At 41.9% G+C, this 72,089-nt stretch overlaps 1 protein-coding gene and 1 long non-coding RNA gene across 7 annotated transcripts; one reads left to right on the top strand and one right to left on the bottom strand.

The window, feature by feature from the left end:
• Positions 1-21,888: 21,888 nt before the first annotated feature.
• On the top strand, positions 21,889-23,633 carry LOC125610850. Its single transcript, XR_007340902.1, has 3 exons — positions 21,889-22,110; positions 22,846-22,957; positions 23,324-23,633. It is a non-coding gene; the product is annotated as an uncharacterized LOC125610850 (long non-coding RNA).
• A 2,181-nt stretch (positions 23,634-25,814) lies between these two features.
• Positions 25,815-48,025, bottom strand: Bst1 (bone marrow stromal cell antigen 1). 6 transcript variants are annotated; one of them, XM_015481970.2, is made up of 11 exons: positions 47,824-48,025; positions 46,788-46,914; positions 44,932-45,067; positions 44,318-44,400; positions 40,953-41,029; positions 40,397-40,489; positions 37,216-37,302; positions 34,083-34,142; positions 29,788-29,943; positions 27,884-27,936; positions 25,815-26,244 (listed from the first exon to the last, which is right to left on the bottom strand). In XM_015481970.2, exons 1-10 carry the CDS (start codon positions 47,988-47,990, stop codon positions 27,891-27,893), a joined length of 1,032 nt encoding a protein of 343 aa, XP_015337456.1. In that variant the 5' UTR covers positions 47,991-48,025; the 3' UTR covers positions 25,815-26,244; positions 27,884-27,890. The 6 variants fall into 6 exon arrangements, with proteins under 6 accessions (XP_015337456.1, XP_015337458.1, XP_015337459.1 ...); XM_015481972.2 differs by lacking the exon at positions 29,788-29,943 and having other exon boundaries at positions 27,884-27,954; positions 47,824-48,024; XM_015481973.2 differs by lacking the exon at positions 29,788-29,943 and having other exon boundaries at positions 47,824-48,024.
• Between the last annotated feature and the right edge of the window lie 24,064 nt (positions 48,026-72,089).

Raw genomic sequence — 72,089 nt, 5'->3', positions numbered from 1 at the left:
ATAATTCATTTGCATGAAAAAATCCAGAATAAGCAACTCGTAGAGACAGAAAGTAGACTAGTGCTTGCTGAGGGCGGATGGTGGGGCATGGAGAGTGGCCGCCACTCAGTGAGGGGTTTCCCTTGAGCTGATGGAAACTTCAGGATGTTGCAAAACTTAATCTACTAGAAACCACTGAACCACACACCGTCGCGGGGAATGGTGTCTGTGAATCACCCTTCATAGAGCACGGTAAACAAAACCCTTCCCCCGTGGGGTTTCTACTCTCTAGTGTAAACTCTCCTTCCTGTTTCCTGGGTCTGGAATGAACACAGCTCAGGTCAGCTCCGATGCCACTGGAGAATACGAGGGAGAAAAGTGGACCAGGGGCTGGGGTTGTGGCTCAGGGGTGGCGTGTTCACCTAGCACACATGAGGCACCGGGTTCCATCCTCAGCACCACATAAAAATGAAATAAAAATAAATATTAAAAAAAAAAAAAAGAAAAGAAAAGTGAAACAGGAAGGAAGAGGTGTGTTAATGTTGAGCATTTGTTACTTCACGGTACCATCCAACCAGAGGGCAGCTCCTCGGCTCGGCTCTTTGTCCCCTCCTGCCCCCAGAAACAGGGAAAATGGCTTCAGTGGAACTGTTCACTGATGTCTCTTAACAACTCTCAGGAGGAGGAGAAAAAAATGGAGAGCAGGAAGAGGCAAAGTGAAGGAGGAAGAAAGCAGGAGCAGAGAGAAGAAAAAGAAGAGGAGGAAGAAAGGGAAATGGAGATGTGAAGACAGAAGAAAACAAAAGAAAATGACGAGGACGCACTGAGCACTCAGCAGCTGCCGAGTTCTCCCCTGGGCCCTTCGCAGACATGGCCGCAACATGGCCCCGGAGCGGTCAGTGCTCCACCCGCCCTGCAGATTTGGAAACCTGGCATCTGCTGGGGAGTGCTGCCGGGGTTCTACCAGTGGGACCTCAGGCAGCATGACCACGTGCAGGTGTCAGTTCCTTTGCCCAGAAGTCTGGGCGCTGGACTCTCCACTGGACCATGGTGTAATCTGGATATTATTATTCTTGGCGCTTTCCTAATCCCTCCACCTGCCTAGAGATCCTGGAGCCTCCTAATATCCTGTAATACACTACATGGAGATAGTTGTACTTAATTAACAACTTTGCATGTGGCAGAGAGGCCAAGCAACTTAACTGAAGACACACAGGTGATCTATGGCAGAAATGGGATTTGATCCCTGTCCACCTGATTGCAGACTTTCACTCTTAGCCACAGTACCCTGAAAAAGGCACCGAGCTACATGGGCCACAGCCTTCCCCTCAGCAAGAGTACATGGCCCAGGGGAAGACATTCCATTCTGCCTCATTTTATAGGACTACGTACGCATCCATATCAAATATTCAGGTCATCTCGAAACTTCATCGATTGGCATGAAATATTAGTCAAAATGCTGATGTTGTTAGGTTTTTCAAAATCAAACATTTAATATCTAAGAAGTTCCCTCTGAATCCTCTATAAGCATTTCTCGGTAATGAATGGAAAGGGGTTGTGGGAAGAGGCAGAGTGAGAAGAAGAAGCTGCTTTCTTTGCAGGAGGCCACAAGTTAGAGCGGCTCTGGAGGAGGGCTCTGATCCTCTCCCAGACAGGAAGGTCATCCTGCCCAGCCAAGTGTCACAGAGGCCGCTTCTTTGCAACTTGCCCTATGCAAGGTTAGGTCCCCTCCCTGTGCCCAGCAGTCTGAATTCTGGAGTGAAACTGCACCTAAATGATTCAGATGGTAACTGCTACAGACTCCTCATTTAGAATTACAGAACCCGGGACATCTGGTGACTTTAGACTACATCAGAACGTGCAACACCCTCCTTGTTCTTAAGTTTTGTGCATCGACCAACACCACAGCATGTGAATTGCTGTGCTGTTTATCTTGCAGAAAAGTACTCTGTCTGCTCCAGGAAGTAGCCCAGGAAGTGGAAGTTAGTAGTGGTCTTGAGGTGAGTGAAGAGAAAAGGGGAAACACACCCTGGATGTCTAAGACCCTGACCAGCAGGTAGTCCTCCTGGCCCTGCACATCCTGTAGGGGTGTGCCTGAGCTCCCCAAAATGGAGCTTTGGTGATAGGAGCCCTCTATCTTCTTGAGATGCTGATCCTTGAATGAACTTATTTCCTCCTCACTAATTCTTATCTTCCTAGTATTGGTTTTCCAAGCAGCTAGTGGCTGGACCTGGGCTGGTAACACAAGATAATGCTAAGAGAAAACTCCTGAGCTGCCTATATTTAATTATAAGAGCAGGAGGATAGAGGGGAGGAGAGACGGGGGAAGCCAGTCAGTTAATAAGCAAAGGGCTGAGAACAGAAGATGGGTGCATGATCTTGAGTGTCAAAACTATAACTCAAATCCTATCTGGAGCCCCCAGGTGCCACCACATCCTGCATAGCTCCAACCAATCCAGAAGCAATGATTACTTCGGATGGGTTCTCCTCTTATCCCAAGCCCTTCCCACCCACACCTCATGGAATCCCACAATCTTATCTACAGCCACTGCAGATGCAGGGTAAACAGCTTGTGCCTACCTTCCCCAAATCCTCATTACAAAAACTGCTCTGAGCCCATGTCCAGTGGACATTTTCTAATTGCTACCTAGCCTTGCACTGGAAGCTACAGGAACTTCCCCCAAGACTTGGGGGGTTTTTTTGTTTGTTTTTGGTTTAGTTGGTTGGTTGTTAGCATCTATAATTAATAAACCCTTTTTCCCTCAATCTCAAGAGTCTTAGTTTAACAGTCAAAAGACTAAGGCAGTGGAAATAGTGTCTGACCTTGGACTAGAAAGATACACTGAAGACTGCTAGGTAAAAATGGCTTCCCTCACCCTCCTCTTTAGAGCTGGGCTACAAGTTAAATTGATCCAACACAGATTTGTAAGAGAGAAAACACACTTAAGAGCATCATATGTGTGGAGTCCCAGGACAATATGAGACTGGAAGAAGGGCCAGATGGTTGCAGTTTATCCAGTATCCTGAGCTACAGAAAGGAAGAGTGGCTGGGAGATCGAGGAGAAGCTTAGGAATATAAGTTATGGAAGGGAGAGGACAGGAAATGTCTGCTAAATAAAAGTTGCCTTATTATGCAGAGTCTCCCAGCAGTAAAAATTGTCTAGGAGCAACTTATAAGAGACTTTACTAATGTAGATTTCCTTTATAGATGTAAATGTCTTCACAAAAAGACAGCTTTTCATAGCTACTCTTGTGTATGCAGTTTCTCAGAATAAGTAGCCCAAAATGTGCCAAATAAGTTTATTTGGGGGTGGCATATTCTGGTCTCCTGCAGTCATTTTGGGTTGGTGTGTCCTGAGCCCCAGCAACAGAGAGCATCATGGAAAGAGGCCTGGCTGGTTGCCACACAGCACACTGGGAACTGTGACTCACTCTGATCCTCAACCTCCAAAGACACTCACAGGATTGACAGCTCCTCACCTGCAGGATGCTACAATTACGCAGGTTCATGGTGATGGCCTGAGTTCATTTGAGGAGATTCCCTTTCCCTTCAGAATGTCCTCTTCACAAGTCTGGGTACATGTAGTACATTCAAAATGCTCCTCCACCTCCATTAACCTATCCAAGTGCTCTCTCAAACCATCTCCCCTCTGCTCAAGAAAATATGGCTGGGGCTGGGGGTGCAGTTGAGTGTAGCTCTGTGGTAGAGTACTTGCCTAGCAAGGCACAAGGACCTAAGTTTGATCCCCAGTATGCAAAAAAAGAAAATATGGGTGTCACTTCCTGGGTGTGGTTTGTACTGCAAAAAAGCAAATTCAATATATCTTTTACAAATGCATCCCACTCTCATTCCTCCCATGGTGTCACAAAGTTTGAGCCACAAATATGGGAAATTGAACAGAAAAACTTGGCTGAGTGTTTCCTAGCCCAGAACCCATTTTTCTCTGAGGATCTTCAAAAACTAAGCTCTGAGTTTTACTGCACAGTCTATTTTTGTGTCTCTTCAGATGACCAAGTCTTACATTGTTTTCCTCTTGAGAGAAAAGTGTCCCCTGCTTTGGTGAGAGACACAGAGCCTGCTCTCTTGCCATCTGTGAACAAAGGTGCCAAGGCTGATAACTCAACAAACAGGTGGGCTCCCAGGAGTAAGGAATGGGGTCACCCAATCGTTAGTGTCTAAGCATCCAGCCTACCCTCTCCCTTCTGTGTTCTGTGATTCTGGAAGCATGGCCTGAACAGCAACCCCACAAGTATTTGGTCAGCCCTTGCTTGCATATCTCTTAGGACAGGGCACTCACCACTTTGGGTAGAAGCCCCTCTCACCCCAGAATGGTTATAAAGATCTTCCTTCCAGCGTTCATATACGTGGTTGGCAGAGGCATGAATTGGAACCAACTCTTTGGACAGCACACTGCCAATATCTGCCCACACTTGACACTAAAGAAATCTCTCATCTGCACAATTTTACTTCTAGAAATATATCCTTCTGATAGATTTGCAAATGCACTCAAGGCCCACGTGTGAGGTTATTTGGAGCACAGGATTTATTTCTAGAAATAGAAAATCGGAAGGAACCTGACACCGTGGGGTGTTGAGGAAAGGCATTCTGGTGTACTTCTACAGTGGAAAACACTGTGGCTCCTCATGCAGTCTCGTGGGAAGAATGGGGTGAACCCATGAGAAGAAAGCTGCAGAATACTAGAGAACATGCTGTAATTTCTATAAACAGCAGCAGAGACAACATTGTGTGCCCATATATGTAACAAATGCACGTGATGAATGCAACTGATGTTTCTGGAAAGATCTGAGAATCTGGAGCGTTTCGCTGGAGACTAAAGAGGCAAGGGGCTGCCATCTTCATACCCCCTTAGTATATTTTGTTTCATGCATGGGTGAATTTTTTTTTTATTGGTTGTTCAAAAGGATGAATATTTATTTTACTTCTCAAAAGTCTGTTTCTGCAAAAATTTTAGAGCATACAAAAAGAATGAAAGGCCTTCACCCACTTGCTGTAAAAAATTTGGCGCACTTGTCTCGGGTATCTCTAGAGTCGTCAAATAAATAGAAAGGGAAGCTGAAATGGTGGTTTCCAGGGGCTGGAGGGACGAGGAACGAGGAACTGGTGATGGTATATTGAGTGTGGAGTTTCAGTTTTGTAAGATGAAAGCAGCTCCAGAGGTGGGTGGAGGTAGTGACTGCACAACGTGAATGAACCGAACACTCCGCAGGTGTGCACTTAGTGTGGGTAAGATGGTCGATTTTATGTTATGTGTATTTCGTCACCATTTAATAAACGAAGAAATAAAAATAAACTTTGAAAAACATGTTAAAAACAACTTCCCGAACTTATTCTGCTTCATCTTAGTAAAAACCCCAGACAAAACTTTTTCCATTGTGTTTCTTTGTTGTTTTTTGTTTGTTTGTTTATGTGTGTGTGTAAGAGTGCGTGTGCACCCAGGGCCTTGTGCATACAAGGCAAGCACTCTACCAACTGAGCTGTATCCCCAGCCTTTATTGTTGTGTTTGCTAGTAATGTTCTTTTTTTTAATAAAGACGATTTTACCCTATGATTTTGAAGTTCATGATAGTTTTGCAAAAACCAGAAGGATGTTTTAAATGTTGCCTGGACTCTTAGAGTTATCTGTCAGTTTGCATGGTACTTGTCCTGGGGAGTCTTTGGAATGATTAAGAAATGATTTCTTTGGAAGTGGAATAGGTTGTTTATCTGTAATAATAATCAGATGGTTAGATTTTTTTTTTCAAATTGGGTTTCCAGAGTACACATGAGAATATGCACACTCACACTTGTATAAACATTCAGAGACATCCGTTGCTTGGAAAATAATAAGCAGATTTTCAATTTATTGGTAGCCTGCAGAGATCCAGCAAGGAATCACACATCAACGTTACAAATGCATCCACACTTTTGCAGTGATTTTATTTTTTAACTATATGTATATTTTACCTTTTAAAAAATAATATAAAAAGCACCAATTGTCACCTAAAATGAATCTACTTGTCTATAACGCATTCCAAGGCTGGACCGCTGGGGACAGCTGGCTTTTCCTACCACCAGGCTTTCCTAACAAGGCGCCCACCAGTTGAGAGATCCACAAAGCAAGAGCATCTGCATCCGCTGTTGTTTCTTCTTATTCTACAAAACCACCCAGACCTGAGGGCGGTTTTGCTCTAAGCATTCCTGCTTCTGCTGCCCCCCCAGGGGGCGGGGCCTGAGGTCACAGCTGACAGAAGGTACAGTCACCTCCATAAGGGAGGGGACAGTAGTAAACTTGTATGCCTCAGAGAACATCTGGGAATCCTGAGAATGCTTCCAAGCCACACATCTCAGAGTCCCTCAGTCCCTTTGGACCAAAGTTCACAGTGGGGTCACACTGACCTCACATCCTCTTTTAGGACTTTTGAGTCTTCAATTTGTTGTGCAAAGAGCCATCCCTTTGGTAAGGGCCTCCCCTCACTTACGTCCAGGGGTCCCACAGGAGCAGCTAGGCTCACAAAGGTGGCCACAGCTTGGGCTTCCACCCACCCTTTCTTTTCCTGCTCAGTCCCCACTGGTGACGCCTACCCAGGAGGCTGTGGCCACACACACCCAGATTCTCCGCCCTTCTGCCTTTGGCTCTCTGCTGGGATCCAGCCCAGGAGGCTCCCCCACAGGGAGGAAGGAGAGTCATCCTCCAGCTGGCTTCCTCCCTACAGGGTGACCTCAGGACATTGGGTCCTTGACAAAGGTTACTGAGCATCCCTGGTGGCCTCTCTTCCCCTGGCTCCCATAGCCACTGTTCCCTCTACCTTCAGGCTTTGTGTACCCCCAACTGTCAATATCTTTGTCAATAGCCACCTACTAAACCTCCTCAAATTCTCCTGATCTGAGGGTGCCACCCGAGTCTTGCTAGGGTCTGCCTCGTATCGAGTGTCCCCGATTACAAGTGGGAGTTTGAATTAGTTCAGTCATTGCCTTGGGAACCAGCATCTCTGGGAAGCTTCTGTACTGTGTACTGTGGCTGGGTCATACAGAGAGATAGCTTCCTGGCCCCTCCACAGGACTCTTTGTGGCTCTCTGTCTCATATTGTTCTTAAGGACCTCACCACCTCCACCTCTAACAGAGGAATGCTATTAATTACATGGAGACGGAGGATCTCAATAGGCATTGTCATGGGCCAACACACACACACACACACACACACACAGAGTCTCACTTCAGAAACAATGACAAACTTTCAAAGTTCCTTCTCTCCTTTCCAGAACTTCTTTTTCTGACCATCCCTCCCACAGATGGACTTCCAGAGCCTCCTGTCATCAGCCCTGATCTGCTCCTGAGACTGGTACAGCTCAGACAACAGCTAGAACACACAGAACCTGAAGGTTTAGAAGAAGAGTGCAGCGTGGTGTGTTTTAAGCATAACATTTCCATCAGCGACATGGAGATGGGAGGCAATAATGTTGCTAACCAGAACACGACAGCGTAGCCACTTTACCTGCTTAGTGGCTTATATTTGGTTTATCCTCAACCAGGGTTTGGAGGCATCAATATGTGTGGCCAGAAGGTTCTTTCCAATGAGTCTCCAGTGACTCTCCATCTCATTCAAAGAAAAGTCTGTGAAATGGCCACTCAGATCCACCAAGCAGCATAGCCAGTCTCCCCACAATCTACCCACCCAGCTGGAGGGCTCAGCCCCCTTCTCCATAGATTGACAGGCACACATCATGTTCCCAAGATGGCATCTACACCCACAAGCTGCTCTGAGGGTCAGCTGATCAGACCATCCCCTGATGGCCTACACCAGAAAGGGCACAGTGACCCACATACAAAGGCTCATGCCATCAGCTCCACACAGCGCAGGTGCATGACCTTCCCCAAATGGATAACAGCTGCATGAGCACAGGGCCAGTGGCATGGCCATCTGTCAATCCAAGGTTTCCTGCCTCGGCACACTCCCACCCCTGTCCTAACCTGAGCCCAAACTCCAGTCATCTCAGCCCAGTTTGGTCCTAACCAATCTGCCCACTGCTCCCTCTGTGTGGCACTTCTTCTTGCCTTCCCCCACCACCTGCCAATAACCCTGCTCTAATTAATATCCTGCCTTGCTAACTGCTGTTTCTGTGCCAGGGACCAAGGACCCCTCCAACGGCTCACTCCCAGCCTTCCATAACCTACCAGCCCCACACACTAGCTCTGCCATCCGTGTTAGTTAGTCTGGAAGCTGCTGCTCTGAGGCAGGGGTGAGGCTGGGGGATGAAGAGTGTGATCCGCTATCACTAAACAGCCCAGCGGGCTTCTTGCTCAAACGAGGCTGAACAGGCCGAGGACAGGCCCCAAATCAGGGCGTAGGAGGGGAAAGATGTGTCTTCCTCTGTCATTGTGAGGTTCATAACTGAGGCTCCTGTAGCAACAAAGGAGAGATTAACAAGAAAAAAGCACACAGATTTATTTATTATGAGTTTTAAGTGACATGAAAGGGTTCAGAAATAAAGGCCTAAAGAAAGGTGAAAACGTAGGGATTTTTATGCTGTTTGTTGAAGAAGCAGATAAGTGTGGAGAAATACGATTGGTCAGTAGGCGTACGATCTGACCTGTTCGCTCCAGTTCTCTGTGTTGCTGAGTCCTCGCAGACAAGAGCATTCCTGTTCTTCTGGCTATAGGACAGGCACCTCTCACACAAGAAACTTATGGCCTGAAGAAAGGGCAGAGAATTCCTTTACAGCCTACTTCACAGGAAAAGGGCAGAAAGAGGTTAAGAGAACTTTGCTTCTCCTTTTTTTCTCAAATGACCGGGTGCCAGAGTTTGGGACAGCGTCTCCTGAACACTGTCAGAGGCCCAGACTAGAGTTAGGTCAAGGAGAGGATCCGTGTCACTGGTCAGGTGCTTCTCCCAACGTCTCTGGACAGGGTCAGCATGAAAAAATAAGCCTGTGGTTTCACAGCTGAGTTGTTTGTTTAGGTTCTATCCACACCTTTGCTGGTAAGGAAGTTCCTGCAGGCAGGGACCTGGGACTAAGGACACAGGCCTCCTTGGTCTCCCTGAGCTCCAGATATGGTGCAGGCAATCACCTCATTCCCGAAATCAGCATATCTTGCATGTGTTCTTAAAGAAATACTTCAGCTCACTACAATTTTGAAGAGCTTATCTGAGTAGCAATTCATGAATTAGGCAGCTTCACACCTGAAGAGGTTTGGAGCTCAGCCAACAAAGCACCAGGGGAAGAGAAATTATAGGTGAACTGGAAACAGAATAAAGAAATTGTTTGATTGTTTAAAATCAGGGAGGTTCCTTTATTTGGATTGCCTTATTAGACAGTTCCTGGAAGCGTAGCAAATACTCCGTTGGCTAATCATGACTGGTTGAGCTTCAGTTTGATTTGTTTGTATAGTGATGGGGTTCAGGACACTCTACCCCCAAATAGGGCACTTTGACATTTGAGAAAACCACTTTCTGACCCCCCTCCTCTCCTTTAGCCTTAAAGCAGGGTTGTGAGACCCTCATGCAAAAGTTGCCCTTCCTTAACCTGGGAGAAAGAAACGTCCTTATCTCTGAAGGTGCTGGAACTTGGGATGAATCTGAGCAAACAGGTCTTGTTATGACCCCCATTTCAATGTCATTAGATTACACCTGTTTTTCCTAACATCATATTTCTCCACAGCTTTCCACTTTCCATCAGACTCAAGTGAAAAGAAAATATAGTTTACCTGCATCTTTGGGTTATTTCCAGAGGCTCCCTGTCCCACCAAACTTACATTCCATACATTCTATGCTTTTCTTCATTCCTCTTGCCTTTTGTTATGGGGGCAGGACTCACCCAGGAACCAAAGGATGCAGAGGGAGACATCTTCCCTCCCTGCAGTGGGAACCCAAGGCATCAGAGGCTTTTCACCCAAATGGTCTCCCATTAGGTTAATTTAAAAGGAGCCTATACATATGAAGCACCTAGCACTCTGCCTGGCCCCTAGGAAGCCTCAAACATAAGCTATGTGTGCAGAGAAAAAAAACTGGGAAACTGTACACCAAATTAGGATCAGTTCTTTCTCGAAAACGGGATTTGGGGAAGATACTTTCCATTTAATACATTTCTTAATTTTTGTAATTAGAAATGATATTTTAGTAAAGTCTGGCATTTTGAGGAGGATGATGATGATGATGATGATGATGACGACGATGACAACGAAGACAATGATGGCCACCATAATCCAGGCCAACAGTGACTGCATGGATGGCCAGGGTGGTGGCTAAGGTGCACATTCCAGAGTCCAGGCTAGTCCTGGCTCCGCAGCTTCCTCCGCGTGGACCTTGGTGCGTTACTCCACTGCTCTAAATGGGATGAGATCTGTCTGCATTGTCAATCTCATTGTGAGGCTCAAGTGAGTAGCTGCACTGGGAACCGCTCCTGGCACATGGTCCAAGCACCCTATTAGCTGTAGAGTTGAGCCATCGCTGATGTTTTAGCACATCCAGAGACCTTGAGGGGGACACAGGGCTGGGTCTTTATGACAATATGACTAATACTGAAGGACTGCAATTAAGATGCAGCTGAGGGATTTTTTTGTTTCTTTGTTTATTTCATCGTGTTTTGGTATTTGTTTTTTCTTTACTCTTCATTAGTTTTCAATTTTTCAAATGCAAAAAAAAAAAAAAATGAAACCATTTCCCCTTCTCTCCTGCCTTTCCTCTGGCTTAAACAGTAATCACTGGGTTGGCAATTTTTAGTACTGGGCTTTGGTCCTTATAAATTAAGAGATAGACTTAGGAAAATTACATGATGTTCTCTAATTAGAATGAAAATTAACTTAGTGTGATGAATAGACTGGGGAGGCCAGTGCACCATAATTTTTAAGTTAATCATTCTTTCTCCAGTAATTCAGAAACAGCCTGACTGCCCTGAGAGTAGGCATTGGTGGAACTTTGACTCATATTTTAGTCTATGGTGGACCACATGATCATTCTTTCTAGATCAGCACTGTTTAATAGAAATATGTGAACCATGTATAAAATTCTAGAAATCACATTATTTTTAAAAATCCCAAAGAAAAAGAGGTATAGTGAATTTTTAATAATATATTGTATTCAACTGAATGCAACTAAAATGTAGAGACATTACCATTTCTATGTGTAATCAATAAGACAGTTTATTAATGGGATTTAGCATTATTTGCTGTGGTTTAGATACGAGATGTCCTACAAAAGCTCCTGTGCCCATGCAGGAATAGTCAGAGGTGAAACGACTGGATCGTGAGAGCTGCAACCTAATCACTCCGTCCTAGTTTGAATGGACTGACTGGGTGGTAACTGTACATAGTGGGGTGTGGCTAGAGGACATGGGTATTGGGGGCATGCCCTGGAAGGGTTCGTCCTCCCTGTGGCTCCTTCCCTTCTCTCTCTCTGCTTCCCAGTCACAGGAACGAAGCAGCTGTTCTCCACTAGGTCTTTTCATCATGATGTGCTGCCTCACCGTTGGCCTGGGACGATGGAGTCGGCCAGCCAAGCACTCAGGCTCCAGAACCCTGAACCCCAAAATGAACTTTTCCTCCTCTACGTTGTTCGAGCACACTATTCATCCTCTGAAATCTGGGGTTGGTTTCATCCTTGCAGCACCTCTCCATTAGGACTAGCCACGTACAAATGCTCAGCAGCCAGATCTGGCTAGAGGCTGCCACTCTGGGCAGCGGCTTTTGGCGGTAGCTCCTTGAAGGCAAGATCTGTCCTATTTGCCCTGATCTCTTTTACAAATAATGAATGAGTGCACCTCTAGTTCAAGCAGAGACACACATGAAGTCTTCCAGCTGGAGAAAGCCACCTATGCTACATTTCAGGTTTTCTCTAGTATGAAACAGGGAACTCTTGAGTCTTAACTGAAATCTCAGAGGTATCCTTTGCTCCAACAAAAAAGTGACTAGGAGAGTGACAGAATAGGAAGTCTCCCATGAATTTAGGCAGAACTATAGCAAGAAGTGAATTTTGAAGTAAAAGCCAGGTTTTAAGAACCTAGAAAAGAGCCCCTGAATAAAGTTAAAGAACCAAAATAAAACCAGATTCTCAACTGGGAAGCATTTGGATCAAGTGTCAGAAAATTTCCCTGGAGCAGAAAACTTAGGAGATGTGCCTAAGGCTCACCCACCTTGGCAATGATCGTGTCTGGACATACTGTCCAGCTTCTCATGAGAAACACCTGTCAGTTCTGGCCCTCCAGTCTTCTCCAACTTCTAATACCTGTCTGCCCCCACACAGGGCAGCCTGAAAGTACCCAGAAACACCACCTCTACTGGCAGCAGCTCCAGACCGTGACCGCCAGGTCAGTTGAGCTTCACATAAATTAACTCTGAGAAACGCTCCGCACTGTCAGCGACGGCTCCCCATTAGATCTAGTTCAGTTGACCTTAGTGAACACCGACTTGGTAATGCCTGTTTAGTGGGCTTCTCCCCACCTCATCTCAATGCCCACTCCCTGTGTGTGATGTTAGTTACCGAGACTCTCACAGGAGGTGGGTGAGGGGAAAAGAGATGCTCTGATTACACACTCATCTAGCAACTGAGAGATGTGATAAAATGGGAAGGGTAAGGAATGTGGAGTTAACCATGGCTTTCCCTATGATCCAAGGGCTGGGGAGGAAAAACACACATCAGATCAGCCAACCGTCAACTCGAGCGTGGTGTGAATTTAGGTGATGGCACACCACACGTAGGAGAGCCCTACTCCTGCAACCAGACGACCAACTGTGCCCCAAATCCTGCAAACACATCAGGTTCATTGGGAGCAGAGCAGATTGACCAGGAAGTCTGAACTTGCATTCCCTGCAGGTGTCCCTCACGCTAAATCAGGGCCCTGATAAGGAAGAAGAGGGACCCTGAGACTTGAGATGAAGACATCTCTGTCTATGTGACTGCAAACCTTGAACCCCCAAATTCCATGTCCTACCTTCGTACCTGAGGTGGCAGGAGGGGCCTATGTGTGTGTGTGCGCGCACACACACACACGGAAGGATAACAGCTCTCTGCCTGGGACTGTTTTTTTATTTTATTAATTTTTAATTTAAAAATTTTAAAGCACCCAGGGATTGAACCCAGGGGTGCTTAAGACCTCCCTATATTGCTGAAGCTGGCCTCAAATTTGTAATCCTCCTGATTCAACCTCACAAGTCGCTGGGATTAGAGATGGATACCACTGCACTTGGCTACGTGGAGACTATAAACAATCCCGTATTGTAAGGTCATGTTCGCCCTCATCAGGACCTGCCTCCATTCTCTGCATCTTGATTAATAGGTTCAAGTAACAACACCGTGCACCTGGGAAATCATTCCCTTTGTTCTGGGGGGAAAAAAAAGGAATTTAAACAAAAGAATTATGGGGCCTGTCTAACTATATTCAAGAACTAGAAAATAATGCCAGGCTGGGGACAGTGGTGTGCAACACGTAAGACTGCATAAGAGAGAATTAATTGGACAGAGATTCTCTTCCTATGACTCAAAATTTCAGCACCTCACAAGGCACCTAGAGCCAGTCCTAGCAGGACTGTTGGAATGGTTCATTGAAACCTAAAAAGAAGCTAGACTGAAATCAATGAGGTAATATTTATTTACTACTCTCCCTTGACTCAGAGAGATTTGCATAGTCCAAAGAATGACACAGAGCAATGTAACCAGTTGACAGTGTTCCCTGAGAGAGCCCAGAAGATGCTCTTCATTTTAAAGCATTGAAAGTCCTGCTGATAGGGAGACTGGCTTCGTGGAGAAGCTCAGAAGTGGCCGTGTTCTGAAGGCCAGGACTGATGGTAGGGATGTGGGGCTGCGGTTCGTGGCCACACTTCACATCGGCCAGGCAGACACGACGGCCATAATAACAACAATGTCAGCATGGCGGACAGGGCCTCCCAGGCAGGAGTCTGAAACTGTGGCCGACAGACCCCATACTTCCTAGGAGCAAAATAGATGGATGTCATTGAGGGTTTTGCCTGATCAAGAGCAAGTGATCCAAAAGTTGATGCCAACTACCATAATGGAAGATCACAAGCTGTCACCCGGCCACCAGAACTGTATCTGTCATCTCAGACCCAAATGCAATCATTTAATAGAGAGGAGGAGCCCTGCAATGCCAAAGCAAGCATATAAAACAGTGACACCCTCATCCTTCCCCAAAGGGACCCAGGGTCCTTTATGTGAGTGACAGGTTGGAGGAGTGGGAGTGCTCAGATATCCTGATGGATGTTGATTACAGAGTCACAGCTTTCACTATTACGGCCCCAAACCATCATGGCGTCCATCAGTTAGAGAAGGGCTTATTGAAGCCAGATAACGTATGGACTCCTGGCCTAAATTGACCACAGCAGATCCCAGGGTCCAGAGATCCATCCTGTGCTCATTTCCCTGGCCCCCTCCCACATTGATTCCTTGAGCCATGGATACCAGGTGGACTATTTCAGGTGACAGTAGATTATTATCAATTCAACCAAGAGGTAGCCCCAATTTTCAGTTGCAGTACCAGAGGGTTGGATGTTTGTGACAGCAAATCACCAGAGCCTCTGGCATTGGTGTGCTGCAAATACCTCCTTTCCAGTCTTCAGAAGGAAGGATCAGCAGCAGTTCACATTCCCCTGGGATGTGCAGATGCCCATCTTGACCAAGGGCTATGCTAGCCCTACCTGTCTCTGTCCCTGCGCAGTCTAAAAGGACCCGAACCTTGGTCTAAACATGTATAATAGCACCTGTTGGCCCCTAGTATTATTGATGACATCAGGGTAATTAAAACTAGTAGCCATGAAGTGGCAAACCTCCTAGATGCCCTGGTAAAGACACCTGCAGTCCAGGGGGTGGGAGACAACCCCTACAGACTGGGTACTGAAATTACAGTGAGCCAGTGGTCTGGGAGCGTGCCAAGACAGCCCCTCCAAAGTAAAGGATGTGTCACTTCATCTTCTGTCCACTGTCACAACGAAAGAAGCATAGTCCTTGGAAGGCTTCTGGATTCTGAAGACAGCACAAACCACATTTGGGAACATGGTTCTGATCCATTAATCACGTAACTCAGAAGGCTCTTGATTTTGAATGGCTCCAAGAACAAAAGAATACTCTGTGGAGAATCCGGGGCCTGGATCTCGTTGGTATTTCAAACATATGACCCAGAAGAAACCGTGATTCTAGAGACTGGGTTGGCTCCATATTTTGACAAAGTGCAAAGTGAAAACACAGGATGTTTTGTTCAAGAATCAGAAAGAAAAAAAAAAGTAGCAGCTGAACTAAAGGTACTGAAATATAATACACTTCCCTTGAAAATGTTTTTTTTTTTTACTTGTCAAATGTAATCAGGATAATAGTGATCATGAATAACAACATTAAACTCAAATTGCAAGAAAATATTTTAACATTATGATTTTACTTTCCATAAAATTCAATATATTATGTAATTTTTTAAAAAAACAATAAATAATGCCACTTTCTTAATGATGCCTTGATTTGTCAGGAGATTTTTCTGGTTCACTTTTCTATAAATTTGTTTATTAGGTCATTGGGACTAGGAATGGTAGAGTACTTGCCTAGCATTCAGGAGGCCCTGGGTTCAATTTCCAGTAACATACACACACACCAAAAAAGTATTAGGTCATCAAAATTTGTACGTTTAGAAACTTTATTATCAGTCAGTGTAACCAAGTAATATCAGACACTTGAAAAATGTAAGATTTCAAATGCATTTAATAATTTTACATTTTGAGAAGGATTTTCTGCTAATATACCTGTTACTTGAGCTGTTAGGCATAACTTATAGCATTGAAATAAATCCAATAAATTACTTTATAATACAAACTTGAGTACATCTAGAACTGATGACTTGTGTCACAATTTTTCTAAAAAGATCTAACTTCACACAAATTACTTGTCACATCTGAATTTGATTTTAAGCTTACAACTACAATGGCATTTTGATGTTTTCTCCGGCACTGTGATTTGCAGAGATTTGTGCAACAGCAAAAAATAGCTTCATGACCTGTATGTCAATTAAAAGTCCTGTTTGTGCATTATTTTCCTCCACCTTAAATTACATGGAAAAATTCATTTAAAAACTATTCTTAATGATTGGCTCATCTGAACCTTCTTATCAAAACATTGCTCCTTTCTTGCCCATCTCATCTCTGCTCTGGTGCCAGTTACCACCACAGGACAGGCCACATGTCCCCTGGGGAGCACTTCCCAGACCAATGGGTGATAAGCGTGTCACCTCCTCCTGCCTCCCATGCAGTGACTCTGAGGTGTGTCCCTGCAGGAGTGACTCACAGCTTCATGAGGCTGCTGGGCTCCTGCCCTGCTCCCTCACACCCCACTCCCACATAGACTCCCTGGACTCACTCTCTGCCACAGGGTGCTTCCAAGGAACTCCAACCACAACTTCATCTGGCTGAAGTGATAAAGGGGATAATTTCTAAAAAATGGTTCAGCATATACATGGGAGAAAGAACCCCCTGCTCCCCATCCCAAGTCCTGAAGAACTGCCTCTGGGCTTGTCCCACCTGTGACAGCCAGCCGAGCCGAGGGTGTGCAGGGCAAGAGGGACGAGGTCTGCATGCTGTGTGGGTGAAAGAGAGCCTGGAGGCCTCATGCGTCCACCAGATGGCCCATTGTCCTCCCAGTGTCCTCTTCAGACCTCTAAGCCATAGGCCAGCAAGTGTTCTTTATGAAGGGTGGGAGAACAGTGTCAGCTTCGCCCTCCACAGAACCTCCGAGGCAGCTGCTCCACTCTGCCGTCACCTGGAAAGCTGCCGTGGGTACTGCACAGACCGCCAACCGGCTGCCTGACGAGAAAACTGTATTTGTGGGCGCTGAAATTGGAGCTTCCGGTAATCGTCATGTACCTTCAAATAGTGTTCTTCATAAATGGTTGATTTTTCCCAAGTATTTAAAAATTAAAACCCACTCGCGGCTTTGGGATTGTACAAAAGCAGGTGACAGATGCAGCCCCTTCTGTGGGCCATGACACAGGGTCTGCATAATGCTGGTGAGCGTGGCTTCTCCACGCCCATGGAACTGCAAGCCTTTTGAAGTTGGGGAGATCGCAGTACCTATCACTGTGATTCTTCCTGAGGGTTGTCAGATGGTTCAGTACCTTCCCTCCCTTGATCTGCCTCAGCTCTCCTCTTTCCTCTCTCCCTCCCCTATTTAAAGAGTTTCTGATAGGATTTCTAGGAACAAAGAAGTCTTGGCAACATTTTGCCCACAGGCAAGGTTATCATATAGCACATACATATCTCATCCCTGGCCTATGTGCCTCAGGTATGAACATAGATCCCTGTGGAAACCTGAAAATCCAGCTGTTAAATAATTGTGCTTGTCAATTTTCTGTCACTGTACCAAAATACCTGAGGTAATTAACTTAGGAAGAGAAAAGGGTTATTTTATCAGACAATTCTGGAGGTTTCATTCATTGTTGATTGGCCCCACTGCATTGGGCCTGTGGTGAGACAGTACACCAGGGCAGAGGTGCATGGCAGAGCAGAACTCTCACCTCAGGTCCACACAGCAAGAGAGAGGGGGGAGGAGGCTGAGATTGCGTAATTCCCAATGACCTAGAGCCCCCCCTCCACCTTCTTAAGTTTCTACAAAGTTTCTACAACCTCCCAATAATGCCACCCTGCAGACCAAGTCACTAACACACAGGCCATGGGGGGACATTCAAGATCAAGCTACAGCAACGGTAGTTGATTTCCCACCCAGGATTCTACTTGCCTGCGTCGGCAATGGGAGGCAACTGCACTGGAGAGGGAGTGAGTACCAGGGCCAAATTCAGACCCGTGTCCTCAGATATAAAACTACCAGAAAATACCACTGCTCCTCCTGAGACTTCTAATCAAGATAATCAGTAAATATTGGCTGGGAAAAATAATTCATTAAGTAAATAAGGTGCAAACACTCGAGACAAACTCAGTAGCTGAGAACATAAACCTTTGTTCTTCATTTTCAGGCCTGTAAATACTTCGCCCACCCTCCACTCCCACCCCGCCCCTGGCCAAATGACCGTCATCCTCTTTCCAGTCTCAACTTACGGTCACTTCTTCTGAATAGCCTTTCTGCCCTGATGCTAGAGTAGGTTAGGTTCCCCACTCTGCAATCCCCAGGCTCCCGACCCTTCCCTTCCTTCCTCCCTCTCCCTCCCCCTCCCTCTGCTCCTTCTCTCTCCTCCCTGCTCACCCTCCCTAGATTTTCTTAGAGCAACAGAGAAGAATAGCTTTACTCTGATTATAATTCTGCACAGGTCACTGTATCACCCAATATTCAAGCAAGCTTAATGTGTTCTTTGGAAGATCTCTAGGTATGTGGTAGCGTTATGATGGTGGTTCTCTGGAGCAAACCCATGCAGGTACAGCTGGTATAAACCAAGACAGAACCCCTCACTTCTGCACGGGAGAAACAGGAACTCCAACTGAGTTCTCAACATTCATTTACTCCAAGTAAATAAATCATTTCTTTTTTTTTTTTTCCAGTTGTACATGGACACAATACCTTTGTTTTATTTTTTATATGGTACTGAGGATCAAACCCAGGGCCTCACATGGGCTAGGCGAGCGCTCTACCACTGAACCACAACCCCAGCCCCACTCCAAATAAAAAAGTTATTTCTGTTAAGAGTTTGGGTGATTTTGACAACTTTAACAGCTACACGGCAGAATTTCCAAAGAACTAAATCATATACAATAAATATGACCTAGAGATGCTGCCGCCTCTTTATCTTTGGAGTAAGAAACAAACCTGTATTTCTAAAATGCTGAATAAAGTGACTTAATTCACACATTGCTTACTATTAGGATATATATTTTAGTAGCTCTAACAAGAAAACACAAAAACATGGTAAGGCATTCAAGTAATGAGTGATTGTGCTGAAATCAGCCCAGTTCAGACTCCACAACCTGCTCTGTTGGTTCTGAATGTGGATATTGGAGTCTTCCCAGGTTTTCAGAGGCAGCTTCCCAGTCCCAACAACCACTGTGCCTCGGTCGCCAGCAGTCTTTCAGTGTGTCCCTTTCCCTGGTGCCAGAAGTCTCCTGAGAAGGGTAAGCCTGAGTTCTGGATTTCAAAGGCCTTTTCGTTAAGTTCCAGCAACTGCAAAGTCTTCGACGGAGATTCACTTTCATGAGTTGTAATTTTCTGCCCGGAGGAATTTCAAAAACACTAAATAAATGGAGGAACAAGCGTTAGGAGCCAGTTCGACTTGCTTTGGACTGCCCCACTTGGAGTGGGACATGACTACCAAGTGGCCCTCTTGATCCACTCCCATCCACTCAGCACCCTTTGCAAACCTTGGTTTTCGTTATTCATAGAAAGGAGGACAGGGAAAGCTGGTGTCCACTCGGGCAGCTGTCTGTCTCTGCACCTCACTTTGGAAGCATTCCTTGTTGTGTGAGCTGCTCAGGCTGCTGTTATTGTTTGGACTCACCCTACACACACAGCCCATGATCAACATCCCCTACCAGAGCAGGACATTTCCTGTAACTGATGGACCTGCCCAGCCCTAGACCCAGTGACCATATGTAACATTAGAGTTCACTTGTGGTGTTGTGCTTCTTATGGTTTGGATACAACATGCCCCCCAAAGGCTCATGCCCCCCAAAGGCTTGGTTGCGCATGCATCACTGTGCGGAGGTGGGGTCTCTGAAAGGTGATTGCATCATGAGGGTGTTAACCTCATCAGCAGATTAATCTATAGATGAACTCACAGCCTGATGGTCTTTCAGGAGGTGGAGGAAACTCTGGGAGGTGAGATGTAGTTGGAGGCGGTGGATCACGGGGGCTGTGCCCTTGAAGGATATATTTTATCTCCAGACCCTTCTCTCTCTCATTTTCCTTCCCGACGTCCATGAGGTGAGCAGCTTTGCCCCATCACGTGTTCCCTGCCTCACTACAGTCCTCAAAGCAGGAACCAGATGACCATGGACTGAAGCCACTGAAACTGTGGGCCAAATAAACCTTTCTTCCTTTTAAGTTGCTTTTCTTGGTATTCTGTCACAGGGTGATAAAACGCAAACACATGGTCACCCTGTAGGTTTGGATGAATATGGAATTCAATTTATCTGCTGTCTTGTTATCACACAGAATATGTTATAGCCCTAAAAATTTGGGGCAATATTGTCCCATTGTTTCCAATGTTTTTTGAGGCATGAATATGGACTGTACCAGGGCAGGCAGGCTTGCAATTGAGTCACCTCCTACCAGAGCCCCTGGGGATTTGGGCCTCCTTTTGGCGGGAGTTGAGGACAGTTTCACCTTTTTCAGTATCTTCACCATCAGGCTCTGAAAGTCCCTCATTCTCAAGTCTGATGTGCTAGAGAGAAAACAGCCAAGTTTAGGTGGCCACCGTGGGAACCTGAAGCCCAGAGCAGGAAAAGGAAGCCAAGAACTCAGTTCTCTCCTGCTCCGCCAGCATTTCCCCTAGTGCTCCGGGGTCTTCCCAGGGCATTTCCCTCTTGGGGGAATGCATCCCTTCACTTATGCATTCCTTCACTTATGCACTCATTCACTTATGCATTCCTTCACTTATGCATTCCTGCACTCAGCAGACCTGCACTAAGCACTCTTGGTGCCGGGCAGGGTGCTGGTGCTGGGATCTGACTGCTGGTAATGAAGCACAGGGCTGGCCTTCTTAGCCTGGCCCCTGCCCTGATCAGAGAGGAACCGGAGTCATGGGAGGTGACCTTGGTCAGGTGAGGAGTAACCTTCCTGAGTCCCTGCTTTCTCCTCTGTAAAATAGGATGATAACAGACCAATTTCGTGGGCTGGGAGAAGATAAGGAGGGACAGTGAATGAGAACGCTTTGCAGTGGCTGCCGCATGGTGGCTCCTGGCTTGAGGACAGTGCTGCCTTGGCAGGTGGGGTCTAGACAGCCTCAGACAACCCAGCGGTGGGGACACGCACACAGTGCTGACGGGGGCGCTGGTCCCAGCTCTTCATGCACAGTAAGTCATCTCACTGTGAACAGTTATAGCCCTCCTTACAGAGCAGGTGAAGCAGCTGAGACACGTCAGTGATTTGCCCCGGGCCACACAGCCTGCGGGTGCTAGGGGGAGGAGTGGGCCAGACTGTTAGGCCCCAGAATCCATGCCCTTAGCTGCAATGTTAGGCTGCCCCCCCCAGGGCCTTTTCCTTGGTTCCCCAAGCCCAATGGACTTGCTTAATATTTTTTTATTGGTTGTTTGTAGTTATACGTAACAATAGGATTCGTTTTGACATACTATAAAAACATGGAATAGAGTTTGCTCTATTCAGTCCCAGTACTTTCTCTTTCCCTCCCCTCCTCCCTCCCCCAGTTCCTTTCCCTCTACTCCACTAATCTTTCTCCTATTTTGATGGAATCTCCCCTTTTGTTTTCTCTTCTTTCTTTCTTCTCCCTTATTTTGGATTAGTTTCTATGTATCAGAGAAAACATTTGACCTTGACTTTCTGGGTCTGGCTTATTTCACTTAGCATGACAGTCTCCAATTCTGTCCATTTACCACCAAATGCCATAATGTCATTCTTTGTGACTGAGTAATACTCCTTTGTGTATGAATATCACATTCCCTTTTTCCATTCATTTTTTGAAGGGCACCTAAGTCATTTAATTTTAAATGCAAATTCAGTAATGACTTCTTCATTCATCAAATGCTCATGGGGGTTGTGGCTGGTCAGGGAAAAGCACTGTGACATATCCAAAAACAAATGGTCAGGTCACTGTCCTCAAGAGAAACATCTAGAAAACTAGAACAAAGCAAGGCTTCAAGGAGGAGGTGAGCAAGGAGGAGGTGGACATGAGGCTCATGTTGAAAACAGGAAACTGAAAGAGGACACCTAGAGAGCATGGAGGGGTCCCCTGGGCATAGGACTGGGAAGGTGGCTTGGGGGCAAAGGGAAAGGTCTTGAACACTAGATTTAAACACATGACTTTGAGTGAGGGCTGTGGCTCAGGGGTAGAGAGCTTGCCAACCATGCACGAAGCCCTGGGTTTGACCCCCAGCACTGCCAAATAAATAATACATAAATAGGTTTCACTTGGTGACATGAGGAGCCATTCATCATCTGGAGCAAGAGCATGGACAGGACCCTAACTTGGGACCACTGCAGCCTTGAGGGAGTCCAGCTGGAAGGGGCAACAGCAGAGGAGGAGCAGTGGTATGTCTGAAATTGCAAACTCATAAAAGGGCTAGAATAACTAAATAACAAGTCATCCAGGAAACACAGTCTGCATGATTCAAATTTTTAAAAGGAATGGAAATGCTTTTTGTATTGATTGTATTGGTTGCATATGTGTCAAAATCCACCAAATTGCATGCTTCAAATATGTGCATTTTATTGTACTTCAATTTTATCTCAATAAAGCTATAGAAAAAAAAATAAAAAGAAAATAAAAAAGAAAAGGGCTGAGGCTGTGGCTCAGTGGCAGAGGGCTTGCCTAGCACCTGTGAGGCACTGGGTTTAATCCTCAGCACCACATTAAATAAATAAATTAAATAAAGGGTTGAGTTCAACAATTTAAAAAGAGAGAGAGAGAGAAAGAAAGAAAGAGCATTTTCTTTTCCATGTAACTCCAAATTGCAGCGCCTAATTAAGTCGCAGGTCAGTGTGCTGCGGGTGACTGTAAGTCGCCATGTAACCCAGGCAACGGGAAGGCAGAGGACACTGCGTCCCCAAGGCTGCCTGAGACAGCCCTTGGCTGGGCCTCCATGGGATCAGCCTGGGGAGCGTCGTGAGCTCCTCGGCACCACCGTCCCTCTGCTTCCCTGGCACACACAGTGACACCACTTTCTTCAAGAGTTTTATTGAAATTCGGTGTAAACACAGACAAAGGCATCGTTATTTTAATCTTTTCATGGACCATTCCTGACCTGCTCTGTTTTCTTCCCAAAGCTTGATTCACTCACAGCCCAGTCTCGTGTCCCAACTGTGTGCAGGGTCCACTCCATCCAGGCCTGGCTAAGCCAGGGCTCCGAAGACGGACCAGTGCCCAAATAAGCCACAGGTGAGTGCAGGCCAGGACCCAAACAACGAGAGACCATGGAGATGGACCATGGGGGACAAGTCCTGGGGACAGACCAGGACAAGGGGAGCAGAAAGCCAAGGCCCCCCAGGGGGAGTGACAGAAGGCTGCACTAAGGAGGTGATGCCTAAGGTCGGGCTTTACATCTGCTAAGTGGGTGGCAGAGCAGTCACGGAGGAGAGAGGAGGGTACACCCGGGTTATGGCTGTGCAGCTTGGCTGGATGGTGCCCAGGTGGCATGGATCCTCTAAGAAGTGACACCAAATTCAGAGAACACACTGGGGGCTGCACCAGACGAACAGTCTACATGGGCCAGGTCTTGATTCCTCTCTATTCTCACTTCCCCAGGGTTTCCTTCACCTCCTGAGCTTGACCTGGTTCCCATCTCCTGCCCTGTCCATGTCCAGGCTGTGTCCTACCATACTGGCTCCAGAGTGTCCTGGTGTAGAAGGAAAAAATCTCTGTTCCACTCAGTGCCTGGGAGCATGCTGGGCATGAAAGGTGGAAGGCATGTCACATAACCAGATAATGGCAGCTGCAGTCATTATGATATTGATGAGGGTAGAGGCAACTGGTGGTACAGTAGTCTGTTTTTGTATTACTGTAACAAAACAACTGAGGCAGGCTATTTAATAAAAAAAAAAGAGAGAGAGAGAGATCTATTTTGGCTCACAGTCTTTGAAGCCCAAGCTCCAAACAACAGGGGGCAGACTCCAGCGAGGACCCAGCTGGTGTACATCCTGTCATAATGGGACTGTGTAGGTATCATTCTTGTGTCTGTGTTGTCTCTTCCTCTCCTTAAACAGCCACCAGGATTCAATTATGGGGGCTCCACCCAGCTGATCTAATCTACTTTAATCACTTCCCAAAGGTCCCACCTCTAAATACAATATCAGATGGAGTTTCCACCCTCTTGACATATTAATCTAAGACTTTGAGGATTAAATGCCTGCTTGAGTCCAGGAAGACAAACCATATTCAGACCACTGTTGGCAATGGCCTAGCACCACGGCCTTTCCTGCTAAAGAAGGCTATCCCCTGCCTTGGGCACAGGGGATGGGCTGGTTCTCTGCGTTGGCCCCTGAAGGGAGCAGTGTTGGCAAGAGATGAGGCGAATCAGGAGGGGGATGGATGGTCAAGGACACTAGTTAGAAAGCTGTTGTATCGTTTGCAGAGAGAGAGACCAGGCCTGCCCAGGACAATCACCGAGCTCCATGTAGTCACAAGGCTGAATTGTAAATATGTGCTCTGTACAATGAGCATCGAACCATACAGCATCCCAGTTTTATGATGAATGTTTGCTCAAGCATCTACAAAAGTGGAGGAGTGGCCCTGCTGGAGAGTCTAACCGGAATGGAGGAGGGTGGGGTTGGGAGGGCAGGTCCACACTCTGACCCCCTGCAGGGTGGGGTTGGGAGAGGCACTACCATGGCCAGCTGCCTGGGCAGCTCTCCCATTCTCCACAGGGGCCCAGAGGGCCCTCCAGGAGGGCAACAAATGCCCCTGTCCCCTGCTGCCCCCAGCGCATCAGAATCAGGGAGAGGACATGTGTGACACCCATCTGTTTCAAACAGGGAGCAGACACCTGTGGCAAGCATCGGGCTGTTTGTCTCCTCTGAAAATGCGTTGGGTCAAATTTCTACACATACCTGGGGTATGTGTGTGTGTTTCTCTTTCTGACTATACAGGTAATGAATTTTTATTGGAAAAAAATTGGAAAATGCAAAAAGCCAAAAGTAAAAATAGAGTCACTTATAAGACCACTATCAGAGAGACGTCTTCTCTCTCCTCGGCCTTTTGATTTCTTTCCTTTCCTTCCATTCATTCACAGTATGTGTAGCTCATATAGACATGCTCATGACATAATCTGTTAAAGTTGTATTATATTTTAGATAAGTGGGTCATATGATAAAAGTCTCACATCCTACTCTTGCCCTCACTGTTCACATTTCCCTATGTGATTAAATGTCCTTTGGAGACATTCTTAATTTATATACAGTGAAGGCTGGGGATGTGGCTCAAGCGGTAGCACGCTCGCGGGGCATGCGTGAGGCCCAGGTTCGATCCTCAGCACCACATAGAAACAAAGATGTTGTGTCCGCCGAGAACTAAAAAATAAATATTAAAAAGTTCTCTCAAAAAAAAAAAAAAAATTACATACGGTGAGATGGACTCTTTTTTGATGTGCAGCTCCAAAAGTTTCGAGAAATACAAAGATTCATGTAACAAACCACTGCAGTCGAGACACAACAGCTGGGTGTTCGCTTCGTGCTGCCCCCTTTAGTCAGTCCCTCCCTAGCCCTGAGCCACTGCCCCTACCCCTGGCAACACCGATCCACTCTCCCTCCCTAGAGCTTTGCCCATTCTGGAATATATACAAATAGACTCATTCAGCATGTAGCCTGTGGGTCTGGCTTCTTTCCCTTAGCATGATCCTTTGAGTTTCGTCCACATCATTGCACACATCAGCAGCTTGTTTCTCTTTGTTGCTGAGCAGTATCCCACAGCGGAGATGTACAGCAGTTAATCTATGTGTTCACTGGGGCAAGGGCAGTTGGGTTGGTGAACACACTTTTACTTGTTCGATGATATTCCCTCCCATAGCACATGATGCTTTCTATAAGCAGACCTAAGCAGCTGAATAAAAATGTGAACATTACTGGATCTTTGGGATTGTTATTTTAACATAAGTGATCATTAAATAAACATCTTCATACACGAATCTTTGCAAATCAGACGTAGATGTGTACGTTTACATAGTATACATACGTCTCAAGCTGTCAACACACATGCACTGCTGGAAGTATAGGAACACATAAAATATAAAATAAAATTCTACTGGAATTTTCTAAATATGTTTAATTCTATATGATTATACAACAGCTCAGGTCTCAATGTTTTGTACCTTTATAAAAATAACAAAATGATAACTTGCTCTAATTCCAATGTAGCGGATTTAGCCTGCTAAATAGGACTTGATTAATTATTGCTTCTGGAATACTGAGCATAAGTGTCCTTGAAATGCCATCTCAGGCTGGTAGACTTTCCTAGAAGGAAGTGTCCAGATGATGGTATTGCTCAGCATAGGCAGAACAGGGACAGAAACTACAAAAGGGCAGGTGCACGGCCTGGGGCTCTTAGGACAGCACAGTCAGGTCTCCAGTTACATTTGAGAACCTGAGGCTAAAGCCACCAAGAGAGGAACGATAAAGCTGGCACTTTGCTCTGTATCAAGAGATGAGACTTCTCTTTGAGTAGATGCTGCTGCCCTGAAAATTGAAAAAGAAATAAAGTCAGTCTTTGTGTTTTGACATCTGCTTTCAAAAATACTCACGAATTCTGTAGAAAATTTTAGACAGTACAGAAAGTTATGAAATGGAAAGTAAAAGTTTCTTTAGTCGTTTTATTCCCACTTTACAGAGAAAATTGCCCTTGATAATTTGGGTTGTCCTTCCAGGAATGTGAAACACACACACACACACACACACCCTAATGCCATAGGGTGGACACCCTTCCATACTGTGCACATGAACTCAATTCATTTTCCTTTGTGTGTGAATTCACGTGGTGTGGATGTACCCTACTATTTGCAAAGTTCTTTACTAATAGACATTACATCACCAGAGTTTAACCGATGAAGAAAAACCCATTCTGACTAGGCATTGAGAGGGACCGGTCAAAATATAGACCCTGTTCATAACAAATAAGAGTCTGACCTCTAGGTTATTTTAAAACAAATTCCTGAATTATTTGAAACCAGTCAAAAGGTAATTGCTTAAATTATGAAACACATAATGTTCATTCTGAAATGTGTTTTATGACTCTGGACTAGTGGCTGGATCCTCTAAAATTCCTAACTCAGAGAGACCCAGTCTTGTAGGGGGGCGGAAATTCCTGACCCTCTTTTTACTGAGGAAATATCACCCACAACGTTGTAAAGGGCTCCTCCTGCTGGACAGTTTCTATAATTGAACTTCTGAACTTCCGATTCAGTTCATGTCCGTACTTGATAATCTTTGCTTTCAAATAATTAATAATCAGTAGGAGGATACATTTATTTTTATTTTTTAGAAAATAAATTACTAATACAGTACTTACTAGAACAGTATTACTAAACACAGTAATAATGAGACGCTCCTGTCAATTTTTTCCAATTCCCACTCTCTTCCCAAAGGTGACCAGAGTTAGAAAGTTAACTACTAATAGCAGCATGGATTCGCCTTTTCAGACCTCTTCTATGATTATTATCCACAAGTAGAAAAAATAGTTTTGTTTTCCTTTGCTTTATATGTCTGTGTTCATGTTCTGTGCATGAGTTTGCCAAATTTTAGTTTAACAAGCTATTCTTGTTGATGTGAGGCTGTACTTGGGGGGAGAGCTATTTGCAGTTACTTTGGTTTTGAAACTTAATTCTTGCTATGAAATTTATAAATCTCAAAGGCTGGTTTTCTCATATACTCTTCTATATAATTTTCGAATAGTGTCATTCTATTTAAAAACCTACTGAGCTCTGACAGGTTTTAAGGGCACTTCACATTTTGTTAATTACCTTGGATATTTTTAACTCAAGTTATTTTATATTAAAATATTTTAAGTTTTTAAATATCACATTTTCTTTTTAAGTATTTTAAATGTTTAGTAAAAGCAAAGTCTTCTCAAATATTTGATTCTAGTAAGCCTAATAAATGTATAAAAGTTAATCTTACTTCTTCTAAATATTCCAATAATGGTTAAAAAATTAGTAAAACTGTCTCATAACTTTTAACTACAAATTTCAAGTCTAAAATCAATGACTTAGTAGTCACACATATATCAAGATCACATGGCTAATCCAACAGCTATTCTTTTGTGTCAAATTCTCTAAAGTTTTGCAAATAAGTAGCAAAGACAAATTGTTCCTAAACTTACCACATTTTTACTTGCATCTTGATTCATCCACTCCTTTCTTTAGAAGAGGGTACCTAAAACAACCCAAAAGTCTGACATAGGTCAGAGATCATGAGGATTTCCGGAATTCTGGTCGCATATTGTCAAATTGTTTTCCCAGAGCACTCCAGTAATTTGTGGTGCTCTCAGGCATTAAATAACATGTTTTTAAAAAGTTTTTTGCCATTTTTTCTTAAGATATGTCAAAGAAGTTGAGGTAGAAATTATACCTTGTTATTTTTTATTACACTATTATTAGAGTGATTAAATAATCTTGTCCATTTGCTACTTGTGATTCCTGTTTCATAAACTATCTACAATTGCTAAAATGTTCAAAAAAAGAAATTTGCAAGATTCCTGCTAAGGCAACCAAAGTGGAGAAAACTTGGCAAAGAGCGAAAGACGGTTTCATTCTTCACATTTGAAGAAAATGGGCAGAACTGTTAGAAAGAGATCTGCCAACAAACACTGAAAGAAATGCCCAAACAGAGGCGAAAGAACAGGTCAAGAACTCCTGTCCCCTCCCCTGCCTGCCGTGTGTGCACCCAGAGGCTTGCAGCAGTGTGGTGTGGTAGAGAGAAGGGGACTTCGAGAACCGCGACCCTGGTGTCACTTGGGTCTAGCTGGTCCTGAGTGACTGTGATCCCTTCATCTCCCTGAACCTTAGCATCACGGATGGGGCTCACGCTGCCCACCTTCCAGGAGTCTCGTTGGCATGAAAGGGGAACTCCGGGGAAGCCTGCCTATTCCCAAGTGCTTAGGAATTCCCCAGGAAAGGCCAGAAGAGCTTCCTCCTTCACTGAGCTCCCTGCAGCAGGGGCCCCACAGGTGGTGTCCTTTGCCTGTTCCAGGAGCAATGATAGAGGTGCAACAGGTATTTCAAGGATTTTCACATGACCTGTATCTGTACAGGTACACGGGGTTACAGAGACTGGAGCAAAACTGTACAGCCCTAAGAAACAATGCGACCCTTCCCGAGGTGCCAGGGCCTTTAGAAAGTCCATCCCCTTAAATCCTTGAAATAACCTTATTCCCCTGTTTCCCACTGAACTAGGCAGAGATGGTTTCTTTTTCTTGCACACAAAATCTGTATCTGCTGCCACAGACACTCTCTAAGGCCCTTGGACACTTGTCATCTCTTTGGACGGCTCAGCACCCTTGAATATTGTTCACCTCCAATCCGGGCCTCTACCAGACACAGACGTTCATTTATTCAGTTAGTCACTCACTCATTCCTAGTGTCTGCCGGGTTGCAAGCTCTGTTCTTCGTTCTCCAGATACATCCGTCAGTGAACAAAACAGGTTCAAGTTCCCACCCTCTCCAAGCTAATAATAGTGGGAGACAGGAAATACGGCTCCATAAATCAGTCAGTTGAAAGACGATAAAAAAAATATGAGAAACATAGATTCTATGTGGGATCTTGAGGAACCAGAGAAGTACAGTAGAGGCTATCAACTTAAATACTTAAATACTGAGATCAACGTAAATACTGAGGCTAACCTCAGTATTTAAGGTTATGAGAAGTTCCTGGACACTTCAAAGATAAGAAAAGGGCCAAGTTCGGGTCTCTGACTCCAGCTGCAGAGCTCCTATCCTGCCAGGAGGGTGATTTCTTCATGGCTTTGTGGGCAGGACAGTTCATGAGGTCGTTAGGGAAGTGGCTCAAAACTAGCTTGAAATGGAAATTCCCCGTGACAGACAGTGAGTGATGTGTTTGAGAAAACATAGGAAGAACCTGGAAAGCCAGGTGAGAACAGGGAAGGCCCACGTGTATAAACTAGTCTTCCCTCCCACGACTTATAACTCAAAATCCCGCATGCCAAATTCCCAGGAGGAGAGAACTGAAGTCCCTCGCGGAACCCTGAGAGGTCAGCCGCTAGCACACCCGCCAGAGGGGATGGGCCTGCTGTCCCAGCTTCCAGTCCAAAGAGCACAACATCTGCCAAGGTGAATTCTCATACCCTCACAGGCTCCTTCAGACTCCGGCTGTGCCCTTTCTAGCTGGGTGGACTTGAGTGAGCCTTCCATCAACTTCTCTGAGCTAGAAGTTAATGAGCACATTGGTTCAGATACAGGCTTGGCACTTGTCAAAACACCCAACAGCACAGCTTATTTCTCTGTCAGCATCTGAGCAGGGCTGATACAGGACTCCATGGTACAGAGACACCCCTACACAGAACTCCTGTTGTAGGTTCTGCCCTCCCCAATTGAAGATGGCTCACACCCAGATCTCCTGGGACCACATGCCAGCCAGTGGGAGAGGAGAAGGAAATGTGAGAGAGAGACTAAGAGACTTCAAGAGACTTGGACAGAGGTTGCACATTACTCTCAGCCACAGCTGGAAGGAGGCTGGATGTACACTCATTAGCCTTGGTGGCCATGAGACCAGCCAAGACTCAAGGATTTTGTTACTAAACAAAGGAGGGAAGAAGAAAGATGTGGGGATGGTGAATGTACACTCTCTTTCCTTCTCCCTAATGGACTGGTTACATGTATGAGCAAGATATTCCACGTGGTGCACACGGATCAATGCCTGGCCCACAGCTGTTGTCCAGCCCCGACGACAGCTCTTCCCCTTGCAGGTGGAAAATGAGTCCTCCAGGTTTTTATGGAGCACTTGCTATGTGCGGCTTTTAAGACACACAAAGAGAAAATGGATGGTTTGGGTTTTGTCAAATGACCCCAATTGGAGTCACTTGAAGAAGACAGATGTTTGCTTCTTTCTCGGTAACTGCAGGATTGATAGTTTCTCCAGCCTCTTTCTGCTCTATGTTCGGTGCTGTTGCGGGCAGAGTGACACAGCTGGGAAGAGGGAAGCACTATAATCGCACTGTGTGCAGAGCCCTGGGGAGAATCAGGAAAGCCTTGCAGGGGAGGGAGCATTTGGAGTTGGGTCCTCAAGGACAGGAGTGATGTTACCAGACAGGAAGGGAGGAGAAGAGACTTTGGGTACCAGAACCAAGCAACAACAATAAAGCCCCATATTTTACCCACCACACTGCCTAGAATTACACATAGCTATAGGTACAGATTTGGATGCAGACAGAGACAACAGCCAGGGCTGGTGATAGAGTGGGACAGAAAGCCACACCACATACTGTCAGTCAAAGTGTGCAGCCTCTCTGGAACAGCAAAACTTGGCCCCAAAGGTCAAAATGTAAAATGTTGCACACACATCCATTGAGCCACCAGCTCCAACACTGGTATAATCTGTCTGTTTTTGTCAGCGTTCTTGTCACTGTGACCTAAGCACATGACAAGAACAACTTAAAGGAGGAAAAGCTTATTTGGCATTCACGGTTTCAGAGGTCTCAGTACACAGATGGCCAGCTCCTCTGCTCTGGGCCCAGGGTGAGGCAGCACTTCAACGAGGAAAGGTCCAAAGCAGCTTGGGCCAGCTCATAGTGGGGTCAGGAAGCAGAGAACAGGAGGGAGGAAGGGACTACAGGGCAGATGCCTGCTTCCAGGGCAGGCCCCAGTGACCCATCTCCTCCAGCCACCCACAACCACCTGCCTGCAGTCAGCTACCCCCCAGTCAGTCCATTCAAACTAGGATGGACTGATTAGGGTAGAGTTCTCACAATCTAATCACATCACCTCTGAACACTCTAGCATTGTTTCATGTCACACATAAGCTTTTGGGGGACACCTCCTATCCAAACCATATCATTGCCCTCCACAAATACTTCCACACCAGCCTATGAACAAGGATGATTTCTCAGCACTATTTATAATAACACAACAACTGTGACAGTGACCTACAACTAAGCCAGCCTATGGCTGGGGAAGGATTAAATGACTGGAAGCAGGGCCATCCTGCAGAATATTCTGCAGCCACTGAAAGATTGGTCTGAACCCACTGAAAAGAGGAGGCCCTGGCACTGTTAAGTGACGAAATTTCCAGCAGGACAACGCGTACGGCATGACTGCTTTTTGTACAAAAAACAAAGTCAAATGAATAAAAATAAGTTCAAATCAGAAAGAAGCCAATGAGTAAGCTTACATCTGTGTCTGCTAACATGAGCACAGGCCTGTGCCTTGAGCACTTGTGGGATGAGATGGGCCAAGAGCACTTCCTCTTATTCACAGTTGACGAGGGGTAACAACTGAAAACAATCTAACTGTCCACCCATGGGCAACGAGGTTAAAAAAAATCACACTTATACACAGTAACATTAATGAGGAACTGTGAAAAGATTGAGGCAGCTTCATCAAAAATGTGGAAATCTCCTCTGTGTATTTGAGGTTTTTTTGTTTTGCTTTGTTTTGAGGTACCTGGGATTGAACCCAGGGCTCGTGTGTGCTGAGTTCAACTCAGCTCCATCTCCATTCCTTCTTTTCAAATTATACTGCACATATAGATGAGATCATGCAATAGTTTTCTTTCTGCATCTGGCTTATTTCACTTGGCATAATGTTCCTCCGTGCTACGGCAAATGGTGACATCTCCATGTGTGGGTGTGCACATGTGGCACTGGGGATTGAACCCAGGACCTCATCATGAGAGAGAATCCTTTGCCACCTGAACTACATCCTCAACCCCACAATCTCCTTTTTTCAAGGCTGGATAATGTTCCATTGAATTTATAAAATGTAAATATACAGACATACATTTATATACATGTACACAATGGAAAAACATATATATTATACATGAATATTTTCTTTATCTATCAGTGGACATTCAGGTTGTTTCCATATTTGGACTAGTATAAACAATGCTGGAAACCTACTGTCCCCCACAGTGTCCTCAGATAGGAGCTGCTTGAACCCAGGGCCTGGGCGTGTCATTCACAAGACTCCATCCCCTGGGTTCTCTCTTGTGTGGCCTGGTCCTTAGCCTGAGGGTGTTGGTTTCTGCTCTTCCTTCTCTCTGAAAGGTTCTTCCCTGATCCTCACTGTGGAAGTAGTGCCTCCATTTCTGAGCACGTTCATATCCTGAGCAGCACTAGCACTTAGACTGACTTAATTTATTTATGTGCTGTTCATCATCTTCTCCCTAAGTGTACTTTAGTGTCTCTAGGGACAACACTGCTTTGCACCATGACACACAGGAGGCATTAAATATTTGTTACTGAATGGAACAAAAAAAGACTGCAGTGAGCCAACATGAAGAAAGAAAGAATGAAACAGCCGGTGCCACGGCAGGTGTCGGGAAAGGACATTCGTGAGTATTAAAACTGCTTCATATCAGAGATTTTTGTGAGGCAGATTTCAGTTGCTCTTGTCACAAAAAAGTAACCATGTGAGATGACAGGCACATTAATCAGCTTCACTGTAGTCTCCATTTTTCTATCTATATATTTCCCATAACATCATGTGGCAAGTTTCAAATATATAAAATAAAATTTCTTTTGAAAAACGTGTGGAAACATGCCTGGCGCAGTGGCGCACGCTTATAACCTCAACAGTTTGGGAGGCAAAGAAAGGAGAATTGCAAGTTCAAAACCAGCCTCAGTAACTAGGAGGCGCTAAGCAACTCAGTGAGACCCTGTCTCTAAAATATGAAATAGGGCTGGGGATGTGGCTCAGTGGTTGAATGCCCCCGAGTTCAATCCGCAGTACCAAAAAAAAAAATGTAGAAACAGCTCCTGGATATACTGTCAAGTGAAAAAAAGGTCCAGAATCTTATGAATATTATAATTTATTATGACTGGTATAAAAGAACTGTGTGTGTGTGTGTGTGTGTGTTGTTATGAGCACATGATACTCTAAAAGGACACACAAGAGTCTAGAAGCAGGGAGGTTTATTCTTCTGCACCTTGGGATAGGGCAACCAAGAGACTTTCTCAACCCTTTCATAATTTTGAATTTTGTCTCAATTTAATAAAATGTTAAATTAAGATTAAGAAATAAATGTTAAAAGGTTCCCTTGCCTCCTCACTAATAGAATTTCTGCAGAAGCAAGTACTGCCACAGCAGAGGATGACATAGAGCCACCTCTGCTTGAAGTTCCTGGGAGGAGTTTGGCTCAGGTTGGCAAATGTCTATCAAACCTGCACCCGCCTGGAAGCCCAGAGAGACAGAGGAGGTGAGATGTGGTGCAGAAGAACAGACCTCACCTTGCAGCCACACAGATTAGGGTGGGTTAAGACCATGCTGCAATTCACCCATGTTCTATAATACTAAGGAGAGGTTATCTGAGAAAGAAAGGCAATTTGAATTTAGTCTTTTACTCACGAATTTAAGGCACAATCAGAGTGAGTATTGTGGTCCACGCACTTTAAGAGCTTCACTGGTCTACAGAAAGAAAATAAGATTTAAGGAATTATCTATATAACTTCCATCCTTCAAACATTTATGATATGCCTGAGAAGACCTGGAGATAACAAAGTCTTTGCCCTCAAAAAAATACAAACTATTCCTTTTTGAAACATTAGCTAGCATTTACTGAGCACTTACAATGTATCAAGAAAATTGATTATGTGTTTTATATAGATAGTGTCACTTAATCCTATAACAAGCAAATGGAGTTGGGACAATTTTCATCTCCAATTTACACTAGAGAAAGCTGATGACAGTGATTTGCCCAAGTTCTCACAGTAGTGAATCAGAGAGCTGAACTTGAACCTTGCTGGCTGACTCCAGAGCCTGAGCTTGTAACCCTGTCTACATGCACATACTTAGAGCCCAGTACTTAGTGTTTGGAAAAAAACTCTGCTTTGGGAAGAAGATTGACTTCAAATAATGGGTAAGAACTCGTGTTTGGCTTTCCATGGAGAAAGCTCATTTGCTGTACACAGTGGAGGGAGAAGATGTGAAGTTCCAGAGCAGGAGGGAACAGAAAGCAGCCCTGGAGACAGGAGCAGGTGCCAGTGCACAGGGCATCAGATCAGAGGGAAGCCAAGATGGGATCTCAGGGGCAGGATGACTGAAGAGGATTCAGAAGAACAGGAAAGCTATGTTGTCACTCAAGGGCATGCTAAGCTAAGCAATCCTTCCTTGGATTTACCTACTTTTCATTAAAGTCTACTCTATGCAATTATTTATTTGTTGTTGTTGTTGTTGTTTTGTTTTGAGACAGGGTCTCACTGTATGGTCCAGCTGGTCTCCAACTAATGGGCTCAAGCAATCATCCTGACTCAGCCTCCCATGTGCTGGGACCACAAGAGCATGTCAACGCATTTGGATTAAAATCTAGGGCTTTGATTCAGAAAGAAGAGCATGGTAGCAGGAGGGAAAGAATCCACTTCCAGGCCATACACAGTTCTGTCCCTAAGTGTTGACATTGGGCCACTTATTTCATCTATCAAAAGAGAATATTTACAAAAGTTTAAAGATAGACAAAACTAACGGGTGGCATTACAAATGTGGGAAACAGAACTACGGAAGCAGAGGGTAGTAGCCAAAATGGAAGCGGGGGCGAACTTTGGATGGATGCTGGTTAGGTCCTACTTCTTGTTCACAGTGCTGGTTGTATGATGAACTTGTGAACATTTATCCAACTGTATACCATGTTTGTGCTTTTTCCTGTATGCAGGTTATATTTCCAGAAAAGGGTATTTGCTTTATTTTGTTTTTTAAAAGGGGGTGATAAAATGGTGCCCGACCTTGGAGTTTCCTGGAAACATTAGCAATACTAATGCTAATATAGATGAAATGATACAGGTAACAGAACAGCTTTAAGGGGAACCAGTGGCCCTCACTTCCAGGAGCTTTGCTCTGCGGGAAGCAATATGCAGCCTGTGGAGCTTTGGGGAAGGCAGAGGTGGCAGGATGATCGTGGGTAGTAGACAGAAGACTTCTGATGTCATTTTGAGGCAGGATGGAAGAAATAAGGAAAACTAGAAAGGAGACTAACAAGGAAGGGAAAAGAAACTATAACTTTAAACTCAAAGGCTTCAAACATCCTCACTTGTGGTCTGCAGGCAAATTTCTCCTGAATTTTTGAAAGGCCCATAAATACTAGAGCATTGTGAGCCCAGTTACTTAGTACTTTCGTACCTTGACAGTTTCTACAATGCACTTTTTTAGACTAATTAAATGAAGCTTAGAGATATTATTAGTAAACTTATTATTAAACTCATGATATGGGTACATTTCATGCATTATCTATGAGCTAAATAATGTTAGCCTAGAGATCCTAAAAAGAACCAGACCACCATGGCCTGCCCTGTGCTCTGTGATGCAAAGAATCCAGTCCATCAAGCTAATGTCACCCCCGCATGTTTCTCACATTTGCCATTTACAAAATATCCTTTAGAAGAAGAGCCTGAGATCCCAAAAGCACAACTCACTCTCAAGTTAGCCCTCACCCTGTCCCTTTAAGTGTGCACTCCTTGATTTCCTGAGTAAATCTCTGTTTGTGCCTCTTTCTGATGCATCCTGAAATTCTTTCTGCCCTGTACATCAGAAATTCTTTCTGCCCTGTACATCAGGACCAGGTGTGGTGGCACATGACTGTAACCACAGCAACTCAGGAGGCTGATGTAAGAGGATCACAAGTTCAAAGACAGCCTCAGCAACTTAGCATGTCCCTAAGCAACTTAACAGTACCCTGGCTCAGAATAAAAAGGGCTGAGGATTGGTTCAGTGGTTAAGTGCCCTTGGGTTCAATTCCGGGTACCACAAAAAAAAAAAAAAAAAGAACTTGCCAGGGTCAAGCTGAGGTCCTGGTCTCTCTTCTGGGGGACCCCCTCAGAGCCCTAGTCAATGACAGTTTCCACACGGAAACACTAATAAATGTTCAAGAAAGCCACCAAGTCCTAACAATGTTGGACTCCAGACCCAAAGAGCCAGCGTGTCTGCTCCCTTAGAGGCTGAGGCGGAGAGCAATGGAGATGGGGATCTGAGTCCAGGAGAGCGGGGCTTACAACCACCCCAGGGCTTCAGCTGAGCTTCTCTCAATGTCCAAGAAGCGGGAAGGGACACCTGAGTATGACATAAAGAGTCTGGTCCATAATTACTCAACAAATAGAAGCTGCTATTTTTCTCCACTGCTCTCTGGTGAAGTACCTGTCTGTAAACATCTCTAACCAACTCAGGCCTTAGCACCAACTGTGGACAAGAACCCCCAGGGGCCCAAATACACAATCCTTTTTCAGTTCCTCACCACACAGTAAACAAGGTGAGAAGGAAACCAGATATGGGCAAAGGATAAAGTTCTTCTCTGAATATTCTTTAACCATCATCCAAATGGACTCTGAGAAGTGGGAAGGACTCAGACAAAACCCTGGCCAGAAGGTGCTCCCCACCCCTGCATCCAGAAGCAACCCAGAAGACAATCCGGTGGCCTTTAGAGGTGATGCCTGGAACCCTTTCCACAGCCCACCCCCCCTTTGAGAGTGCATGTCTCACACACAGGACCACCTACAGGTAGTCGTCAACGCAGCTGGACTGGAAGCCCATGGCCTGCAGTCTCTCCTCCAGGATTTTCACACTGCCCTCTCCACAGGATTCCCTAAAACATAAGAACATGTATTTTAAAATAAATAAATATAGGAGGAGGAAGAAGAAGTGGTTCCTAACGTAAATAAAATTTCTTTTGACTGTGTGCTCTCAGATATTTTTCTCTCAGAGGGAATATGGGAAAGCACCCGGCAGAAGATGCTGGGAAGACCCAGCACTGGGTCTTTGAATACACCAGAAAGAAGCTGGGAAGTGCTTCCTTCAAGGGAAAAGGTGAAAGTTCTCAATGTAATAAGCAAAGAAAAAAAATCCTACATGGATAGTGCTCAGAACTATGTAGGAGTGACCCTCCTTTCCACCCATGAAATTGTGAAGAAGGGAAAAGAAATAGATGCTAGTTTTGCTGTCACACCTCACACTGCAAAAGTTACAGCCACACGGAGTGGTGAATGCCTTGTCATTCACTCCCTTTTATCTCATCTTGTAGACATGAGTAAAGCACAGTGAGACACATTTATATCATTTTATTATAGTATATTTTTGTCATTCTATTATTAGTTACTGTTGTTAATCTCTTATTGTGACAAATTTTAAAATCACACCTTATCATAGGTACGCTTGTACAGAAAAAAAACAGTACATATAGGATTTGGTACAATATGCAGTTTCAAGCGTCCAATTGGGTCTTGGATCATAGTTATGGACTTCTAAGATACATTTATTTCCACAAGGTTTTTCAAACATAGCAAGGACACTCTGCTGTCCATGATGTTTTGTGTTCTGCTTTAGCTCATGTCTGTGTGTGTGTGTGTGTGTGTGTGTGTGTGTCCCTTATATAGACATGTACCGATGTGTTTCACCCTTGCATGGTCTCCCTTACAGACTGTAACTCATATACTGAGTTCCCTCTTTGGAAGACCTACGCTGATTCCTTTTATGCCTTTTATGCTATAATAAACCTTGTTGGAACTTCCTTTTCATATACATTCTTCCTCATTTGTTTCCTCAGTGTAAATGTGTAAAATCAGGTTTTCCAGCAGCAAGGGTTTGCATCTGTTTCACAGCTCCCCACAGGCACTGGCAGGTCACACCCAGCAGAGTGCAGCAGGAGTGCTTTTCCACTCCCTCACCAGTGGGGGAGTCTTCCCTCCTGATGGTCTCAATGAAGCAGGGGTGGTTTATAAAGGCCTCAGTGGCAGACACGACCCTGCCATGTGGTTTTTAGGCCTGGTGTTCGTATTGCAGGCAGAGCCCTGCCTGGGTTGTGAGGAACGGGAGGTTAAACAGCCTCCCACCATGACATCAGTAGAGAGGCAGAGTGCAGGGAGGAAATGAGCAACCTCCTGTTGCAACTTCCTGCACAAGTTGCCACAGTGTGGAATTCCAGCCACTATGGAATGAAGAGGGCAAACAGCCTCCAGAACTTTGCCAAAGTCAGGACAATGCCCTTCTCTGGGCGAGACTTGCTATCAGGATTTTTCAGTAAGCAGTGACATGGAGACTTCAGGGTGCCTGGACTCAAAGAAGAGTCAAGGGTCACTCTACAGTTCCTTTGAATAAAGACTGCCAAAGCCATGCCAAATGCAATCAGGTATTAATCATGTCGTTTGTAGGTCTTTGCCTATATGGGTTTTTGCTTGTTTGTTTTAAAATAAATTTTATTGTGTATATTTGAGGATTACAGTGTGACATTTTGATTATATATATATATATATATATATATATATATATATATATATATATAGAGAGAGAGAGAGAGAGAGAGAGAGAGAGAGAGAGAGGAATTATCACCATACTGAAACAGATTAGTATATCTAACATTTCAAATAGTTACTTTTTTGTGACAAAAAATAGTTAAAATCTATTTATTTAACAAAAATCCCTAATACAATACAATTTTATTAACTATAATCTTCATGTGTTTTCCTTAAATTCTGAACAGTCCAAGACTCCCTTTCTTAGCTCGTGACCTACAACTCTACCTGGTGACTCAGATGTCCAACCATATATCCTGACCTTTCTGGAACATCTCCTGAAATAGAAATGATGAGCTGACATGACACTGAACTGCAGTTTCCTAATCTCTCTAAAGGTAAATTCAAAGGACAAGCTTCCTCTTAACGGAGACACTGAAACCACAAGCAAGCATAATTTCTAGACAAGAAGCAACTTCTTATGAAAACAAGGAAAACAATAATGTTTTTCAGGAAACAATGAGTGGAATTTGTCTTTTGGGAGGGAAATGCAGATCTTGGTAAAACTTAAGTAATATGAAGTTAGCAAATTTATTGTAATATACTTCCTAAGAGACATATGGCATAATTTATGTCATATGTAGTCTCAAATTTATTGCAATCTGTTGCCCAAGAGATAGGGAAAAATAACACCCAATTTATGGTGAGTCTTAGATGGGATGAAAACAGGTATTTACTGAGATTCTCTTGGAACACACATCCAGTGGCACACCTACTCCTGAGTCTGGCAACACTCTCCTCCAGGTACCATCAAAGCTCTGAAGAACCAGGCCCCAGCTTGCTTCTGAAGCTCCATCATGGCTGCTTAGCTTTAAATGGGCTGTAGCTTCACAGGCAAGTGTCTAAACCTAATGGGTTTAACTGTTTTTATATTATTTTGTGCCAGGAGTGCCCTTCATTGGTGAGAAACACGAGTTCAAGCTTGCATCTGTATATAAACTCAAGTAGATTCCCAAAACAATATGCACCGTAAAACTTCCCTTCCCAGTTATTTGGGATTCAATTGTGGAGTTATTTTCTCCCTGAGAAAAAAGTCTTCAGAGTCCCTGGTTTGGTGCTGAAAACCAGTAAGGGCTTTGGGGCTTAAATGACCAGAAGGAGAAATTGGCTTTGACCCTCACAAATGCATAAGGAATTTGGCTATCCAAAGCTGCCCAAGTCATTCAGGAAGGAACACCATAAGTCTACTGGATAAAGGAGGATTTCTCTGGGGACTCAGGACTGGCTAGTAGCATTTCGAGGAGTCAAGCCTCTGTCTTTCTGTATTGACCATGCTAGAAATAAAGAAGACTGGCATTTCTCCAAAACTGAAAAAGTAAATGGACCTGATCATGTCACATCCGAGACAAGCGTGTCTGCATAGCTGCCACCCTCAGTAGCACCATGACTTACACATTGGTTCCCCCAATCTCATGCATGACCCAGATCTCGATTCGTGTGATCTTATCCTTCTGGAAGTATGGAATTTCAAAATCTGCAAAAAAACTGAGCGACAGGGAAAACATTTCTTTCCTTCCTCCTTCTCTCCCTCCCTCCTTCTTCCTTTCTTCCTCCTTTCCTTTTGCACTGCTGGGGATGAATCCCAGGGCCTTGCTTGTGCTAGGCCACGGCTCTACTATTGAGCTTCATTCCCAGCCCTGGAGGACATTTCTTAAAGTCCTAAGGCAATAACATATTTTTCTATTTCAGTTGTTAGTTGATCTATACATTAACATTTAAGTAGCTTTATTTTTTCAGCTTTTATTTTTTGGTTACTTATTCATGCATTCATCAGCTATTAATGGCTTAACTATATAGACAAGATTCTATCACCAGGCCATTCAGCTGTTTGCTTTACCTGAATTTGCAGGAGCATGCACTAGACTGGAGACTAGGGCCATTCTCTTTACCTCCAAACAGCTAACATTTTGGCATTCTGTGCTGTACTTGTTGGTGCTGTAGTTCTTACCCTTTGACAGGATAGGCTCCTGTGGGCTCAGAACCATTCAGCATGACATAGATCACCCCAGAACTGTCTCTCGAATACTGCAAGAAAAAAACAACAACAATATGATTTTGAGCAAAGTAAGACATGTCATTTTTTTTTTTGCTATGAAATAAACTTTCTTTAAAAAAAAATGACAATCATCAACATGGGCAAATCTCATCACTGGTTTATTTGGGGAAGCAAATTGCTTTCAAATGTCAAAAAGTCATAGATTCAGTAATTCCCTAACTGGAGCTCTACTATAAGAAGATGATACAAAATACACAAAAATTATATGAAATACACAGCATCAGTACCAGCTGGAATACACTGGCTTGTGTTGCCATAACAGACAGCATTAAAGTCCTGCTGGCTAAAGCCACAAGAAGACTTATTTTATGTTCATTCCACAAGTTTATCACAGGCCCAAGGAGTTTTGCTTATTGTGTTCTCTGGGAGCTTGGCTGAGGAAGTCTCCATAGCTGCAAAATCTCTGATTGGCCAGAAGGAAGAAAGGAAGGTGGCAAACCATAGACACACTTTTTTTTTTTTTTCCTGGTGTCTGTCGGGGGGATACTAGGGATTGAACCCAGAGCCTACCCTATGTTAGGAAAGTACTGAACTATATCCCAGCTCTTTTTTTTTTAATCTTATTTTTTGGGGGGTGGGTTTTTTTTTGTTTTGTTTTGTTTTGTTTTTGTCTTTTTTGGAACTGAGGGTCCAACCCAGGGCTTTGCGAATGCAAGGCAGATGCTTTGCCACTGAGCTACATCCCAGCCCTATCCCAGCTCTTTTTATTTTATTTTATTTATTTGAGCCAGGTTCTTAATTGCCCTGGATGGCCTCAAACTTGTGATCCTCCTGTCTCAGCTCCCAAAACACCCCCTGTCATTGGGATCACAGGTGACCATCACCACCCATTCTAAAGGCTTCTCCCAACATCATACAGGTCACAGTCATTCACATCTCATTGGCCAATATAAATCACGGGAAAATAATCCCAAGAAGCAGGGGAGTGCAAACCACAGGTGCGGAAAACAAGCCAGAAATATTTGGCAAACAACACAAAGGACCACCAGAAGCACTAGGCACAAAGATGTGCAGTGCAGCACGGTTTGTAATCATAAAATATGAGGAGCCAATTTAAAACACCCAACCACAAAAGAATAGTATGTAAACCGTGATACTCATATCTGAAATACTAACCAGCCCTTAGTAAATGTCTACAATGTATTTGCAATAGCAGAGAAAGGGCTTATATCCAAAGAAAAATGCAAGATTAGGTAAACAGGGCATGAGCTTCGCCACATTTAAAATAAATAATCAGAAGTCTGGTAATTCCGAAGGGAGAAACAGGCCACAGAAAACTCCTAATCTCCAGTTCAGAAAACCCTGGGAGCATGTAATTTCCCAAAAATGTTTGTGCTAGAATAAACACAAGTGAGGAAGAATTATGTGTCACTGAGATAAACAAGCCTGGGTTTATGCTCTAAGGGAAACGACCCCCATACCAGCTGTGCCATGACAACAGGACACTCCATGTCACACATGTCTTGGGTTGCTTTCAAGTGGTGCTAACAGGCAAAATTAAGTCCTCAAATGTCAAGGTCTGATGACCACTGTGTTGTGGAGGTTGCCTCTAGGTAATAGGAGCAGGAACACTTCTCATTTACATTTTCTGTAATTTGTCATTCTCTGTCATAAGCAGCTATTATATTGACAATAAAGAGTTAATTTTAAAATACATACAGATACAGTGAGGCCATATAATATGGTGGTTGAAATTTTGGTCTTTGCTGCTGGACTGCCTGGTTTCTAATCCTGTACATCACCTCTGGCACTCTAGCAAAGTTTCTCCAACTCTATGCACCTCATTTTACCCATCTGTAAAAATATCTACCTCATGAGATTGTTGTAAAGATGAAAAATTTTAAAATAATAACTTAATGTTTGGGCTGGGGATGTAGCTCAATAATAGCGAGTTTAACTAGCATGCACAAGGCTATAGGTTTGAATCCTTAGCATTGCAAAAATAAGAGTGATAATATCAATGACTTAATATTTATTGAGTATTTATTACCTCAGGTTCAAGTCCTTTCCTCATCACTTTTTTAGACAACATCTTTTCATGTTTCAATTACCCAGCATATTCTAAGGGCTCGAAAATGGTGAGCACTGTTACTGGTTTCCCATGACAGAACTGGGGGAGTGTGAGAAGGTGGTCTGCAGCACACACTCTGAAGTCTGGCAGATCACTCAGGTAGAATACGATTCCTTTACGTGTAATGCTGACATCTTCCCTGAATCACTGTGGTGACCCCACTTTCAGGTGTAGACACATTTATAGCCTCCCAATCCTCAACTTTGGGGCTCTGGCAGGCCCTGCCAGCTGACTGGAGTTAGCACTCAAGATAGAACCCCTGGGAAGGAGGAAGAAACAGTGTTTTCTCACTGGAGCAGGCTGGAGAGCACAGGGTCCACAGTGTCCTTTGATGGAGGGAGTCTTTGCTTAGTTCCTGACTGCCGCTGTGGTGGAAGACTTGGCCAAAAGCCCTTCACCCTGAATAGCAATGGACCCAGTGGACATCTGGAGATCCAGAATAGAAGATGGGACCCAAAGAGATATGATATCCCTGAAAGGGAGGCGGGGGTGGGTGGGTGGAAGTAGCCTGATTTCTGCCTGCCTCCTGATCAATATAACTTACATTTGATAGTTGGCAGCTCTTTGCCAGGCACTGAGCTAAGGACTTAACCCTCTTTATTTCTAACCTTTATTCTAAGCCTGGTGACAAAGAATATGAACTATAATCATTGGCATTTTATAGCTACTGAAAGCTATCATCAACCCTGGTGACGATATTCTCTGACCAACACAGCTAGCTTAGCTGGGGGCCTATTTCTTCATCTCCAATTTATCTGCAGACTCTTATCATCTCCTCTCCCATTAATATTAGTTGGTGAACATTTCTAACCACTCCATCTAGTCCTTGTACCAAGATCTTCCATAAAAGAGGGGTTATCCTCCCCATCTGACATGACAATAAAAGAGAAATTGATTTGAAACACTAATAGCAACCGTGATATAATAGAAATAATAATGGCTATGTAATATCCTCACTTACAGTTAACATTTACTTAATGCTTTCTCTGATCAGACACTGCATTAAATATTTATCTCCTAAAACCCTCTCAACTTTATGGAGCAGAATGAATCAGGATGCTGTCAAGTAGCAATTGAGGCTTATAAAAGTTAGTAATGACCTGCGGTCCCCGTCTCTGAGCCCCTCTGTTCTGTGTTCACAGGTCCCATACTTGCTCAAGTCCTGAGTCATCCATCCCAGATTTACCTGAATGGATGCCCTTTTCCAAAAGGAATCCACAGGGTTGTTCTCACAATCTTCTGATGTAGGACAGGACTGGTAATCCAGCCCTAAGAGAAAAGCAAAAAACACATTTCGTTTCAAAGATCATATCAGGGAAGAATCTGTTTAAAATATTTGCCAGCCCCACATTTAGCCCACATTCTGCACCAGGTGCACAAGTCATTTACCAGCCCAAGCTTCAGTTTTGTGTTCTAGCAATGAAGATAAGAAGGCAGCATGGAGCTGGGTTGGGCGCACGAGCTGTCAGTCAGACTGAGTGACAGCAGCTTGTTAGCCTGCCGCCCTGAAGCATATTTCTCAATCATGCTGTGCTTCAGTACTCTCATGTCAAAACAGGGATCTCATGGGACTACTGCAGAGATTAAATTAATTGATATGTGTAAAGTGCTTAGACTCATACCTAGTAAAAAAAAAGAGTGTTTTCTATTATTATTACTATTAATTATTATTGTCACCACCTGCCTCAGAGGATTGGTGAGATAAATGGGATGAAGGCATACGAAAGCATTCGATGTGGATGGCAAATGCACAGTAAGCAGGAGCTCCTGCTTCTCTTGTCATGTGCACAGCAGTCTTACCAGACCCATTTTTCTGTCGACACCAACTCAAGAAATCTGCAACCCGGCCATATAGAACATCACTCAGGGACGTAAAGCGACGGGTGTTCTCTGAGTAGCTAGTAACAAGGAGGTGGTTATTTTCCCAGAACAGGGACTGAAGAAAAACAAACACCAAAAATAATCAAAACAGATGACTCAGGCACAATGTCATCGAGACAAGAAGGAAACACATTTCTCATTCAAATCTAACTTGCTGCAGATGACTACGTTTTCCTTGAGTCTCTTTTTATGCATTTGAAGAGTGCTATCCTTCCCACTCCCTTTATTCCAAGGTTATCCTGCAAAAGATAATGAAATATTTTCCCATGTACAAAATGTACGTACATGTAGTAAAAAGCATTAAAAAAGATCAAGAGACGGGATGGGATGCTGCTTCTGTCATGCACTAAATGTGTGATCTTGACCAAGGTCTTGACTAGATGTGTCATCATGTGTAAACTCCCTGTCTCAGTTTCTGCATCTGGAAGATGGGGAGCATGAGTCCTTTCTCATCTTCCCCAGCTGTGATCAGGATGGTGTGCCATCACAGAACGTACTTCATAGTCTAAAGAAGTGCCTCAAAACACAGTAGTCTTATAGTACACCCTACCGTTCCTACTATCGATAGTGTTTTCATGCAACACAATATAAATGACAATATCCCCCACTCATTGGCTCATCTGACACTCAGTAGTCCAATCACACTATATCCAGACTGAAAGGACTCCCAGGTGAAGGTTGATTATCTCTGTTGCACCCTTAACCATTAGCATAAAGTCTGGCACATAGAAGGAGCCCAAGAAATCATTTCCAGGTTCATCAGTGAGCCCAACAAATCTGAAACAGGAAAACAAAAATCATGCTTCCCCTTTTTATTGATAAGGAGGCAGCAACATTCAAAATACAACAAAAATGTAAAATCATGTTTTCAGTCTATTAGCTCTTTGAACTTCATAGTTCCCTTTACCTGCCTTTTCAAATCATACACAATGAAAAAATCAAGTTAAGAATGATTATGTCAAGAGGCGTGGTGCCCACCTATAATCCCAGTGACTTGGGAGGCTGAGGGAGGAAGATCACAAGTTCAAAGCCAGCCTCAGCAACTTGAGGAGGTCCTAAGAAGCTTAACAATACTCTTTCAGAATTTAAAAAGAAAAAAAAAAAGGGCTGGGGATATGCTCAGTGGTTAAGCACCCCAGGTTCAGTCCCCAGTACCAAACAAACATTTACATATATATATATGTATATATATACATATATATATGTGTGTGTGTTTATTTCATATATATATATATATATATATATATATATATATATGTTTATGTCAGAGAAATAAAAATGGTATACAATTTTCTTCATATTTGAGGTACTGTGCTAAGCGGCATTTTATGTGGACTTTTTCATTTATTTTCATTTTATTAGACCTTAGCCTGCAGACAAAATATAGACAGGTAGTTTTCTTAAAGAAGCTGGTACTGAATAAACACAATATTGAGACATTTTAGGAGAGATGGGTCTCCTGAATTACTCAAGGTTCAGGCCCCTGGGCCAGTTAGGATGGAGGTTATTCAGAGCTGGGCAGATGAGGAGGCCTAGTGTAAAGGGTGTGGCAACTTCCTGAGGTCAGCACTGACTTGTTGACTTCGGAAAGTTCCTTCTGCTCGTGACTAGGATGAAGCTGCCTTGCCACCAGTGAGCTCAGCGCATGGGCTGAGAGTTTGCTGCTTGATTTTTCCATAATACCACAGGATGCTGGGGCCAGCTGATCCCGTACCTGACCATTGTCTATCTCCACAGAGAAAGAGTGAGGATTTATCTGAGACAGAGGTGGTTACCTTGTCTCTGGGAATGGAGTGCCTGGAGAGGTTAATGAAAAGGTCATAGTCCGAGGGGAACACAGAACACGGGTCCTTGTCCAGCACCACTTTAAAGGCTTCCCAGATGGCTGTGCAGTTCTTGTCCCTGTGCAAAAATACAAGTCAAAATATATATATATATATATATCTTTTTTTTTGGTAATAGGGTTTGAACNTATATATATCTACACCATGATGTGCTGCAAAAGATTTGCCTTTCTCCCAAGATTTTATAGGCCATTTGGTCACATATTGACAACAGAACCAGAGCTACAAAAAATAAAGCAAACCGTCCCGGCTCAAACAATGGATTTAAAATCAGCCGCTGCGGTGGCTCTCTGAACTAAGGAATATAGCCTTGTCCCAGGCTCATAAGACAAGGGGAGAAGTCCTCACTGTCATGGCAACTCTAGGTCACCTTGGCCCATGCTGACCAGTTCTCAACCGCACATTCTTACAGATTTTAGGTTAGGAGGAACTATCCTTAGCTCCCAGAGTTTCAAGATCTAGTCACAAGTCTCCTCCTGCAGAGTGACTTGGGTTCCTCCTATCAACATTACCTCGGGCCTCCATTTCTCCTGCAGGAAAAAGGTAGTTTGCTCAGTAATGTGACATATCTTGTGCACTGAGGCCAGGCAGGACTGCAGGTAAATCGCTTCTTGGAAAAAAAGAGCATGTAGGGGTCAGCACAGGGAGCCCATTTTATAGAATTGTTCTCTTAACCTCATGTTCACCGTCCGCATCTGTCCCTAACACTCCAAACTGGCCTTTACCCAGCCGTCACCCTGGGCGGACACCCCCACAACAGTCCACCCCTCACAGTAGCCCCCACCCTTGCTCCCTCACCTCCAGACCCCCACCCTCCACACTGGCCCCGGCCCTTTATAACCCTTACCCTTCTCCCTCACATGTATCTGGGCAAGGCCCGCTAATGCCCCAGCCACGACCCCTGGGAGACGTTGTTTGCCAACTGGACGCCCTTCACCCTCTTTCCCACTCCCCCTGCCGTGCTCACCGCAGCTCAGGGCTCACCAGCGAGCAGTACTCGGCGCAGCGGCCCAGGAAGATGCTCTGCAGGCGTTGGCTGGTGCCCTTCCCGCTCCACTGGGCGCCCCCCGCGCCCGCAGCCAGCAGCAGCTGGAGCAGAGGCAGCCACGACGGTACGCACCCCAGCGCCGCCATCGAGGAGACTGGAATTCCTGCAGCTGGGTGCCTTCTGGGCTCCTCCCACTTCCTCGCCTACCGCGAAGGCGGCTCCTCCGAGTTTACACGGAGAACGACGGACACCGCGCATCCTCGCTTGCTCTGCGCTTTCCTCTTCAGGACCAAGGCTGAGCTTGGGTCTCACCTGCACAGGGCCAGATATTGAAACCCCAAAGAAGCAGCGAAAATGGAGAACAGGAGAGAGGATTTCAGTCATCAGAAGAAAGACTTGTCTGGCTCCAAACTGTGTTACAACTTTGGCGTCCTTTTTCCCAAGGGCCAGTGATGGTTTTTGCCTGTTTTCAGGAACTAATAGCCACAAAAGCTCATGTTTATTGAGATGTTACTATGTGTCAAGCACTCCACAAGTAAATGAATACATTTACTTTTCAAATCTCCTTAGCTAGGTTTATGATTATCCTTATTTTACAGATGAGTAAACTCTGGAAAAACAAAGGGCACAGATTCCTTACTGACAGGCGCAAGAAAGCCAGGATTCAGAGGGCTCCACGTGGGGGGCCAAGTCCACACCTCTTATGGTAATGATGGCTATGGACTCTGAATCTATTTTTCTGAACCAAACTCCACATTCTCCTATCTAGCCCTTCCTCAAGTCAAAGTCCACTTTCCAAGCTAAGCATTTTCAATTCCTTCTATATTTTTTCCTGGTATTTACTTCCACATGTCTAAATAGCATGCTTACATGCTGTTTCTAGGTTTCTGTTTTGAATATTATTTTTTGACTTCCTAGTATGGAAAAGGAGATGTTGGCATTAACCCCACCCTTCAAGGCATTCTCTTTTACCCTTTATCCTGCCAGTAGGGAAATGTTACCACTTTAAATCAATTATGCATCAGCACTTACATTATCATGACCTTGTGACTGTTATCCATGGCTGAGCTTATACCACTCTATGGGTACGTTCCCTTTGTTGTAAAACTTCAATTTACCCCAGAGGTGATAACTGTCTCTCCCTCCTCCTTCCTGGCTTGGTATTCCATGTACAGTTAAGATTATGGTCCAGCTCTTTGCAAGACATGCACATCTCTCAATATGCTCATGAGCCTTAGTCAAGATTTCAGGGCATGTGTGTGATTCTCTCTCTCTCTCTCTCTCTCTCCCTCTCTCTCTCTCTCTCTCGTTTTCTCTCTCTCTCCCTTTTTGGGTTTCTTGGAAATATTCTTCCTAGAGCTGTCCAGCATTCTGTTCCAACCTGAGCTGACTGCTATGGACTTTTGTGTAATGGTCATCCTGGGCCTTCCCTTCCCTCTCTCGTGTTAGTGCCCTGTTTTCTAGACCTCATGTCTTTCTCTTCTCCTTGTTTTATGGAGCACATTTCTTAATAGGTTCTTTAGAAGATACTCAGAACTAAACTCTCTGACACTTTCACATAGGGCAAAATATCATTTTCCTACCCTCATGCTTAACTGAGAATCTGGTTACATAGAATTTTAAATGGGGAATCATTTCTCTTAAGAATTTTGGAGACAGTGCTCCATTGTTTTCTACATTCTGTGTTGCTGTTGATAAACTGGAAGCCATGCTCCCACTCAGGTTTACCCAACTTTTTTTCTCTCTATGTTTTTAGGACTTTATTCTCAGGAGCCTGAAATCTTGGAGATGAACTCGGGAGCAGGTGGTTTTCTTTCATTGTGCCAGAGAGTCAATGGACCCATTTAGTCTACAAACTCATGCCTTTAAATCCTAAGAAATTTTCTTTTTTTTTTCTTTAGTAATTCCCTCTCCTCCAATTTGTTCTCTTTAATCCCTATTTTTCATATACTAATGACTTCTTAGACTTCTCAGTTGTGAAGTTTCTCATATTTTTGTCTCCTACTTTGTCTTTTTTCTTATACTTTTTTTGAATATAAATTTATCATTTTCCAACTCCTCCCTTGATTTTTTTATTATTTATACTGTTTGACAGTATTTTTGCATATTTTGTTTGTTTGTTTGTTTTAGTCTCCTCTGCTGCTTCATGGATCTTTCTAAGGCGATTTCTACAGGTGTAGGTGTTTTGATTTTCTTTTAAAGTTTCTTCTGCCAGTGCCTGCTACCTTTGAGTACCTTTCTATCCATTTTCATTTTGGTTGACTAGCTTTAATGTGAGATTTCTTCATAGTCTGACCTTGGCTGATTGTTTTGGTTTTTTTCTCTAACATAAAATAAACCTAAGACATGAATGACGCACTGTCAGGGGCGTCAAGGGGTGGGCTGCCCACAGCGTGAAACACCGCACTTTCTCAGTAGGAGACTCTTGTCATTTTCTTGCAGATAGCTGGCTTTCCCAGGGAGGAACGTTATGACATTCTGCCTGGAAGGGATTAGCCTGAATTTCAGCAATGGGGAGACCAGAGGGGATGGAGACTGCAGGAATCTCACTATTGACGATGTGCGTTTTCACTTCTCCCTCCTGTCCCACCACATCTTCCTAGAGCTTCTGGCCTCAACGACGCCCGGTACCCCAAGGCCAGACTCCCTTTGGTCAAGCCTCCCCAGGGAGTATGTCCAGTCTTTGCCTGGGTCCTGGGTGGGGAGAGGCGAGATGCTGCTGCACAGGGCTACAAAAGGTACACCTGCCACCATCCCTAAGAGTTCTGCCCACCCCACCCCCACCTCCATCAGCTCTCCCTGGGGACCTGCAGGGCAGCTGTCAGCTTCCCTCTCAGCTTGCACACCCGTCCCTGCTAGCCAGCCTCCATGTCCACCGTGCTGTTGTCTTTGTCACTTCCTTTCACCTTCCCAGAGTCTGCTGTTGCAATTGCATTCTCTTCTCTTTTCCCTCGTGGTTTATTCCACTTTCTCTGTGCTTACATTCACGTGATGATCAGTGGGATCAGGCTGGGGAGTCTGCTTAGAGAAAAGAAGTCTTTCATAAACTTTCAAAATATGACTTTCTCCTCACACATTTTAAGCAATGGGAAATACACAGCACCACTTCTGAGGTATTCAGGCACATAAAGAAAATCTGAATCTGAGCAAGCAATCTTTAGATGTAACCACTAGTTTTCAGGAGTGTGGGGACAGAGGCACGTTAGATGACAGCACAGGAAACATCATGTTGGAACTGGCTGGCGATATTTGACAAATAAATTTTTCAAGAATCTTGTGAGCCATTATTAAACACGTTGTTAAGTGAATATATATTTACTTATGTACTTAATGAATATTTATATACTTACAATCAAATAAATTGATTTCAAAATCAAAGATAACAAACACCCTAATGCACCACTTCTTGATTGTTAAAGAAGGCTGGCTCCAGAATCCTGTGGTGTCACAGAAAAATTAAGCAGCAAACTCGCAGCCCAGGTGCTGAGCTCACGGGTGGCAAGGCAGCTTCATCTCCAACAGAGATCCTGGGTCTGCTGCCCAGTTGTGGGCAGAAGGAACTTCCCCAAGTCAGCAAGTCAGTGTAGGCATCACCATGAAGACCCCGAGGACACTGCCATACCCTTCACACTGGGCCTCCTCATCTGCCCAGCTCTGAATAACCTCCATCCTAACTGGCCCAATGACCTGAACCTTGAGTAATTCACAATGTCAGCATCCTTCCAGGAGACCAAGCTCTCCTTTTAATGTGTTTCAATATGTATTTCTTCAGTACCAGCTTCTTTAAGAAAACTGTTTATATTCTGTCCACAGGCTAAGGTCTAATAAAATGAAAATAATTAAGAAAGTCCACATCAAATGCTGGCTTAACACAGTACCTCAAATGTAAAGAAAATTGTATACCATTTTTTATTTCTGACATAACCATATTTGTTTGGTACTGAGAATTGAAACTTAAACACATAGCCACATTACTAGCCATTTATTTAATAATTTATAATTTTGAGACAGGGTCTCACTAAGTTGCTTAGGGCCTTTGTAAGTTGCTGAGTCTGGCTTTGAACTTGTGATCCTCCTGCCTCAGTCTCCTGAGTTGCTAGGATTACAGGCATGTGCCACCACCATTTGATATATTATTATTTTTTATTTGTTCTAGTTATACATGACAGTAGAATGCATTTTGACACTTTGTACACAAATGGAGCATGACTTTTTATTCCTTTGGCTGTACATGGTGCTGAGTCACATCAGTTGTGTAATCATAGATGTATATAAGGTAATAATGTCTGTCTCATTCTACTGTCCTTCCCATTCCCACTGCCCCACCCCTCCCCTCACTCCCCTGTGCACAATCCAAAGTTCCTCCATTCTTCCCTACCCCCACCCCACTATGGATCAGTATCCACTTATCAGAGAAAACATTTGGCCTTTGGTTTTTGGGGATTGACTTATTTCACTTAGCATGATGTTCTCTGGTTCCATCCATTTACCTGCAAATACCATAACTGTATTCTTCTTTAAGGCTGAATAACATTCCAGTGTGTGTGTGTGTGTGTGTGTGTGTGTGTGTGTGTGTGTGTGTATCTTACATTCTTTTTAATTTTGTTATATGACAACAGAATGTATTTTAAAATTTTTATTTTAATTTCAAATTTTCTTTATCCATTCATCTGTTGAAGGGCATCTAGGTTGGTTGCATAGTTTAGTTATTGTGAAATAAGCTGCTATAAACATTGATGTGGCTATATCACTGTAGTAGGATGATTTTAAGTCCTTTAGGTATAAACTGAGGAGTGGGACATAATCATTCTTTACTTGATTTTTTTCATTGTGTATGATTTGTAAAGGCAGGCAAAGGGAACTATCAAGTTCAAAGAGCTAATAGACTGAAAACATGATTTTACAGTTCATGCTGTATTTTCAATGTTGCTGCCTCCTTATCAGTAAAAAGAGGAAGCATGATTTTTGTTTTCCTGTTTCAGATTTGGTGGGCTCACTGATGAACCTGGAAATGATTTCTTGGGCTCCTTCTGTGTGCCAGACTTTATGCTAATGGTTAAGGGTGCAACAGTGATAATTGACCTTCACCTGAGAGACCTTTCAGTCTGGATGTAGCATGAATGGACTACTGAGCATCAGATAAGCCACCTTTCCCTCTTAATAGACTTCACTCTGTTACTCATTACTCATGCAGTGGAAGCAAGTGTCTCTAGGGAGGGAAAAAAACATTTTCCTTTATTTTCTGGGATGTTTCTACAAATTTTAGCTTCACTCTGTTAGACTCTTTCCTTATAGACATTCTTAACTTGAATTAAAATGCCTTCATTCAGAGGACAAGATCTATGCAAAAATGTGAGCTGTTCATGGAGAACTGTTTTCCAGCACTATTTCAAACAGCCTATAAAAGATGTAAAATCCATTACCTTCATTAGAACAGAAAATCTGATAAATATTACAAGGCTAGGTGTCATAGCAGATAGAAAGGAATTATTAAACTATGATTAAAAATAAAATGCCAGGGGCTGGGGTTGTGGCTCAGCGGTAGTGTGCTTGCCTAGCATGCGTGAAGCACTGGGTTCGATTCTCAGCACCGCATACAAATAAATGAAAATAAAGGTCCATCAACAAATAAAAGGATTTAAAAAATGCCAAAAGAACTCAACCATGGGGTCAGGGAATACACAAGGGGCAGAAGTTGAAATGTGAGGAACACATTTTATGTAAGTTGCTTAAGCACCAACAAGAATGAGGAAGCAACATGAATCCATGCCATTTGGGGATGTGTATGGAGGTTTTCTGACAAAATCAGATTTTTTTAAAAAGCAAAGGAATATGCCATGCCTTCATCTGTTTCTGGTAACATGACTGCAAACTTCAGGTGTAATCACTGATTCATCTGTTCTGCATCAAATGTATAATGAATACACACTATATATTGTGCAAATGGACATCTTTGCTTTTATGGCACATTTATTTCAGGGTAGCAGGATTAGCTAGTAACTAAGTAAATCAAATTATTACAAATTACATAATATAATAGGAAAGAATAGCAGAGGACTTGCTCTAAGGTGGTTAGGAAAGACCTCTTTAAGGAGGTAACATTTAATTTTACTTTATTCATTTTTATTTAAGGTAGGAGCCAGAATAAGTCTTTAAAAACCTCATATCTCACCTATCTTCTGCTTAAATCTTTCAGTTGCTGTTTCAAAATCCTTCATGATTTGGTCCTCAAAACTTCTCCCTTCACACTCATGCTAGAGAACTTCCCCTCTAGATACAATAAAGCTTATTTATTAGGTTTATGTCTCTCTCCTGCCAGGACATAAGCTCCACCAGGGAATATTTTTATTTTGTTCACTTTTGTATCGCAAATGTCTCTAGAACTGCTAGCTTCTCATAGCACTTTGCTAATTTTTTGTTCAATAAACATAAAATCATTGACTTTTATTAATATTAAAGCTAACATGAAGCATTATAAAGTTATCACTTACAAAGTCACACTAACATTTAAACACAATGGAAAACATTACAAAATAACATTAAAAATAATACAAAGGCAAATCTAGGTAAGATCTGGTTGAATGTGAGGAGAGTGCTTGTCTGCTCAGCAGCTCATTCCAGCTTGTAGCACTGGAAGATAATCTGCAGCCTGTTTCTTCCCTTTGATCTTAACTGGGTTACAATGGAAAAGCCCAGCTAACACAAACTAGCTGTTGTGAATGGTGCATTAATAATAGCAGGATACTCTATTTAGCAAAGGAAAGTCTTCCTTAATCTTAATCTAAAACACTGATAAACTTAGGGTCTCATAAGCATCAATGTATATGATAACTAAGCAGCAATAATTCTCTTCTTCAGGTACTAAGTTTAACTCAATTATTGACTCAGGGTTTTGAAAAGCAAATAGATCTTTTACCCAACTGTTTTCCCTTAATATCTCAAATTTCTCTTCTGGAAAGAAATGATTAAAAGTTTGAGATAGGGAAGTGAGATGCAACAATACCTCTAATTTCATTTCCTTTAAACTGTTTTAATTAATACTATTCTCTTCAATATGTCATAAAAACCGTGGGAACATGTAGTAGCTAGGATGATTACTTTTTAAGTCTTGCTTGTCATAACAACAATCTCTTTTGGAATGCTTGGATACGTTCAACATGTAGGAAAATCTTTTCCCTTGTAGTTTTAAACTCAGTTAAAAATGCCAAAAATATCAGTTAAATATGCCAATTTCATTACTCAAATATCATCTTCAAAAATATTTGCTAAATGAGTTTTTTTTTCCATAAGAAAACTGTTAATCTCATTCCTGAGTTCATAGATCCTGGTTAATATTTTTTCTTGAGACAACTTTGGTATGATACAGTAAGTGGGTGTGATTAGTTCCAATCTCTAAACAAAATGTTTCAAGAAGTCAGCTATTCAATGAGCTTTCTTTAATAAGATTGACAATATTTATTGCATTTTCAAATTCCATTTCCATGAGATTCTGTGGAATTTCTCTGGATACTAAAGCTTCACAATGTATAAACAATGATTCCACACAGCACCATTATTAGTAACATTCAGCAACTTTTTAATTACTCTGCTGTGTTTTCCAGTTATGCTTGCTGCTCCATCACTTGCAATTCCTTTACAGTTCTTCCAGTTTAATTTATAGTGACCAACCATGCACTTTTCCAATACTGTAAAAATATCTAATTCATTTAAATGAGAAATTTAAAAAAGCACAAAAAAATCCTCCTTGATATCATCCTGCCATGCATACCTGACATAAATATTCAAGAGGCTTAGCAATAAGTTACCAAGCTGAGTTTCTAAATGTCTCTTTAATTTTGAAGGTTTTAAGCTTTCATTTGCAAGAATATTATTGCAAATAACACTGGGGTCTATCACCATTTTTCACATTTGATAAAACCATATTTTAAGTATTTATTATAATGCCTTGCACTTATTTTTTTTCTTTTTTGAAATGTGGCGCTAATGAAGTTGAATTGGAAGATTACAGTTAATATTTTGCTCAATGTCATCAATATTCACACTTTCAGACCCAGAACATGTTTCTTTTAGTTCTGGGTGGCTCAATGATAAGAGTTCTGTGGCTCAATGATAAGAGTGCTTGCCTGGGTTCAATCCTCAGCACCACATAAAAAAATAAATAAATAAAATAAATGTATTGTGTCCAACTACAACTAAAATATTTTAAAAAATTTAGATGTTGAGTGATCTTTATTTTATTCATTTATTTATATGTGGTGCTGAAAATTGAACCCAGTGCCTCACACATGCTAGATAAGCACTCTACCACTGAGCCACAACCCCAGCCCAGAACATGTTTCTTTATGTTTCATTCCAGTATTCCTCTTTCTCTTAATAAAGAAATGAACAGCTGGGTGCAGTGGCTTATGCCTGTAATCCCTCCTGAGATAGGAAGATCGAGGGTTCAAAGCCAGCCTCAGCAATAGTGAGGCACTAAGCAACTCAGTGAGACCCTGTCTCTAATAAAATGCAAAATTGGGCTGGGGCTGTGGCTCAGTGATTGAGTGCCGTGAGTTCAATCCCTGGTATTGCCCCCTCCACCAAAAAAAGAAAAAAAAATGAAACATTTTAACAATAATTTATTCTAGTTTAATTAAAATGTTATAATTGCTAGTAAATTTTAAAAAAGAAAAAATACATAGCCTAGATTTTAAAAATGGTCTCAGTTTGCAAATGAGTCTCAGATTTCACATCTAGTTGTAAGTCATGGTAATATAAAGGCGGACTGCACATTAACCTTGCCATCATGACACCAAGTGACACCTATAAGCAAATTATTGAAAGCTTTTGTCAATATACTCTCTATTCATCATATCCCTTCTATCAAATGACTTTCTCATATATTGAAATGGACGTCAATATTCCTATATTGGTGAGCAGCGGAGTTACTGCTCCTCCAAGGGATAATTCCTATGCAAACAAATCAACTTAAACTACCCACCTATCTTTTGGGCTTCTACACTCCTGGCCAATATTCCCAGCCTAATCACTCATGGCCTGGTACCAGGCAATTAGGGATAGCCCCTTTCTGTCCCAAACAGTTAAAGCCAGCCTCAGCAATAGTGAGGCACTAAGCAACTCAGACCCTGTCTCTAATAAAATGCAAAATTGGGCTAATTATTCAAACTAGCTAATCTTAAACCTGTTCAAACCTGCTTATCATGCTTTGCCTATTCCTTCCCAAGAAAACCAAAGAAATGCTTCCTTGGTTCCCATTGTACTTCCTCCATTCACTCACTGATCCTAGTACTTCCAGTATTGTGCCCCTGCGTGCTATAGACTGTTGTGCATCCTATTTCTGAGGACTTCTTCCTTCTTGAAGTCACTATCACATCTGTGTATCTTACCATACAGATTAAAACAAATCCTGAGAACAGTTTAAAACACTGTTATTGTGTTACTGTTCTGATTACCCAGTTGTATTGTTTGGCTCTGACCCTCTTTACCCCATACAGTTTATTTTTTAGCAGGAATTTTGCAGGTCATGAGTTCTTCCAGCAAGTCAACAATGCTAAATGTATTAACTACATTTTTGGAGCTAAACGATCTATTGAATTTGGTATCCGGTCATACTTTGAAAGGTGCAGATATGAGAGAGAATTCAAGACCTGGTAGACACCTTTGACTTAATTTCTTGGTTACATGTTTAAAAGATGACAATGCTCCTAATATTTAACCTTGGCTTGAAACAGAAAAGACTTCTCTGAAGGTTTTAAGTCATCTATCTGCCAAGGATATCAGAAGGACTACAGAGTTTATGGCAGATATCTCTTAGATGTCAGAGCACAGTGTGCATCATCAATATATTAGACCAGAACTATACTGCTGGAAAAGTAACCATAAGAGTTTTCTAATGAGTAAGAAAAGTTTCAGGGCAATTCATAGTAACCTTGAGGCACTGTTGCCCTTAACAGGTGAAGAAAAATAATTATTGACTCTCCTCCTACCATAGATAAAAGTTCCAATATGGAACATTTGTTTTTCTACCATCTCTCCCTAGATATTTTACAGATATTTTTACATAGTTAAAGAAATGTGGTGTTAAATAGTGCTTCAGTCTTTTGTTAGCCCTTTCTTATGTCTTTGAAAGGAGCTTTATGAAAAGCCAATGGAGTTTGGAGAAACAGGATCAAACCTGACATTCTTGCCTAAACATAAGTTCTGGAGCTTTAATTTAAATAGATACGTTCAGTTAGAACCCAACATAAATCAGAGTGCATGTGTACACCTACACACATACACACCCCCCCAGAATATGAGCAAGTAAGATTCCATAACCCAGACAGGTTCTGTTGGGATAAGTTCCTTCCGCCAAAACTTCACAGACCTACAAATGTGTTCACTGATGCTTAACATGCGCATACTGAAGATGGCGGTGTGGCTATTTTTACGTCAGAGTGATAATGCTCTTTGTTCAGCTGTGAATCTAGTCAGTCATCTTTCCAGAGAATTTCCACTAAGGTGATCAAATACTTGAAGCTTTCTCACACATGAAAGGTGCATTCATGTGATCATGTGCTATAGTTTCAGGTGAGTGATTATCTACATGTCCCTCAAATAGTTTCTGTCACATGGTTGGTACTCAATAAATATATTTGAGAAAATAAATGAGAAAAATTAATGTAACCTATAGCATATATAGGTTACATTAATTTTTCTCATTTATTCTATTTTTATCATGAACACTGCAAAATAAGTTATCAAACTATATTTGGGCAATTTAGTAATAGGTAAGACAAAAGCTAGTAAAACATATTCTTTAAAATAGGGTCATCACAGGTGGCATTTTTCAAAATAAACTTCTTGCTATGTTAAGTGCCAGAAACAATGGTCCTATAAAAACATATTAAACTATATCTAAATTTGTCTTATAAAACTTAATAGCTAATTCTACCTGAAGAAAAGAAACTCACACACAAAAACCAGTATCTTATTTATATTATTGTATGTATGTATAGCTTTTTATTAACTTAGAAGTAATTCTTTTATGCCCCTTGGGGGTTTATAATTGGTAATCCTCCAGTTACTGTTGTATTTAAAAAAAAAAAAATTCTTAATTTCCTCTAACTCAGACACTTCACCTACAGGAATAGCAGAGGCAGTGTCTTAAGAGTACAAACCAAGTAAATGTGTAAGGAAAGCATAGGGAAGTACTTTCTTAATTGAAATAGGACACAAGGTACAAGCTAAGTAGGAGGTAGAAGCAGAAAATGTTGGAGTTTGACGGAAGAATGTATGAAACCATTGTCCAGGAAACTAATAACATGAATGGACTAGGAAAAGTTAGGATTTTAAGTGAGCCTGCATGGTCATCTTACATGCCAAATGCACTAATCATACTGCTCAAACACCTGATAGGTCACTAACTTTTTATCTCCTAAGGTATGTTCTCCAGGTCTATAAATAACATCTAAAAAATACAGGTCTGATCAGTTTCCTCATAATTCAAAAGCCTCTAGTGGCTCTACACTATTGTAAATGCCTCCAGATAACATCCTTTAAATTGAAGCCTCATCTTTTTAGGTCTCTTCTTTATCATGTTATCTCCAGACAGTCTACCTTTTTTTTTTTAAGCTCCAAAACCTGAAATGTCTTGAAATAGTTCATGCCTTTTTTTTTTTTTTTTTTTTTTTTTTTTTTCCCTTTTGGTAGTACTGGGGCTTGAATCCAGGGGTATTTTGTCCCTGAATTATAACCCCATCCCTTTTTAAAATTTTGATTCAGAGCTAAGGAGGTTGGCCTTGAACTTGTGACCCTTCTGCCTCAGCCTCCCTTAGTAGTTAGGCAGGAATAGGCCAGTGTACCTGGCCCCCAACTTTGTTTTTGTTCTAGTTAGTATCCCCTTTGCCTGGAATATTTTTCTTGCCTTCTTAGACAATTGAAATCCTCTTTATTTGTTATGATTTAGCTCAAAAGTTATAGCATTTACCTAATGCAATTAATAGTTAAGTACATCTAAAGTTCTGGGCATTGGGGATACAAAAAAAAAATGAATGTTGATATATTAATATAACTAAATATGTTCAGCTGTTATGAATGAACTAGAGCTACATAATGTTGACAAATCTTAAAAATAACACTAAGTAAATACTCTGGCTGTAAAGGACAAATAAATTGCTGATTGCTAAAATTGGGCAAAACAGTTCTATATATGTAATTAAAAATCAAAACTTAAAGGTGTCTGGAAGAGTGGTCATTATAAGCCAAGGGCCCCTGGGGAACAGGAGCTGACAAAGGACTCCACTTACTTACATAATGATTTATTTCCCCAGCTGGATGGTGAGTACATACGTACAGTAGTTTTTGTTTCTGCCTTTTCTCTAAAATAGTATATTTTCAAAAGAGCATTTAGAAGGTGTGGTGCCTTCCCGAAGGTATTGCAAATCTGTCATATAACCCCGCAGGGGACAGGTGGCGACTCCAGGCGCCAGCATCAGGAGGTAGAAAGCAATCCTCTTCCCAGACTGCCCACTGGCTTCTTCCGGCGCCAAGGGACGCCACCAGGACTTCAAAGGACTTCGGCCCGCGCCGCTCAGCGACCCCGGAACCCTCCGTTCAGATCCAACGGCTGTGGCCATCTTCCCTGCAGGCCTCAACTCGCCCGGGTAACCCCGGAATGTATCTCCCCGCAACCAACCCCGGAGTGTCTCGCTTTAGTGGGCTAGGGCCACTCCCATCAGAAACTGCCATTTTCCTTCTCGCCTCCAGCCACCACGACCCGGCCTAGCCTAGCGCTTCAATGTTTTGCCAGTACAGCTGCAGCTTAGTGGACCTCCCGCTGGCTTCGCTACGCCACTTCCGGCTTATCCCCGCGCCCCCAACCTCCAGCAGGAAGAGGACTAGATCCGCGCAAGCGCGAAGCCGGTGTCAGGGCAACGGATCGGACTTCTTTAGCCTTCACCCGTCTCGCGGCATTCTCGCGGTGTTTCCTCCTCCCGCGGGAGTTGTTTGAAAGATCTGGCGGTAACCTCGCTCTGGACGCTCCGAGGGTTGCTTGCGGGAATCTGCGGAGACTCCACCGCTGGGCTTCCGGGCAAAGCTGGTGGTTGCGCAGAGAGTATACATTCCAAGGGAATTTTGAATCTGTGCAAGAACTGTGGAGCTTCGACATCATTTTACTTATTTAGAGTACTATATTGCATTTAATAACCATGGGAGTCTGTGTGTCTCTTCAGGTTAGCAGTCATTGATTTTTAAAATAAATCTACATTTCATCAAATAAGTTTGAAACATCTACACTTATATCTTCCTTGTAATTATTTTAATGAAACATACTTCTTGATCATTAACAAGTAAGACTGTGCAAATAAGTGCATCTTTGTTATAATTTTCCAACTGGTGTATTTTATGGTCTTTTATTACAAATTAAGAAATAGAGAAAAAGGTGGTACAGAAGCTTGAGTCTTAACTCAGACTTTGTAGGACTTTGTTAGCTGTTAGCATTTCTACTTTTCAAGTTGTTTAAGTCATTACTTGAAATAGATTACACAAAGTTTTTAAAAATTTTGCTTCTCTCCAGGGATGCAGTTAGTTAGGAGGAATAATTTTGATGTAGCACAGCAGAGTAATGATGGTTTACCATTGTATATTTCAAAATAGCCAGTAGGGAGAATTTCAAATGTTTCCAACATAAAGAATAATAAATGTTTAAGGCAATAGACATTCCAGTTACCCTAAACTAGTCATTCCACATTATATACAATATTGAAATATTACATTGTATCCCATAAATATGTATCATTATATGTGTCAATTAAAAATTAAAATAAAACAAATTTAGAAGAATATTTTTCTAATCCCAGTTGGATTTGTTAACTCAATTTTGATTAGCAAATACTTATTTTACATGTTTCAAACTACATAAAGGCTCACTTCCTCCTTGATACTAACCCAGTATTATTCCTGATAGTCTTCTGCAGGTAACCATTTTTAATTAGTGTCTTGTTAATCCTTCCATACTTCATGTAGATACAAACAAATGAAAATCTACATTCTTATTTCACTATAGCCCTCCTTTGTTTTTTCTGCATCATTCTGCACTTTGTTAATTTAACAGTATATTCTGGATATTTCTGTATAATGATGAAGATAAAGTGATTTTAATTATTTTACTTTTTTCTTGAAGGTATTCTGGAAGTTTTGTCAACTTTTTATAGTATTTGTAGTTGGTATGTATATCCTTTAAAATTTTTCTGAATTGAAAACCATAAGGGCTTGTATAACTTAAGGAAATACATCCAAGGGTTCTGTATACTGTTAATTTAACAGTATATTCTGGATATTATCAGTACTTCATTAAATTTCTTTGTTTTTCCTATCACATATTCTATTTTGTACATATATTCCAACTTATATGGTCAATCCCTTATAAAAGGACACATGTGGTTTCTACTCTTTGGATATTAGAAACAGTGTTTCAGGAAATACTTGTCACTTTTTACATTTGCAGGAGTGACTAGAGTCTCAGAAGAGAACTGCATGATCAGATGAAATATATTTGTAAATGTGATAAATATACTGAGTGTGGTCCATCAGCAGGGAATGAGTGGTATTGCTTGTTTTGATTTTTTTTTTTTTTTTTTTTGAGAGAGTTAGGAAAGAACAAGAATATAACCGGGGTGATGGTTTTTTGATAGATGAAAATTTCATCAGTAAAATCTTGAAAATCATGGGACTATGAGTTAGAATAATTAAACAGCATATAAAAAAGAAATGACTGTGTGATAAAAAGGCTTAATTTTGAATGACAGTGTTGAACTGCAACTCTTTTTTTTTCCCCATTAAACTGTGACTTTGCTATATCTGTTTAAAAAGATTCAAAGATATTTGGAAGTCAAATCTTTTGTGATCAAAACCCATATGCCTTCCTCTATGACAAGTGATTCAACAACAGGGAAGATGTGGGTAAATATTACACCAAGTTTCTTTTCCTTAGTTTCTTGAACCTGTAGTGCTATCACTGAGCTACATTCCTATTTTTTATTTTTGAGACAGGGTCTATTCAAGTTGCTTAGGCTGCCCTTGAATTTGCAATCCTCCTCCCTGAGTCTCCCTAGTAACTGGGATTATAGGTGTGTGCTACAGCCTCCCAGCACATGTTCATTAACTGAAATTAACTGGAGCTGTCAATTACTTCATTTCACAAAACAGGAAGAAGATTATAAAAAAGATGAAGACAGTGACATTTCAAGTGATTTTAATTATTTTACTTTTTTCTTGAAGGTATTCTGGAAGTTTTGTCAACTTTTTATAGTATTTACAGTTGGTATGTATATCCTTTAAAATTTTTCTGAATTGAAAACCATAAGGGCTTGTATAACTTAAGGGAAATACATCCAAGGGTTCAATTAACAGATAAACATTTATATTAAAGTGACCTTGGAAGTATTTTTCTGTAGGATAAAATAATAGGATTATAATTAAAAACTGATTTATTAGGTAATGCTAGCTTTAATTTTTAAAAAAGGTAGCAGTTTCAGGTAAATATATTAAAATGAGTGGTCTGTTTAAAAAGAAAGGCGAAAGACTATATATTTTTGTCCAAAAATTATTGTTATTATTGTATATGTATATGTTTTTTTGGTACCAGATCTCAAATCAGGGGCATTTAACCACTAAGCCATGTCCCCAGACCATTTTATTTTTTGAGACAGGGTCTTGCTAAGTTGCTTAGGTCCTCACTAAGTTGTTGAGGCTGGCCTCAAACTTGTAATCCCCCAGCCTCAGCCTTGATGCTGGGATTATAGGTATGTGCCACCATACCTGATTTATCCCAAAATTATTGTTCCTTGTTTTGGGGAAAATATTTCAGACAAGAGTTATTTTAAGACTGTAATAAGGGGCTGGGGTAGTGGCTCAGTGGTAGAGCATTCACCTAGCACACTTGAGGCCCTGGGTTTGATCCTCAGCACCACATAAAACAATAAATAAAATAAAGGTATTGTGAACTGAAAAATAAATTTAAGAAAAAGAGTATAATAAGTTATATATGGAGTATATCTATGTGGGAAATAAAAATTATGGCTTTTCATTTTTTTCATGAATTATAGCCTCATGAATTATTATTAAAGTCTTGCATTCTGAATTTGGAGAAAATAAAATGACTGTTATTATAATACCATCTGGGGATAAGCTTTGATTTGTTTTCATTTCTGTACTCATGGCAATGAAGTTAAATTTTTGGTGTGCCAAATTCTAGATAAGTTCTTGAGGAATATGCCATAAAATGCCCAAATTGATAATGTTTTGTGTATGAAATTAAGTCATTCTCATTAGATTGAAAGATAAAATTCCAAATGTGAGAATTCAGGCAGTCCTGATTCTTTCAAGACATAAGTCATGGGATGATGACTTGCCCATGATTAAAGATATGTAAAGCTTCATAGTTTTTCATTTTAAATTTATAGTAGTTGAACTTTTCCTTACTAAATATACAGAGAAAGAGATATGCATACACATATTTAAATACACATTCTGTCCACTGGAAATTCTCCATCACAGATGTCCTATAATTCAGTTTTGATACTAATTAGCCAGAGTTAGCACAGATCCCACAGGATAAGGGTTTTGTGGCTCACTCCCACAAGACTGCTCCAGCTTCAGACTGTAGCCACAAGCCTCTGGCTGAATCTAAATTTGGGGGTTCCCAATATTCCCACCCATCCAATTTTGGTAATCTGATCAAATGATTCACATAACTCAGGAAAGTGTTATACTTCATTATAGTTTCAGTTTGAAGGGTACAAATTGGAAATAACTAGATGGAAAAGGTACATAGGTCATGTGTGGGAGATAGGGTGCAAAGCTTTCACACCCTCTCTATTTGGGCCATGCTCCAACACATCTTCCTGGAACCAGACAGGAAGCTCCTTGAGCCTGGTTGTTTAAACGTTTTTATATGGCCTTTCATCTGGCAAACATGATTGATTAATCATTGGCCACTAGTTGGCACTCTCTCCAGGTCCTCTCACATTCTCAGAGATGGGGGATGGGCTGAAAGTTCCAACTCTAAACCTAGTTGATTTTTCTAGTGACCAGCCCCTATCCTGAAGCTATCTAGGGTCTTTATCTTCCATCTGCCATGAGCCCCCACATTAGGATAAATTTAGGTACTGAAAGCTACACATAGTGAATTATAGAAAACATTCCCCACTCAGGAAGTTCCAAGGGTTTCAAGAGCTGTGACATTAGGCACCCAGGACAAAGAACAAATATGTTTTTAATTATATCCAAAAGGATAATAAAGTGAACACATACATGAGTTCAAAGCCAGCCTCAGCAAAAAAAAAAGTGAGGCACTAAGCAACTCAGTGAGACCCTGTCTCTAAATAAAAATACTAAATAGGGCTGGGGATATGGCTCAGTGGTCAAGTGCCCCTGAATTCAATCCCGGGTTCAAAAGAACACATGTACCCAACATTCAAACTAAGAAGGAGGATGTTTAGATAGCTTCTTAAGCCTCTTGTGTCCTTTTCTCAATAAATGTATTTTTTCTTCGCAGAGGAAATATACTCTCTTGAATTTTGTATTATTCATTACCTTGTTTTCTTTGGAGTTGACTATAGTTATAGGGCTGTCTAGCTGTATCACAATTATATGTACTGTATCTTTGCCTCTCTTTGACCTTAGCATAAATGGAGTTATATTGCATGTATACTTATGTAGCTAATTTTTTCCATTTAACATTTTTTTTCTAAGAGTAATACAAATTTAATTATGTACTATAGTATTTTTCTTTTTACCGCTGAGTAGTATTCTGTTTTAGAAATATTGCACACTTGAATTCTTCATTATATGTTTTGCTATTTTGAACTAAACTGTTATCAGTATTCTCAAACATGATCTAAAGGTCCTCTAGCTAATGGCTTAGAAGTAGTGTTATGAACTGAATTGTGTTCTTCCAAATTCATGTTCTCTATCTAGAGTTGTAATTCACTTGTTAATTTGGGAGATAGTAATTTCTTCTGGTGCCATCCCCAAGTCTGAATTACTTTGTTCCTGTGGTAGGTATGCGCTCCAGGACAGATAACACTGCCTAGGTTGGTAAAGAAAGAAAGGGAGTCTGTTTTCCCTGAGATTAGGAAGGGGGAAAGACTGGGAAGAAGGAGAGAGAGAAGAAGAGAAATAAACCTATTCATTTTAAATATAAGTCAGTGGCAGGGTAGCAAGGACTATATTCAAAGCATAAAGTGGACAACTGTTACATTCTTTCTGGTTTCTGTTATTTTCTTTTACCTCTAGACTACATAACATTGTCTTAGTTGATAAGCTTTCACAGTCTAGTACTAATTGAAAATTTTTTGATTAAATGATACTTGACATTTGAGGCAAGCCTGGGCAACATAGCAAGACCTCCATCTCAAGGAAAAGGGGAAAAAATGTCAAACCAGTGAACTTTTAAAAATTTGATTTCTGATATAAAACCAGGGCTTTGAGGGTATCTTTCATGAAAGCTTTAAATGAACAAAGATTGACTATGAGTTGAATATTGTTTAAGCTGATGGACTATATTAATTTTCTAGGTTTCAATGTTTTTTTTCCCTTTGATGTAGAATGTATTATTTGCTGGGTAATTTTATTGGACCACTAGTGACTACCTTTTTTGGTCTTATGTTGGTTTTATTAAAATACTGTTCTTAGCTCAGATAACTCATTTATTCAACAAGGACTAGTGATATACCAGGTAGCAGGTACATAAAACTAATAGAATTGAATTAATATGTATCATGAAAGTGCTCATATATACACCAACGTAAAGAAATGTGTAATGAACCAAAAAACCCAACTTCCAGCCTCACCATGACCAACATTTGGCCAGTGTTATTTCTCTTCCCTCCCCTGACCCATATGTGTGCACGTTCTCCCCCTTCTCTCAGCCAGAATTACACTGAAGCAAATCCCTGATACTGCATTTCACTATTATCCAGTTTGGATTATTCTAACTTTTTTGAATTGTTTTCACACGTGTTTCTTTAAATTAGAAACTACACTTCATACATGTATTTCATTTGATTGAGATTTCTCATGTCTCTTTTAATATATACCAGACTTTTCTCTTTTTTTCTTGACATTATATGTTGTAGAAATTATGTCATTTGTCTGGTTGAATTTCCCATATTCTGGATTTGACTATTTTCATTCTACCATATGTATTTAACCTCTTCTATCATGTATATTTCCTATAAATGGACAATAAAATCTAGATGCTTGACCAGATTCAGGTTTGGCTACTTGGTGGGGAGAGTAGGGGCAAACATACTTTTTATGCAGTAGTATATATAAAAGTATCCTATTATATCATATTAGGAGTTAAAAGACTTCAATAACATTTTTGAAACAGTGTCCTAATGTGTGTGTGTATGTGTATGAATTAAACACACACACACACACACACACACACACACACACATGAATTAAAGATTATAATGAACAATATACTTTTCCCAAGTTGTGTTCCTCTGTAGTCTTATCTCCTTTAATTTTCCTTAGTTTATATGAGGGAAAACTAAGGCCCAGATAGTTAAATATTTGCTAAGGACAAACACATACTTTAGTAATATAAGTTGGGCTTTCTCTTCCCATCCTTTTAAAATTTGGTTCAGTTATATATGTCTTTATCTGATGGTATATGGGCCTTCAGAGAAAAGCCAGAGGTGGTCGGGATAACATTTCTGCCTGTCCAACTAGAGATTTGAAGACTGAGAAGTCAAGACAGTAAAATTTCAGTTTCTTTGACTGGTTCTATTTTTGTACTGCCACATAGTAGCTAAGGCTTGAGTTTGGGCTTAGATGGGATCTAAGGTTGAAGCCTAGTAAATCTAAGAGAGGGGAATTCAAGAAAATTTTTATAGGCTACAGTAATAGATTGTTACGTCCTCAATAATTTTTGTGATACCTCATTTTTATACTAACAGTCTTAGTTTCACTTGTCTTATAAATATTAACTGTAAGCCAATATTAATTTGAGGAAAATGAAAAATAGAAGAATATATAAAAAGTGCGAAGTAGAGGATGTTGCATTTTTCTACAGCTTACTTTACTAAACCTGAAATCAGTGAAATGGAAAAATCTTCTCTAAGCCTGGTTCCACTTTACTGAAATATCTTACAGTTGTTTTGTCTGTTTGGTGTGTAAAGGGGTCTCCAGTGGCAGGCTTTCTGCATTTTTTTTATTTTGTTTTTTTTTCAGTGAATTCTAATGAAGTGATGAGAATTTGCAAAAGTAATAATTACAGATATGTGAGAAATTAATTTATCATCAAAAGCCATTATTGATCATTTCCTAATGTGATAGAAATTAGATAACTGACAGGGATAAATGTTTTTTGATGGCAGTATCTTTACTTTGTAAGAAAAAATGTTGTGATCACATATAATTTCACTAATATTTAAATGCAACATCAAGAGATGGTCCCACATCCATTCCACTTACCAATGGAGAGACATATGTTGTCAAGATATTGAACAGACATGAAGGACAGTGAACCCTGAACAATAGGAAACTAGGTTAGTTATATAATTGCTTCATTGAGAACATTTCTGGGCCCCAAACCAGGGAAGGTGAACATGTATCCTGGTGGAATCCCTGACTTGAGAAAGAACCTCGTGAAACCAAGGTGCTAAAGTTGTAGTAGAGAGTACTAGAAAGCAGAAATCTATAGAGAAAGAATTCTAGACCTCTGGAACGAATCACCCTGAGTTTTTGGGTCTGATCAGTACAAGCATGTGAGAAAATAACATGTGGCCAAAGAAAGGATCAACCCAAAAGTATTAGAGGTGATTGTGTTCTCTTCCAAGAAGCTTGGGAAGAGTAGCTGTTCCTACAAGGCAGATGGGAAACCTCAGTGATCACAAAACATTGCAGAGTGTGTACAGAAGGCTTTTGCCTCAATTGTGGGGAATAACTAGTTTCAATCTGAGCTCTGTTCCTGTCTTACTAACAAGTGATTAAAGCATCAAACTGTTTCCAAGAACCTGTTCCAGAACAAAGTTCAAGAACATTTATAGGGATACAAAAGTATCCAATACCCAGAAAGGCAATTTTTGCAATGTTTAGCACAGGATGTAAATAAGCAGGAAAACAGGACTCATAATGGGAATAAAAATGACACAGATGTTAGAATTCACAGATGTTATATTGTAATTCTTCCATATTATTCAAAAAGTTAAATAGAAATATGGATAGATGTCAATTAAACTTGTAAAGATGAAAACAACAAGATGTGACATATACACTTGGTGGGATAAATGGCAAACTAGAGACTGTAGAAGATTCATGAGTTTAAGGACATACTGAGTAGAAACTAACAAGTCAAACTGAAATAGATGGTCAGCAAATTGTGCACAGCCTTACAGAGCCTAACGTATCGTGTTTCTAATGGGACAAAAAAAGGCGGGGCAGAAGGCATAAAATATTTGAGGAAATGTTCACTAAAAACTTTTCAAATTCTATGGAAACCACAGATCTAACTAAGATCAATGAACCCCAAGCACAGGGGGCACGAAAAAAAGCTACACCAAGGTACACCATAATCAAATTGTTCAAAAGCAATGATAAAAATAAAATCTGAAGAGGGGAAAGGGCATGGTTTCCAAGTAACTCAGAAATGAAGTGATAAGGTTGAGAATGATATCAGATTGCTTGTAGGAAACAATCCAATAGAGAAGTCAGTGAAGCAGCACCTATCAAGTCCTGGGAAAACTCTGTCAGTCTAAGATTCTATACTTCCCAAAATATCCTTGAAAAACAAAGACAAAATGCTTTTTCAGACAAAAGCTAAAAGAATTCCTCACCAGCAGATGTGTTGTATGCGAAATTAAAAGGAAGTAGAGTCTTTCAGGCAGAAAGAAATACCTTAGGGGCCAGCTAACTATGGTCTTTGAGTTGTTATTTCCCTGCCTGAAGCTAAGAATAGTTTTTATTTTTTTCAAAAGAAAAAAAAAAAAGTCTCCAAACATTGACACATGTTTTTTGGCACAAAAACTGCCTCTAATTGAGAACCACTTGGTACATGTACACTCAGGTTAAAGGCTAGATATTTTGGGATTGGATGAAAAAACAAATTCCAAAATATAAAGACTCAAATTGGTTGAAAGGATGGGAAAAAATTATGAAAGTAACACCAACCAAATTAGGAGTATCTGGGCTATTATTAAAATAGATTTTGAAGCCAGGGATATTACCAAGGAGAAATAATGTAAAATGGAACAACCACTTTGGAAAATACTTGATAAATTTCTTGTAAAGTTCAGCATGTATCATGTACATGCTGTAGTCATACTCCTAGATATTTGCCCAAGAGAAAAGGAAATACTTGTCCACTCAAAGATTTTTATCCTAGTATTCATAGTAGCTTAATTTTTTTAAATTGATTTTTTTAAAGAGAGAGAGAAAAATTTTTTAATATTTATTTATTTTTTAATTTTTTTCGGTGGACACAACATCTTTATTTTATTTGTATGTGGTGCTGAGGATCGAATCCAGCGCCCCGCGCATGCCAGGTGAGCGCGTTACCGCTTGAGCCACATCCCCAGCCCCAATAGCTTAATTTGTAATAACCAAATATTAGAAGCAATGGAGTGTATATCAAGAAATGAATAGATGAATTAATACACAATGGAACATATAAAGGACTACTACTTAGCAATAAAAAGGAATGAACTACTATTACATACATGTAGTTCCTTGAAAATTACATTTTCATAAAACTTCTTTTAAAAGTTTGAGTCAAAAAAGTAATATGTAACAATATCTCTAATGTTGTTTCTTTCTAAATTATCTCCTCTATAATATGTTGCAAGTTTGAGGAATATGGAGTAGCTAGGGTGATTACTGCCCTAACAGAAATGGGTATGTTTGAATGTTGAAATAAATACCTTTAATTGTGCTTGAATATACATATGTGATGTTATAACTTAGATAATGTCTTTGGAAATATTTGTTCCAGTCAGCTTTGTGTCGCTGGGACCATAAGAGCTGACAAGACAACATACAGGAGGAAAAGTTTATTTGGGTTTATGATCTCAGATGTTCAGTCCATAGTCCGTTGACTCCATAGCTCTGGGCCTGAGATGAGGCAGAACACCAAGGTGAAAGGGTGTGGCAGAGGAGAGCTGCTTAGTTCTTGACAGCCAGGAGGTAGAGAGAGCTCTCTCACCAAAGACAAAATATAAAACCCCAATGGCACATCCCCCAGTGACCTACTTCCTCCAGTCACACCCTATCTGCCTACAGTTGCCACTCTGTAATCCATTTAAATTATTAACCCAACAAATGGATTAATCCACCTATTAGGTTCCAGCTCTCATAATCTAATCATCACCTCTGAACATCCCCACATTATCTTGCACATGAGCTGTTGGGAAACACCTCATATCCACACCACGACACTAAGTAATAAAAAGTTGTTGACCAAGTAGTTTTTTTTTTGTTTTGTTTTGTCCTGGGGATTAAACCCAGGAGCATTCTAACCCTAACCCTAACATTCTCAGTCTCTTTTTTAAATTTTATTTTGATTCAGGGTCTCACTAATTTTTCCAGTTTATCTTCAACCTTTTGATCCTCCTGCCACAGCCTCCTGAGTTGCTGGGATTACAGGCGTGCACCACCACACGGGGCTTTCTATGAAGTATTATTGAGGATCTAATGAAGATGACTTTTCCCAGTGTGGAAACAGCAGAATGTCTTTGGGTGCCAGTTTTGTTATCTTGTGTCTTAGTGGATACTTGCTGAGGCCCCGTATTGGATACATGAGGGGTGTTCACCACCACTCTCTTCCCTTTTGTGCTTGTTTTGAAAATTTTCCTCATAAAACATTTGTTAAAATTTAAATCATCTAACTCTGTTTTACTCCTATAAATATATGGAATGAAGTTTTGTATGAGGTTATATTTAAACAAGATATGATTTACTAATTGATCTTGCTACATATATCTAACAAACAGAAAATGTTATGCAGTTTATTCTTAACAAGCTGGATTATGATATCTGTACAGACTTGTAATAAGTATTGCTTCTAAATGTTCTGCAGTGGTAAAACATTAAATGGGCTTGGCTGGGGATATGGCTCAGGTAGAGCACTTGCCTAGATGTGTCATCACTCTGCATAGTTTTTAATTAACTAGTTGAGATTTAAAGTTGTACATACCATATACGAACAGGTTGGAAGAAAATATGTGAGGTGTTGTTTTATCCTGTCCCACAATATT

This window comes from Marmota marmota, unplaced genomic scaffold (genome assembly GCF_001458135.2).
Source record: "Marmota marmota marmota unplaced genomic scaffold, marMar, whole genome shotgun sequence".
NCBI lineage: Eukaryota > Metazoa > Chordata > Mammalia > Rodentia > Sciuridae > Marmota > Marmota marmota.
This window is presented reverse-complemented; position numbering and strand designations above follow the sequence as displayed.

Bases quoted from the DNA above. Each gene is read 5' to 3' on its own strand.
- Bst1 (XM_015481970.2), bottom strand. From the start codon at position 47,990: ATGGCGGCGCTGGGGTGCGTACCGTCGTGGCTGCCTCTGCTCCAGCTG. The intron at 45,068-46,787 runs GTAACCACCTCT...GTTTTTCTTCAG, and splicing joins ACTCCATTCCCAGAGACAAG to TCCCTGTTCTGGGAAAATAA. The intron at 44,401-44,931 runs GTAAGACTGCTG...CTTTTCTCTTAG, and splicing joins TCGACAGAAAAATGGGTCTG to GGCTGGATTACCAGTCCTGT.